The sequence below is a fragment of the Vigna unguiculata genome, chromosome 10 (assembly GCF_004118075.2).
Source record: "Vigna unguiculata cultivar IT97K-499-35 chromosome 10, ASM411807v1, whole genome shotgun sequence".
Lineage (NCBI taxonomy): Eukaryota > Viridiplantae > Streptophyta > Magnoliopsida > Fabales > Fabaceae > Vigna > Vigna unguiculata.
In genome coordinates, this window is record NC_040288.1 from 26176299 (window position 1) to 26248387 (window position 72089).

Below are 72089 nucleotides of genomic sequence, written 5' to 3' on the forward strand. Positions count from 1 at the left end.
CATTCTTCTTTGACTTCTCTCTAAGCTTTCTTAGCCATCCTTGGTCTATTCTATGATTAAATGAGTGATCATTTATAAACACTTATTTGTAGAGTGAAACACTAATTTTTGTGAGCTTTTTGATTCAAGAGTCTAGTTATTATCTCTTATACTATTTTTAAGATTGAAGTGATTAAACAGAATCATGTCATTTTATCTTAAGTTTTAAAACCACAAGTGAAATTCTCTTTTGTTGAATGATTATGATTGATTTGAGATGTCATTTGCTCTTGCGTTAGTATGATGGTTGACCTAAGTTTTTCTTGCTTTATAGTTTTAAGCTTTCATAAGGACATGAAAAAGTTTAAAGTTTAGGTATTTTGATAATTGGCATCATCATGGTTTTCTTTTTGTTATCTTTTACTATTATTTTATTATTATAGTTTCAAATATTTCAAGTTTTACTTAATAAATTTAGAAAAGATAAATATTTGGTTTATATTTTTGTAGATAAGTGGAAATCTCAGATATTTAAGAAGATTATCAACAAAATTAGTGAAGATTAATGAATATTAAAAGAATATATCAACAAAATCAATTATCCATCGGGATGGTTACTTCAATTACAAATCAGAATATTTGAAGAATATATCAAAGATATGAAATCTCCAATGATTAAAAGATATATAGGATATTCAATTACAAAATCAAGTACAAAGTTGCAAGCCTAGTCCAATTCGAAAAATTTATAAATAAGGGACTTGACAAAGGTCAAAAGCAACAACCCTTCAAACATAAAAGAAACCCCTTTTGGGAGAAAGACCCCCATTTGGGGGAGTGATGGGAAATAGGTAGAGACATACTCTGTAGGTTGGAGACATTCATCTTCATCATTATTCTAGTATTCAAAATGTTAAGGAGTAACTAACTCTCTAATTCAAGGGGTTGGATGTAATGTATTCTTCACTCTTTATGAATTTCACTATTCAATATAATTCTTTTCCATCCCTTTTGTGTTTTATTCTTGTTTTAACTGGATGATATTTATTGATTGCATATTTGCGAGTCTCTAATTATTGGACACAATATTATAACCAAGACTAGAGTATACAACTAATTGATTGTGCATCTAGACATAAAGTACATCATTGGTAATTCATAACATCAGAAATTTGATCATTAATGTGAAATTAAAATAAAAATTGCTAAGACATTAGGGCTTTTATTCAAGTTTAGACTTGTCGCTAAGACATTAGGACTTGTGGTATGTGAAAAACGGCAAGGGCACCAATTGCACGTCGCAAGTAATAAATATATCGTTCTCTCCATAGGGACTTGTGCAACACATGACAAATCTCACAATTCACAACTCAAATAGACAACAAAGCTCACAAAAACACAAAGAAACTCTTTTTGATATTTTATCAAACAATTGGTGTGTAGCAGAAATTTAAAATAGATTAAATACAATTGTCAAGACTAGATTTCATTCACTTTATTCTCATGCATTCACAAATATCTCAATTCTATATTCAAGTCAAAATCAACTCACAATATTACTCAAATCCTATTCTTAGTGACTTTGAGCTTATGATAACTCATCAAGTTCCAATTCCTTGAATCCTCAACAAGTGAATTCATGCATTAAGTTCAAGAGTCTTAAGATTACTAATGAATCATGTTCTATCTCTAGATACAAGCTCCATTAGGTATTCAATTTTAGTTCTAAGTTCAAAAGGCATTTTTCAACACCTCAAGAACCACAAATCATGCATGGGTGGCCAAACCAAAGCAAGCATTAAGTATGGAAATCAAATACTAACATAGAAATGGAAAAACATATGGATTAACATCACAAAATACACAAGAATTCAGTTCCTTACATCTAATCTCAATAAATAGGTTTAGCTCTCTATGGTGGAGAACCTAGGTTTAACAAATTAGAGAGATAGGGAAGAAATGGAAACCAAAGAGAAGATGCAAGCCCTCTCCCAAGGTTCTTGGCAGCTACTCCATGCTCTAATTACGCCTCCCCTTCGCATCAACACCTCCAATTCGTAGATCCTCTCTCTCATCAACCCCAAAAAGGGAAAACACCATGGATGAAGATTAAAGACCCAAGGAGGAGTGAGAGAGCTTCCCAACACCTTAATCAACCTCCAAGGGCCTCTCTCAGTCGCTTTAGGTGAATAGAAGTCGTGGGAGGAAGAAAAGATATTGAACCCTCACGAGAAAACATGTTTAAATACCTATTTTCGACCTATTAACGTCGTCACCACCTGGCACCATCTCAGCACCGTCGGACGTTGTCAGGAAAATCGCAAAACTGGCAATTTTTGAGAGTCACCGCCTGGTGACACATCTCCACTACTCGGCGGCAAGTTTTACGAATTGAATGGCGCTCAACCCCACTTTTTCAATGTTCAGCCTTGATGACGCTCAACCTCACTTGCGTTGTCAGGAAAATCGCAAAACTGGCAATTTTTTAGAGTCACCGCCTGGTGACACATCTCCACTGCTCGGCGGCAAGTTTTACGAATTGAATGGCGCTCAACCCCACTTTTTCAATGTTCAGCCTTGATGACGCTCAACCTCACTTTTCACCGCTTAGCCTTGTGGCGCTTAGCCTCACTTTCCACCACTCAGCCTTTTGCAGTTTGACAACATTTTGTATTTGAAGCATTAGGCATGATTCCTTGGTTCCCAGCGTAGGTATTTGGCTCAAAATCAAACTTTTATTTTCCAAAACATGCTCTCTTGGGTTCTTGCTTGTTTTCATCCACTAGAATTACTCCCTATTCATTTATTTACACACTTAAAAGAGAGATTAGAAGTAAAACAAGCATAAAATAGCTAAAACACAAAATAATATAAAACACATTAAACTTGAGAATATAACAAGATAAAAGATAGGAAGGATTTGATTTATTCATGACAATAAACACACAAAAAGAGGTAAAAATGGATGTTATGAACTTGTTACATAAGGTGTGAATGCTATAGTAGGAATCAGAAGAATAGTTTTTGGTGTTTTTGCTTTGAATTGGATCATGAAACTCAATCCCAATGAAGCCTTTATCATATGTTGTTGCACACCATATGTTTGATAAAAATACAAAAAGAGTTTTATTTTTGTTTTTTGTGAAATTTGTGGTTTACTTAAGTTATAAATTGCAAGAGTTGCCAAGTGCTTCACAAGCCTTTGGGAAACGATACTTGGACTTTCCACTTTATTACTTGTACGATTTGATACACTTGCCAATCCCATAACAATAGGTAAACCTTTTGAGGTTTACTGTATCGTTTGTCATCAGAGATTAGGTTGTGTGCTATGTTAGCATTGTTGCACAACGAAATATTTATGTTGGACAAAACCAATAAGGGGTGAATTGTTTCTTAATAAAAGTTTATACTTTAAAATTTTCCCTTTCAAAATCAAAGTTACAATAAAAAAAACTTTTGTTTATAATAACAACAGTTAAATAAAGAGAGTAGGAAAAAAATTACACAAGTTATTTTATATTGGTTCAGATCAAAAGATTGTACGTCCAATTGTTAATCACTCTTAAAGAGAGATTAACTAATCACTAAAAAACAAACTAAGATTACAAATATGTGTAAGAACAATTCCATTGAAATCCACAAGGGATGAACACCTCCTTTGAGTCTTACAAAGGATGAAGATACATCTCTTGAGTCACACAAGAGACAAAGAAACACTTTCCTTGAAGCTACAAAGAATTAAAACCTCATTTGAATCACACAAATGATGACCAACTTTACCTAGCAACAACAATACCTTATCACCTAAGATCACACTTAGTGAAATGATATGCTCTACCCACACTTAGTTTTCTAAAGCTTGTGACAAAGCTAATTTTCGCAATCTAGATTTTGTTTCTTGAAAATATAGAGCTTTGCTTAATTTATAAAAGAAAAAACTTGCTTTGGAAAAATCATATTTCATTATTATAAGCAACAATCGATTATTCCCACAACATTTCTCAAAAATTATTTTTCTCTGTAATAATCGATTGTTATAACTTGCTTTGAAAAGATTATTTTTTCTCAAGTGATCCAATGTTGCTGCTTGGGTCTGTCTTAGGACTTTTGACTTACTAATTTAACTATCTTAAATAATATACACAAATTACATGGCTTCAAAAACTAAATTTGTAAGTCTTTAATGAAACTCTTGAATTTAAGCATTCTTTAACTCCTCAACAGTTTCCATAAAGCATAATCATTAATAAGACAAACTAAATAAGAGTACACATTTCCTACCTATTAATCTTAAGATGTCTGTGTTTAAGTTGACACAATTGTATATTAAGGTGATAGCGAGGTTACATGGAGTACCATCAAGTGTTATGTTTGATAGAGACCCTAGGTTCACATATAAGTTTTGGAAGACAATACAAGATGCTATGGGGAGTAAGTTAAGAATGAACTCTACTTATCATCCTCATACAGATGGATAGTCAAAGAGTTCAATCACTAAAAGAGTTGTTGAGAACTTGTGTGTTGGATCATCTTTGTGCTTGGGATGAGGTGTTACCTTTAGTAGAATTTTTTTACAACAACAATTATCATACAAGTATCGATATGGCTCCATATGAGGTTTTGTATGGTAGAAGGTGTAAAACGCCTTTGTGTTGGTACTAAGAAAGAGAGTTTATGTTGGAGTCAAGCAGATACAAGAAAAGATGAAAGCTTTTGAAAGAAAATAGAAATCGTATGCTAGTCAGAGGAGGAAACCTTTGGAGTTTGCAACTAGAGTTCATGTTTTCGTGCAAGTAACTCCAACTACCAGGGTGGGAAGAGCTATACGATCTAAAAAAGTTATCTCCTAAACCTTATCAGATTTTTAGAAGGATTCATCCAATAGATTATGAAATTTATTTACCTCCTCAATTGGCAAATCTTCATTCACGTTTCTTAACTAAGGAAGTATGTGGCAGATCTTTCTCATGTATTGCAAGTTTGTGTGGTTTAAGTAGGAGAAGATGTATTAATCGATGTTGAACCAATAAGAATAGAAGATCATTAGACCAAATAGCTAAGAGGAAAGACTATCATTATAGTGAGGGTTTTGTGGGATGCTAAGATCAATGATTTTACGTAGGAGTTAGAAGAGGACTTGAACAAGTCTTATCCTCACATTTTTTTTTGGTAAGTGAATTTTCGAGGCCGAAATTTTCTTCTTGAGGAGAATGTAAGGACCTAGAAAATAGTCTAGGAGTAATGGTGATTTTTAAATATGACGCTCAATTATTTTTTTTAATAAAAGGTTAAGACCATAAATAGAATTTCTATTAATCAACTTTCATTTTATAAAAAACACCATTTCTCTAGAATTTCTATCTAAAGCTTTCCACTACATTCTCTCTAGAATTATGACATTATTCTTTATCCTTTTGAAGATCAAAGACCACAAATCCTAGCAGAGAGTTCTACAAATACAAATCCATATGATCATAGTTAATAATACAATAAGTTAACTTTTTTGTTGGGTTTTAAGGTCAAAGAGTGTTTTGAGTTGCATGTGGCCTATAGTTCAATGTGTGTAACTCAAAATAGTTCAAAATGAATCTCTATTTGTCTATGATAATAAGGAAATGTTTAGATTTCTGATTGGAGTTTTAATTGCATAGTTAATCATCTTGTGAGAAATATAGCGGTAAGGAACAACTTTGAGTTATAGGGTTTTCTACTTCAAGCAAGGGAACCTATTAACATTTTTTACAATTTGATTTATCTTATTGACCTGTGTGTCTGTTTTCTTTGATGGAATTGTTGGATTGTAAATTGCTTGATTTAGTTATCGTGTGTAAAACATTGTGTAAAACATGGTTGTGTTAAATTTGGTATTTGATTGGTGAAAATATAGGATAGATATAGGAGTTTGTATCCTTAATTTTTAAAGGCTCACGTGAGTTTGTATTGATTTTGATTAGGATAAGGGATAAAAACAATGTTAGATCAAATGGTATAATATGATATGCATATTTTGGTTTTGATTTTTGTGTAAATTCATTTGATGAACAAAATTGAACGACCATTAAATATTGGACTACATAAAACTCTAAGACATGATTAATTTAATTTTTATGAAAAGGTAAAACTTTTGCTAATATTTGTAAGAATAAAAATATTAGTTACATAACAAAATTTAAACATAAAAAATTATATATATATATATAGTTGTAAAATCAAAATAAAAGATAATTAAGTGACCCTTTGTATATCTTTTCTAAAGGGAAAGGGAGGGAAAGGTGGTCCCTTCCCACTTCACTCTTCTCCTCACCTCTCCTACATTTTCCGTACATACTTCCTTACATTGTTCACATCACTTTCAAGACAAATTTGCTTACAAAATATGAAAAATATTTAGGTTAAATTTGTTGTTTTAGTTTTTATTTGAAAACTAGTTTTATGATATATGTGGAAACTATAAGGATTAACATAACAACAAAATATATGCTTAAAAATATTTTTATTTGACTTTTAACACTTAAAAGGTATAGTTAGATCAAAACGCGATTAGAAAATTATCATTAAATTTATGAGAAATGTATATTCCAGAACAACTTATTAAATGGTAAATCTACTTTTATAAGACTTGATTTTATTGCAAATTCTTTAACAGACTGGAATAGTGGTTTTTATGGACATTCTTAATTATCTCATTTATTTAAGGCCTGTCTATTCTATACTAAAAACAAATTGATTCCTTCCTCGAAATTCTTTTGAATTGTTGTTGGACATATAATAGTTCTTTATTTTAGACCGCGTGTATTTTTCTTAATTTTTTAATCTAATCGAGTCTCTTTTTCAAATTAACAACTTTTAATTTATTTGTTCATATTTTTTATTTCAAACCCCTGAATTTCCTTTTCTATTAGCATAATTACCGATGGAATCAATTATATTACCCGGTCCTCAAAATATCAATCTCCACTCTAACCAAATTTAAATTATTAAAATCTGTTATATAATCTCCTGGAAGAAAAAAAATTGATCTATCGTCTTGTAAAATCTTTCAAATTTATCGAGTTTTACTCAATTTCTTATTTCTAAATTTTTGAAATTGAAAAAAAAATATTAAAAATGAATACATAGAGTCTTTATATTCACATTAAAATTTTAAAATCCATATCATTAAAAAATAATTTATACACCTTCTGACATAATAATGTAAAAGTTTACATAAAATAAAATAAGATTCATAATATACCAATGGAGATCCCATAGGTACCTCAAAAGTGATCTAATTACCTTACTAAATTAAAGATGAAAAAAAGATGAAAACAATTAAAGCAAGATAACCCAAGATTATAAACTCCCAGATTTCTTCTTTGAACTCTGAACTGTTCCGCAACACAACTCAAAACTCCCCCACTCGCCAAAGAACAGCGCGTGCCTTCACTCTCTGCCACGATCCCTGTCTCCATTTACTCCCTCATCACCACATTCAAATTCGTTTCTTCCTCAAACCACACTTATCTCCCTCACCTCACCTCACTCATTCAAACACAACACAACACAAAGTCACAAACACACTCAACACCCCACACTCAAATCTCGCCTCAAAACTCTCTTGTTCTGTTCTCCTTCTCGCTCATTTCCTTGTCATTTTCCTCCCTCTTAACCCTTTTTCTCCGATCATCATCCACATACTTCACTCAAGCACACACAGAGAGAAAGTTCAGTGCTTTTGCGTAGAATCACCATCCCATTATCCTGCATTTCCCATTTCATGCATTGATTCCATCTGGGTCTCTCTCAAAATCCCTTTTTGATGATGGACACCGCTTCATCTCCTTTGTCCCTCCAAAACCAGAAGACAAGCTTCCAGGACCTTCCAGAAGCTTCCCCCAAGCCTTACAAGAAGGGCTTTGTGGCCACCCTAATGGGAGGAGCTTCCACTAATCCTTCCTTCAAAGAAGACAATTACTTTGTCTCCCTCCTCAGGTCCTCGGAGAAGAAAGCCCTTCAGGAGCTGAAGGAGAAGCTCAAAGCTTCCTTTGACGACTCTCCCTCTGATGCCTCCATGTGGGGCATTCCCCTCTTAGGAGGTGATGACAAAGCTGATGTGATTCTCCTGAAGTTTCTTAGAGCAAGGGACTTCAGGGTTGGTGATGCCCTACATATGCTTGTAAAGTGTCTTGCTTGGAGGAAGGAGTTTGGTGCTGACACCATTTTGGAAGAGGATTTGGGGTTCAAGGAGCTTGAAGGAGTGATAGCATATATGCAAGGGTATGACAAAGAGGGTCACCCTGTGTGCTACAATGCTTATGGAATGTTTAAGGACAAGGAAATGTATGAGAGGGTCTTTGGTGATGAGGAGAAGCTGAAAAAGTTCCTCAGGTGGAGGGTTCAAGTCCTCGAGAGAGGCATCAAGGTTCTTCATTTCAAGCCTGGTGGAGTCAATTCTCTCATTCAGGTCACAGACCTCAAGGACATGCCGAAGAGAGAGCTGAGGGTGGCTTCCAACCAGATCCTCTCCTTGTTTCAAGACAACTACCCGGAAATGGTGGCTCGCAAGGTTTATGTGGTTTTGTTGTTTTCTTCCAATTTGGAACATGTTGAAGTTTGTCGTTTTGGTTTCTCTCAATTAATGGCATGACATTTATGTAACTGTGACACACATTTTCACCTTTTTCTGATAAACATATTTTTTTCTTATTTCCTTGGTTTGGCTTTTGGGGATTCAGATTTTCATCAACGTGCCATGGTACTTCAGCATGCTGTATTCAATGTTCAGTCCGTTTCTGACTCAGAGAACCAAGAGCAAGTTTGTGATCTCTAAGGAAGGAAATGCTGCAGAGACACTGTACAAGTGAGTTTATCCGTTTTCTGTCTTTTTTCCCCTGTTTAAATCTTCTGCAATTCAAAACCCTACTAATTTAAAGCATTTTGGCTCCACTCATATTTTAAATCTATATTAAGATTTAAAAATGCTTCTGAGATCTTGTCTACTTTCTAATTTCTACTATTCTTAGATTTTGTTCATAAACATTATCATTACCTAAGTTGTCTTTCTTCGCTTTCATTCTGTGGTAACGAATATAATTCCAACTTTCCTTCTATTTCCATTTTGGGTTTGCTTTCTGAAGGGAGTTGTTTCCTTGTGTTCAGATTTATTAGGCCTGAGGATATTCCTGTTCAGTATGGAGGACTGAAACGGCCCAGTGATTTGCCGAATGGTCCCCCAAAACCTGCATCTGAGTTCACAATCAAAGGAGGGGAGAAAGTGAACATACAGATTGAAGGAATTGAGGTGATGATTCACCCACTGCTTTTGGTGCATGTTTCCATCAACTTTTTTTAAAGAAACAATAACCTGTTTTTCCTTCTTTGAACAATTATTTATTTATTTCTAAACAAGGTCACATTTTACACCCACTCAAAACTCACTATCTAAATGTGAAATTTATTGACTTGTATAATAGCTATCTTTCATTTTACTTCATTTCTGATTGCTTGAAAAGGGCATACAAATTAAACTCAATAATGTGCCTAACTTGTTCCTTTTAAGATTATGATTAGTCTTACACGCATGCAAATAAACTGGTTCCTTTTGAGATATAATAATCTTTGTTTTTTCATTTTCTATGTATTAAATTTTGCCTTGATGGTTTTATTGCCAATGGAAGAGTAGTTGGTAATTTAGTTCTTGTTGGGTGAATTAGGCTGGTGCAACAATCACATGGGACATTGTAGTGGGAGGGTGGGACTTGGAATACAGTGCTGAATTTGTGCCTAATGCTGAAGGAAGCTACACCATAGCAGTTGAAAAGCCAAGGAAGATGGGAGCCTCAGATGAAGCAATTCACAATTCATTCACATCAAAAGAATCTGGGAAGATGGTACTCTCAGTTGATAACACTGCCTCAAGGAGGAAAAAGGTTGCTGCTTATCGCTATGTTGTTCGCAAAAGCAGCACCATTTAAGACGGCCATTAAATAGTTTTTAGGACCTTTAATTAATATTCTGCATGTGATGTTACTTTTTCTACCTCTTTTTGGTTAATCTTTAGAGGGTCTCATTTATGTTTCTGAACTCTTTAAAGCCTGTTCCACAGGTATTAACTAGTAGTGGTACTAATGTGATGTAAAAAGGAGAAAAAAACTGGTGGTGTTAGTATATCATATATGGCTTGGTATAGAAGGAAAGCAGATTAAGTTTGCTTATATAGCATACGTTGCCCCTCTAGATCGTGTGTGAGACCATTGATTGTATTGTCCTCTGAGACACGTGGTTGTTGTTGTTGTTGTTGTGTATGTTTCAATCTAGAGACATCATCACATTGTGAAGGAGCAATCTATGGTTTATGATTTGAGGTTTCTGTTTCTGTGAGGGGTTTGATTGGTTGAAGTAAAGTACTTGAGACATGTGCACGCAAATGGAAGGAAAATTCTGTGGGTGGTGGATATTGACAGGACCATGTATTGTAAAAGGGTGTTTGGTTTGGTTACTTTGTATAGTTTCTATTATAATCAACGTATGGACCAAGAGGGTGACCAGAGTTCCAAAGCAAGAAGCTGGAAGAGGTCACAGGCAGTCTCTGATAACGTGTTCAGAGGGTTAGTATTAGGTAGTGAAGCCTCTTTCATTGCTTTATAATGTTCCAAGAGTGATGTCAATTCTGCTTTCTCTGGTTTTTAAATTGCTTCTCTTTCTACTCTCTTTTACCTTTTATGCATGGATATGGATCTTCTGTCCTGAGACTAAGGTTTTACTATTTACTAACAAAGTGTATTTTAGTGTCTGGTAATTTGTCTTTTATGGTGGTGGCTTTGCTTGGGTGGGAGATAAAGCAGTTTACTTATTATGGGTTGTGTAAACTTTAAGGTTTTTAACACAGGAGTTGAGATGTGTTAAAAATAGAGGTTAGAACTGGCTTCATAAATTTTGGACATGGCCTTGGAATTGAAAAGACAACTCATTTGTAACATTGTAATTTGTCCATTTCTATAATTATTTAAAAGTTTATCCAAAATTAAGCAACTTGTGTAATTCTACGATTTTTACCAAAATTCTTTAAATGGGTAGAGTGATTTGATTTTTTTTTTCTTTTGAAGAATGTAATTTCAAAACTGAATAGAGAAGGTTCAGAAACAGGAGAGTAAAGACCAAAATAAATGATGTCTCCAAATTTGAGTTGTGTATGTAGAGGAATGAACTATTTTTACTCTACTAATTGGATTAGTAGACAGTGTCCTTTCATCATAGGCTGCATTGAATGCATTTTACTGTGACAATTGTACAGCATCTTTAATTCAATTCAAACCAGTATTGAACATTAACAATTGGGAAAAGGAACTTGTCATATGAAAAATTGTCATTCAATGCATCTGCTAACAAGTACTGCAGAATTCCTCAGTAGCAATTGAAGAATGGTAGACTAATACTGCATTGTCCTGAACATTTTGAGCAGAATGAACACAATTCTCAGACTTTTTTACTTATATTTTATTTTGGTTGAATTTTTTGCCAAAGACTGAGAAAATTTTACTAGCTGCCAGCCCTTTAGAATGGACTAGGTGCTCTCTAGATTGACTTGAATACTTGATTGGGATATTAAGAAAAACGTAGATGCAAGATTGATTCTCTAATTTTCTGAACTAAAAGTTTATTCTAAATTTTTTATTTTTTAACTGATATTAAAGTTTTATCCCTTATAAAAATAAAAATTAGAAAAAAAAATTATCAAATATTTAATATAATTTTTTATTAAATATTAAAAAAATGTAATTATATTCGTCAAAATTGAAATTAGTTGAAACAATATCTATATCTATTATAACCAGTTCATATGTCATTTCTATATTTAATTAATTAAATATGACAGAAATTATCAGTTTCTTGGATACTACCTTACTCATATTTTTTATTTTCAAGATTAAATTATTTATTTTTTAATTAAACTTCCATTTAATAACTATTATAGTTTAATTTTAGTCATTCCAAAATGTCTCTTTTCTTTTAAAACGCACCACTTGGTCTTTTAAGCTTTTTTTACCTTTAGTCTATCCATAAAGTAAGTCACCTACACAAGCAAAAATTTTTCTTTTAAAAATTAAAAAGACAAACACATTTCCATATTTATATTTAGAGAAAACGAACTAAATTTTGAAATATTCGGAGAGAGTACAAACAGATTATATAGTTACTAGTAATTTTTCTGGTTTATTTACTTTTTTTTAATTAAAGAACATTAATATTAAATTAATATTAAATACAGAGATAACGCTAAACAATTTTTGTGTCTTTTTCTTGTAAGGCCCAGTTTTATTTCTGCCTTAATGTTTAAGGGTTGGCCTTAATCTGTTGGGCCTAAGGGCTGGCCCATAGGGTGCTAAGGCCCTAAAGCTGCTAGGGTTTCCAATTCTGATTCATTCTTGTAAAATAGAACCCTAAGCGCTGCGCCCCCTTACTTTCAGGACGCTCTGCTAGGGCTTGACTCCGATCTTGGCCAAATATTTCTCGAGCTCAGCTTTGTTTTCGCTCCATGTAAGTGTTTCTCAAGCTCGTACTTGTACTCCCTAAAGCTTATTTTCGTGTTCTTCCTTCTAGGGTTCCATAATAACTTTGTTCTTCCTTTGCCTCGTTGTTCTTCCATTTTCTGAGACCACTTCTCGAATTGTTGCACTCCGCAGTTGGTGTCGAGGTCCCGTATAAGCCCTCTCTAGGTAAGGGAAGCTAGACTTTGTGTTTTGATTCACTTTTGTATGTGTTGGTTCTGTTTCGAGTTCTGGTGCTAGTATGTTGCTTATGATGATGTAAAAATGCTTTGGGTACTGTCATGAGTGAGTCTGTGTTTGAGCATGCGTGGAACAGTGGTGGAAACTGATATACTCGCCCAGGCGAGCTCATCTCGCCCAGACGAGAATAGCGGGAACTCGCTCAGGTTTCTGCTCGAGCGCTCGCCTAGGCGAGCTGCTGTATTTTTGAGCGACGAACAATCTCGCCCAGGCAAGACCATCTCGCCTAAGCGAGAGCTCGCGACATTTTCCAGGAGCCACTGTTGCAGTCTCGCCTAAGCGAGAGTCTGCTGTTTGAGCGAGAGCACTCTTCTCGCCTGAGCGAGGACTCTAGCTTGAGCGAGACCTCTTTTGGGTTTTTGCTATGCTTTGTTTCTTGAATGTTGATGGTTTTTTGATTGGCTGGTTCATTGACTTATTAAGTAGAAAGGGGGTGGATATGCATGTGCTATGTATGTTATGGATGAGAACAAATGAATTGAAAATGAGCTTGGCATGAGATATATTTGATGGTTGATCACTCATACTAAATGACATGTTAAGGGTATGCATAGGAATTTCATGATTGATTGATAATGTATGAGTAAGGGTGGTTTAGGACATAATTCCATGACCCTTGTAGCGGGGCTCGTGGTGGTGCCTCATCTTACGGACGTAATTCCGTGGGCCCTTCTCGGAGGAGTCCCCGATGGTGCCTCAACAATAGGACCTAATTCCATGGACCCTCTTAGGGGGAGTCAATGGTGGTGCCTCAACGTATGGGCGTAATTCCATGGACCCTCTTAGGGGGGAGTCAATGGTGGTGCCTCATCTATTGGACTTAATTCCATGGACCTCGGGGTGATAGCTCATGGTGGTGCCTCAACATAAGGACGTAATTCCACGGGGGTATCATGGTGGTGCCTCAAGGCCAGGACGTAATTCCACGGAGGTCTCGTGGTGGTGCCTCATGTAAGGATGTAATTTCGCGAAGGCCTCGTGGTGATGCCTCACTGTTAGGACGTAATTCCATAGTTTGGTGGTGGTGTCTCATCGTATGTATCCGGATAGTCAAGTTTAAAAGCCCTAAGTGGTTTGGGTATATCATGTGTGGATGTCAGTTAATTATGATTGGTTTTGAATTTACCTGCTGAGTGTTATAATATAAGGATCTGTTACACTAGCTTACCCTTTTGCTTGTTTGTATGATTGTGTGTGGTTTCTTCCTTTGCGATGATCATCAACCTTGTTGATGTGAGCAGATGTGAGAACCTCTGGCAGTGGTGATAATAGAGATGCTGCGATTTGATGATATCTTGGACGACTATCAGGCTCACTATGGGAGCCTCAGTGTTTGGAGTTTAGTAGTAGTAGTAGTTTCTCTCGCTCTTGGCGGGTTTTTGTACCTCGTTTAGGCCTGTGGAGCCTCTTCCTTTTATTATGGATATGTTGCAGTACTGTGTACGTCATATTCCGTCTTTCCGCACTCTCTAAATATTTAATATATGTGGCGTTTATTTAAATTGGAATTATCTATTTAAAATGAGATGTTACATTAATGGTATCAGAGCAGTTCGTTCTTAGGATGACCTGAGGTTGTGGGTTTGTCATGCCTCGTAGGTGTAAGTAGTCATGTCTAGTCGAGTTTGTTAGTGAAACCAAAAGTTTTAAGAACATAAAACGCCTTGATGGAGTAATGAGGGTGCACACTCATGACTAGATTAAAGGTTGTTTTCCTTTCTTAACTCTAATGGTTTGGGGAAAGAAGGGTGACCGACAAAAGGGTTGGTTGTCTGTAAGTGATAGAGTGTTGCTTTGTATGAAGTAGTTTGGCTTGTTGCGCCTTTGTGCTTTGTGGCTAGTGTCTACGGAGATAAGGGAAAGCAAATTGAATGTCATCTTGGTCTGCTCACCTTTACAAGTGTTGGATGGGGTCGTTGAGACAACGTCTTGCCTCAGAGATAAGAAGTTGATGTATGGTGTATATAACTGAGCAAGGAAAGCTAAGATTTTGGTTAATAAATTGGAGAAGATGCTAGAGTTCACAAAATAACGTTTGGTCAAGAGGGAACTTTAAGGATAGACTCTCAGAAACAAATACTACAAGTTTTCTAAAAGAAGTTGAATTCAAAGATTTAGAACACTGAAAGGTAGCAGTGCATGCGAGTGTCACATCGTTTTGGGAAAGTTAACTTGATTCTACATTCCGACAATGTTGAAGTTCAGAGTCATGGAAAATGCATACAGTGTTAGGAGAAGTGTCATTGAATATAGTCATATGGTTACACCTAATGCTTCTTGGAGTAGTGGAAGAAGAACAGTTGGAAAATTTTAGATCACAAAAAGTGGAAAGGTTGCTTGGCGACCAGAAAGCTAAGAAAGGAGGAGACCGTGAAGTGCAAAAAGATGGCAAACCTCTAGTGAGAGGCTGAGATGGAGAAAGGTCCACTGATCAGTTGGGAAAGATGATGTTCCTAAGTAGGGGAAAGAACAATTTATGGTTAGGGAAGAAGTGGCATAAGGAATTCATACTAGTGTAAATAGTCAGTAGGTGAGGATGGGTCTTTTCAAACCAATAGTGGGATGTTTCAAGGAAAAGTAGTTCACATGAGTAGGACATCTGACCTTGGGTATAAGTGGAAGATTTCACGTACCAGAGGGAGGGACACACCTTTAAAGGTTATTCTCGTATGAAAGGACAACCCAACTGATGTCGGGGCACAATGATGGAGGGAGCGAGAAGAAATGTTTTGAGTGGTTGACATGGTGTCTACGATGGTTGATGCTAAAGTGGTTAGCACGAATAATCTCCTCCAGAGATACACCTTACAAAGTGATGCTTGGACTAAGAGCCGAATTTCTTGGGATCGTCTACTCCTTGGTGTCGCCAGTATGGTAAAGGAGTCATGGTTGTCTTTAAGAAGGGGTTGCGATCGAGATGATGGTTTTTGCTACAATTGCGACCAAATGGGGACTCGCTTGGGTGTGTGGTGCCTTCGTGGTGATCAAAGTATTTAAATTCAAACCCAATTCGAATTTATCCCTTTATAAGGTTGGAACATAGTCTCAAGAGTGAATTAGTTGTTTTCTCAATCTCGCTTCGATGAGCTGGTACAACCAACGAGGTGGTGTTCCTAGATTAAAAAGAGATGAGCCAGTGGTTACGTATGAAGTATGGATCAAGTTAAATAGTGGGGGCAGAGCTTCATGTGAATCAAAAACATCTAACGAAGGAAAAGGAATAATAGACGAAAGGGATCTAAATGGTGAAAGGATTATAGACGTGTTCTGAAACAAGTACTAGAGTTTTGACCTTGGTGTGGTGGAGTTCACTTCTGCGTTGGTGTCTGAGGAAGAACCTGTGACAATAGTTCCTAATTGAATGGTTACTACTATGAATTTGGAGTAAATACGGAAATGGAGGAGATATTGGAGAAGTAGTGGCTTATACTAATTATAATCACAAGGATGACTGCAAGGTTGGTGAACATTAGAGGAGAGGTAGTGGTTGAATAAATTGTTCAAGGGAAAGCGTTGGATAAGAGAGGATTGGCCTTTCGGGCCTATGGTTGTAAAGAGTAGGAATGTGGTGAAGGTAAGGCAATTTCAAACATGTTAGCTATACCGTTAAGGTTTAGCGGCAAGTTTCCAAGTGTGAACAAAGTCTTTGGAATGGGCAAGAAAGGGGATTGACAAAGGTTGTAGTGTCTAGTAGGACATATGGTTTATAAAGGGGTGGATACGATGTTGAGAAAATGGGACGTCAAGACTATAAAAAGGTGAGTCCAAAGAGTTTTGTAGGTTCTGTAGAGGTTTTGGAGGAAGATTTCTCAGCGATGATTATTTCCTTGTCATGACATACGTGGGAGGAACATCGTTTTGAGTGAACGAATGAGTGACTTGTGTGTGTAATCAGAGTAGCGCAATGGGGTGGTGGGAAGTGATACCTATGAAGGGTAAGAGGTGCGTGGAAAGAACTATCTTACTCATGACTTAATGATTACTATGACACCCAGTTCTTCATAAACAACAAAAGTGTCGTTCTTATGAGTATCAAGTGAGGATGTTCACTGATCATTTAGAGTTGGAATTATGGGGTTACTCAGAGAAAGTTATACTAGAGAAGTAGGAGATGGTTTGAGTTATAATTTTAAGTTAGGGTGCCAACTTGGAAGTGAGAAAGCAAGAGTAGATGTTCAGTCGAAGAAGGGAATTCAAGATCCTTGATTTGACGAGGTAAGAGTGAGGGTTTGTTGAGAAACATAAGTGTTTGGGTTGGAAAGAAAATGTGTGGGGGAGATTTCATTAGTCTAGTCATTTGACTAGAACTAGTGAGTTTTTCAACAAGGTTGGAGAAAAAGCAATTCAGAAAAATCTTAGTTTGAGAAGTATCTTAGAGTTGATAGGTATATATCACACTAGAAATTTCAAGTCAAGGAAGACATGGTTCTAAGACTTTTAGAGAATGATGGTTACAAGTTACTAAATCAGAAATGAAGGTGAGATGCCAAGATGAATTTGGTGGTTGTAACAGAGGAAAGCTTAATTTGGAAATGGAACGACTTGGTTGTGGACCTTGCTACCATTGGTGGAAGTCAGTAAAGGAGGCAAGATGTTATGAGTGTCGTTATGCATAAAAGTGGTCAAAAGTGTTGATGGTGAGGCAGTAGGCTAGAACTCAATCCTGATCAAGCCAATGGAGTGATGCATAAAGGAGTGAATAAGGTGACGGGAACTGATAACGAACATGCTTTAGTTTGAGACTAAAAGTGACCTGAGACTTTGATAAAAACCTACAAGAGGTAAGGAAGTGCATATGGTGGGTGAGTCATTATATCAAGTACAAGTTAGTTGGGAAAGTACGAGGGGGCAATTCCAATGTTAAAGATGCAAGTTGGAAGTTAGTTCAAGTGTAGTGACTAAACCAATTTACATTATTGGACACATATTGCATAACACCAAGGTAAAGTTTTCAGTGACTATAGGTATTGGAGTCATCATATCTGTCATGTCTGGATGGTGGTTGTCGGAGGGTGTGAGGAAAACGTGGTTTTCTTTCTATCATATCGATGAATTTTCGAGGACGAAAAATTTTGTTGTTGGGGAGAATGTAAGGCTCAGTTTTATTTCTGCCCTAATGTTTAAGGGTTGGCCTTAATCTGTTGGGCCTAAGGGCTGGCCCATAGGGTGCTAAGGTCCTAAAGCTGCTAGGATTTCCAATTCTGATTCATTTTTGCAAAACAGAACCCCAAGCGCTGCCCCCTTACTTTCAGGACGCTCTGCTAGGCCTTGACTCCAATCTTGGCCAAATATTTCTCGAGATCAACTTTGTTTTCGCTCCATGTAAGTGTACATTTAAAAAAAATAAAAAAAAATTCAAAAAAACCACGAAGTGACACATGGCAGTCACTGTTCATGACCGTTAATGATTTAAAAGGTGTTAGCAAAAAAGGACCCAATTGAACAAAATTGACGAAAATTAGGACCAAAAAGGTATTTTAACCTTCTTTGAAATATCATATATACCCTTGTGAAACAAAAATAAAATTGGAGTGTTTTAGTTTGTTGGATTATTTTTCGTGTGTTATGAAGGCTATAGTGTGTGTTTTGGTGGTGTTCAATGGTACTCACCGGTTCTTGGTGGTGGTTCATAAGTGATGATATTTCATAGTGGTTGTTTCTTTTTTATTTTTTTACTTTAAGTTTCGGATCTTGCCATCTAGAAAAGTCTTAAATTATATAATGTGAACATAAAAAAAAAATTACATTTATGCATTTGGACTATATAATCCAAAAATGTAATATATTCTAAAAAACAAATTTTATTTAGAATTATACAATTTAGAATGTAAAATTTACATTCCATGTCGGACATGGAAAAGTCTAATATAATGAAGTTTGTGAAAATTGAAGATGAATTGGTTCAAGGAGACTACCTTAAACCTTTTACAACGAATGAGGTAAGTAGAATTTGATTCATTTGTATAAATGAGTCGAGACAAAACATATGTTTAATTACGTTATATGTAGGTATTTGATACGGGAGATGAGTTACTTTAATGGATGTGTAAGGTGGCCTTTGGACTTGATATTGTAATAATATTGTTGAGCTTTAACAAAGTATATGGACAATAGGGAAAGAAGACATATGATTTCTTAGATTGTGAAAGGAGTGATAAATATAGGAAATACAAACACAATTTGGATGTTGGTGTTATTGGTACAAAAAAAAAGTGATTGTTCTTTTAAATTGTGGGGTAAACCTGTTTGTAATGGAGAATGTTGGATTTTGAAGGCAATATATGGTCTTCATTATGAAATGAGCATTCAATGCTTATTGACATGACTAAAAGTGTAGTGAAACCGACAAACATATTACTTACTTTAAAAGAGAACAATAAGGACAAGGATATAACAATAAAGAAGTCTACAATGTCAGATATGCATACAAAAGATGATAGACAAGATATAAAACTAAAATGCAAGAATTAATGATCCTAATGGGATGTGATATTTATATTCATTAGAGTAGGTGTAATGAATCTTCTCATGTTGTCATAGATCTGTTTGGGACACACCTTGGTTAAGTTAAATTGCCAAATGCATTTAACATTGTATTGCTGAAATTGCCAAACTAACTTCAACTTAATGAAATTAAGACATTTTTGGAGCAAAGTTTACATGTTGTGGTACACTCTTTTAATGTCAGTTTGTATAAAAGATTGGTGGGCTTTATATATAAATATTCTTTGATGCACATTGATGAAGAGTTTCATTAAGTTAGGTATGTGGGTTTTGATAATGAACGTTGTGGTTGTATTTTGAGCAATGCTCACAATTTACCATGTGCTTGTGGATTAGATATATATGACTCAAGTATCATACTAGTAAACGAGGTTCGTATTATGTGAACCAAATTGAGTTTTTCTTTATTTTTTTATGTGTTATCATGTGATTCATTTTTTGAGTTATCTATTCAGCAAGAATTTGATGCAATCTTAAATCATTTCAAAGAATGTACCACACCTAGATGCAAGTTACGTGAAATTGCATACTTAGATGTACCACACCTAGCTGGCTTAGCCTGATTATAGCCGTAAAACCCATCTATATAGCCCCCAAAGACGCAAATAATCACCATGTACGAACGAGTAACAGTACCCGGCCTAAGCCACTAAAGGGGAACCGACCTAAGCCGCTAACTTAGGATAACAGGGGCCCAACCCATGACGTGGCCAGACATAATTAATAATCTATAAATATGTATAGACCCCAGCAATTAAAGGTATGCATTCATTACTCCCTTAATTACGAGATTTGACTTTCTGAGAGTTCTTGGCTGACTTGAGCGTCGGAGTCTCTTCCACAGGTAACCCCTCTCGGGTCCAAACCGGTCCACACCGAGATATCCACAGATGACATATAGCAGCTGGGAGGAAGCCTACTGAGGAAATCGCGGATTGGGGTAAGGTAACGCTAGTGTCTGACATATCTTATTTGTTCTCCGCAGGAACAATACTTAGATATGATGTCAATATAAACACTAGTCAATAAAGTTAAAATAAGGGATCCTAAAAAAAGTCAATCAATTAAATTTTCCGGGTCCACAAAGCATGACCTATCATATTTTGATCATGTTGATGACATTCATTCTACGCATAATAGTTTATCTACATGGAAGTCCACCAAGGAGAGGGGAAAAATGTAGGTCCCCATGAACAATAAAGTAGTTTCCAAGTTGGATCAATTTCATCACATGTCACCTTTAAGAAGTTAATGTCATTGATGTCAAAGTTGATGGTCATTTTGGTTAATGATGTATTGTGCATTGTTGGAAAATGGATAAAGACCTGAACCTTTGACAGAATGGATTTATTTAAAGAAATTGGCCAATAACTCGAATATCATGCAATTTTTAGTGGTTATGAACAAATAGACAAACTACAATCATGACTTATGGAGGAGATGTTAGTGGTAAATTATTTAACCATAATCTTTTTACTTCTTTATACTTACTATTTATTCATAGAAAAGTGTAAACAAGTGGATGATTATACTCGACATGGGATACATCATTGTTAGTAGTAGGGATGGCAATGGGTCAGGTCGGACACGGATAGTGCCTACCCGCAACCCGACCCGCTAAAAAAAAATCCGCTCGTTACCCGTCTGTTTACTCGTCGGATATCTGTTTAAAAAATATCCGCGGATATTTTTAAAATCCGTGGGTACTCGGGTACCGGTGGATACCCGATACCCACAAATATTTTAAAAAATATATATTTTATAAATTTTTTAATATAAAATTATAAATATAAAATATAAATTAAATTAAATTTTAAATATAATTATAAATTAAATTTGACATAATAAAATATACTGTTAATTTTATTTTTAATTAAATTTAACTTAATAAAATATAAATTAAATTTTAATTTTAATTTTTTGTGGGTAACGAGTACCCACGGGTACGAATAGTATGATATCCGTACCCGACCCATTTATAAACGGATATTAAAATACCCGCTATCCGCTACCCGCGGATAATAAATACCTGCGGGTAGTAACTATCCGTCACGGATTTTATCCACAGATATCCGCAGACGCGGATATTTTTGCCATCCCTAATTAGTAGATACAATGTTGTATTTGTGTGTTTATTATGCAAAAAAGGAAAAATATGACAATATTCCCCTTACGAAGTAAACCTCCCACGTATGCCCGTCTTCATTGAATTGAATCATATGTATTGGACATGTTTATGGTTCATATTTTGTTTAGGTTGTTGTAGTTTTTTATATCTGTAGTTGCATTATATATTAATTACCATGTGCATTGTATACTTGTTTTAGATAAAGTTGGAGGATGGTTGGTCTCATGGACATTTTATGGTTTAATTTCTAATATCTGGCGGTTAAGAATTTTATGTTCGTTAATTTAACATGATCATAAAATAATTTAATATTAAAATGTAATAATTATTTTAATTTATTTAATTAAAAAAATTAATTAATTAATTAAAGTTTAGAAAATATTTATATTATTAATATATATATATATATATATATATTTATATATTTATGATTCATAATTTTTTTTCAATTTTACCTAAACCTTATTTTAAACTAAAATAATTATATTTCTATTTTTACTCTTTAAATTACCGTTAATATAAATTTAATTATTTTATAATTTAAAATAGTTATTTTGTCATTTTATGTTTTTAATAATTATTTTTTTAAATTTAAATAATTATTTATAATAAAAAATTATATAAATTATTTATTTTCATAAATATTTTTAGTAACAATTATTTTATAGTCTAATAAAGTTTTGTTAGAGCAAAAGAAATTGATATATATATATATATATATATATATATATATATATATATATATATGTTAATAAATTAAATAAAAAATAAATGTTTACGGGTCAAACTGTCAATCGTCTTTTGGTGGGACAAATTAGAAATTCTGATTTGTTTTATTGTAATGGTTATGAAGACTATTTTTGGTGAGTTTGATTAAAGAAGGTTGAATTGATCCTTTTGTCATCTTAATTTTTTATTAAAACATTTAAAGAATCATAGTGAGAATCATGTATTTTCCAATGATTTTCTTACACAAGCATATGCATAGATTACGAAGATATAACATTTCAGAATCATTGTGCAATAATGACTTTTGTGTTTAACCTTGTACTGGGTGTTTAGCCTTGTACTGGCTGTTTAACCTTAACCTTTGATTCTGCTCAATAACTATATAACCCCGCTGAATCATTAGAAAATTATTATCACTATAATTTAGTTGGTATGTGTAGAATCCCAAAATCCTTTTATTCTACTGTCAGATATGGGGAAGAGTTAACACATCACACTGAGAAAGAAATGAACATAAATAGAAAAGTAGGTACGCATAGTTCTTCACTGAACTTTGTAGTATTCAAGCCAGAAAAAAGTGTTACAATTTGTTAAAAGTTCATCGTACTAGGCTGATAAAAGAAAAGTCTTGTATTACATGAAATCAAACCAGAATAGAAGGCTGAAACAATTGCTTTCTTCTGGTTCTATGTCCAAACAAAACCTTCTGGCTATCCTATTGGTACCTTGTAAGTGCTCTGGTCCCTCCCACAACTTCAACCCCGTAGTGCATGTTTGCTTTCGTGTCAGAGTTGCATATAATTGATTTTCCAATAAAGAATAAGTGTATGTTTGGTTTCCAAAATCAATTTAAAAATAAAAAATTTACAGAGAAACAACTGATTGTAACTTATCTGTCAACGAATTGATTCAACTAAAATCAATTTTGTAACGCATATCATGATTCAAAATTGAATCTAGATAACCCTACAAGAGCTTCAAAACCTCCCTTTTGATTCTAAAACTACTCTTGCGACTTACACTTCGTTACATTCAGTATTCACATCTCTAGATCATGGCCATTGCAGGTGCTTCAAAGGGATGTTGTTGTTCCCACTCACATTGTGTCAGGGTTGGGTTAGAACAGTTTGATCCTTCAGGAACAAGCATATAGCAGTACAATCATCAACCATGGATTTATACTTACGTCTCCAAACTTTAACTGCATGGTCCACTAACAATTTAGCCGCCATGGACCTTTTTGGTGCTGAAGCAACTATGTCTATTACTTCACTGTTTGTTAGCACATCCCATACCTGTAAAAGAAAGAAAATTTAGACCCTTTTGATTGAGATAAATATGGGGAATAATAATTGGTTGTTGCTTATTGTTTGAAAGCCCTATTTGATCAAATGTTTTGTTGGAAGTTCACGTTTGCCATAAATAAGGTTATTTCAAGGTATATATAAGTGGGTACAAACTTTATAAGTCAGTTTTGTAAGATAGAGATTTTAATATGAAATTGCTTACCCCATCAGAAGCCAAAACCACAAACTCATCCTGCTCTGTAAGTTTTCTGTATGACACATCAGGAACTGAGATGAGACCATATTCTTTTAGGCAAAAATCTCCGAAGGCTCTTGCCATAGCCAGTCCAGGGCGATCCCCATTTGGCCTCCATAGTCTATTTACTCTTGGTTCTTCTTTTATAGAAAATATTTTACCTCCGCAGTTAATGATTCTTAAAGCTTCACCTGAGTGACATTGAAGAAGAAAAGTAAGTTAGACAATGGGAAATTAGGAAGAATGTCTTGTAAAAATAAGTTGTTTTATCTTATTTCACTAAGTTTTACAATCAAGTTATGAATAAACTCTCATTTGATTTGATAAGTTTTCAATGAATATGCGTTTAACTAAACCGTTTAACCAAATTTTAAGATCAGAAAACTTAGACTAACAGTTAATACAAACAAAGACAAACTTGGAATATCTGGGGTCAAGTCAACAGTAAGTTGAACAGGAACAAGATTGTTGTCATCTGCTCTTCTGCAAAGAACTGCACGTGAATCCCCCAAATTGCCAATAATTAATTGGTCACCCTGAATTTAAAGGGGTGAAAGAATGTGGTTAATTATAACATTCTTGCAAAAAGGCCACATTGAAAACAAGGAGATAATGAAATTCAGAAGGTTTAATTGTACCTGTTTGATAACAGTTACAGCAGTGCTACCTCCAGCTAACCCTGTAGGGTCTATGTTCGTAGCAAGGTCTTCATCCATTTCAGTGAAGCACGTCTTAAAACTTCCCTCCCATGAAGCAAAGGACATGTTTTGGTTATCCTCAACATGGACATTACTATCACTACTTCCATCTGTAGCATTAGTATCATTGTGTTTGATCACCTTTTGTTGTGACTGTTTGATTGATTCTGAGAGTTTTGAGGGTAGTTTGTCACGTATAGACTGTGAAAACCTGTGCCCCAGAGGGCCATGACCATCAAACACCCCACAAAAGATCATGTCCTTCGTTTTAGTGAAGTCCTGATAACGTATCATAGTAAACATTAATCTAAGACATGAATTCATTCGCTAAGAACCATTATGTTTTAATGATTTAAAACCATGATAAGTTAATTTTTGGGTTAAATATGTTTTTAATGCCTTAACTTTCGGTGAAAATTGAATTAGTCCCTTTTGAAACTTCGGTCTAATTTAGTTTCTAAACTTAAAAAATGTGTAGATTTAACCATTTTAATCAAATTTTGTTAAGATTATTTGACGATTCAATCTTATTTCATGATAGCTCACAATATATGAGTTGTTTACACTATTTGACACATTTCCATTTCAATATTAACTGAAAAACACATTTGAAAAGTAAGATAAACTTACCAAAATTTAGTTCAAATGACTAAATCTACACGATTATAAAAATAGGAGACTAAATTGATCCAAAGTTTCAAAAAATTACTAATTTAAATTTTCAGTAGAAGTTAAGAGACAAAATATATTTAACTCTTAATTTTATATCTGCAATTTCACCTTCTAAAACGTAATTTCAAACCTTGAAGACTTTAAGGAAAGCAATTCCAGGAAGATTGATTGAAAGGGAAATAGAAAATGAAGCCAAATTGCGAACATATACATCAAGAATCTTACCTTCCACACAGTGAATGCATCTTGATTAACTCCTTTTGAACCCTTTTTGCTGTACATTGATACAAACTCAGAGGACCCTCTTGACATGATACGGTCCCCATCATGTTCACATGCACCATCATTATGGTTAGGCTTGCATGAAGATTCCATATCATGTACTGAAACATGGCTGCAACAAGTTCCCATGATGACATCTCAAATGCAGAAGAACAATTGCCACAGATTTTCAGAGAAAACAAGTGAAGGAAAATTGCATTCAAGGAAGGTTGTTTTTGTTTTCATTAGAACAAAGGATGATTGGACCTTGAATTCGAATGAGGAAAAATATTGGTGTTTTTTGCCTTTTATCCGTAGTGGTTTAGTCTGTTAATTTTTGTATTAAGTTGTCGCAACGAACTTAATTAGGATTATGAGTTGAGTACTTGAACTGGCTCAATTCTAATTTAGATCAATATCATCCTAATCTATCCACTGTATTGTCTTTATTTGTGGATAATATGGAATTGAAAGCTAATTTGACAACTATATTAGTTGTTTTGTGAGTAAGGGTACAAAATAATCCGTATTGACAAGTAACCAAAAAGAAAATGTTTTCTTTGTTTTACAAGTTACAAGTAGTAAGTTAACCCCTGTGATGCATATTTTATTTTATTTTTTATAACGGAGAAAATAGTTTTTTAATTTTTGTGCTATGTGAAATAACTTTTCTGCCCAGTTTAATAATATTTACTATAGGAATCATGCTTCTTTTTTTTTTTTATAAAAAATATTATAATTCAACTCAAACTGTTCTCAAAAGTTAAAAAAATTATGATATTTTTAAAAATTAATTATTTATAGAAGTTATTTATAATAATTTTTAATTAATTAAAATTAGTATAAATGAACTATTTACGAAGAGTTGACTAAAGTGTTTATTCTTTTCTGCCAGAAACAGAGTATACATATATTGTGCTGAACTGAAAAGCATATATTGTATTTTCATTAATAATTAATATTATTTTAATATAGAAGCCAATTTGTTGTTCAAATAAATATTAATAGCATAATAAATTAAAAATATTAACTTTAAAGTTTTGATTGACAATTTTAATTACAAATATTTTAATCTAATGCACATATTAATAACAATAATAAATATAACTTTAATTTAAATATTTAAAATTTGAAATACATTATTTATCAAAATTATATTAATTATAAACGTTTAAAAAATATAAACTTATGAGATATGTCATATTATTTTATAAAGTTAACAAGCAAGTATAAACTAGTATTTTAAAATAATAAATTATTAAATATTATAAAATAAAGTTAATAAAAGATAATAATAAATAAAAAGGTTTCCTTCATAGGTTTTAATTCTCTCTAAAAATAAAAGATAATAATAAATAAAAAATAAAAAAATAATATCTTTCTTTTATATAAGTATCGAATGTCATATTTAAGTCTCGGACTTGTTTGATAATCAAAACACTCTTTCATAGACCTTTAATTCTTTTTTAAAAAAATTAATAATAATAAAATTTAAAAATTATAAAATCATCTTAAATATCATGTCAAATCTCGGATTTGTTTGATAACTAAATCTTTATCATGTAGAATCTCGGGTTCTCTTGATATTAATAAAATATACATATACATAAAAATCTAGAAAATTAAAAAAAACAAAATAGTAATATCAAACAACACATTTTTTACAAAGAACTACATTATCCCTGATTTTCCAAATGGAAATACGTAGGAGCGAAGTACAATCCTCGTCGGGCCAAAAATATAAAAAAATAATTTTGTTTTAATCTTTAATATTTTTGTAGGTATTTTTATTTTGTTTGATTTTTTGGGGAATAACAAATATTTTAAACATCAAATTCAATCTTGCACACTTAATTAAAGAAGGAACCGTCTTAAGACGGACGTTGTGGGGTGCTAATACCTTCCCCACACGTAACCGACTCCCGAATCCAAATTTGGTTTCAAAGACCATTCTTTTTTAAGGTTTTTCTATAGTTTTCCATAATAAACTATGGTAGCGACTCCTCTGTACCTTTTTTAAATCATTTTTGTCGTCCCGCCGCGATCTAGGTTGCGACAAATGACGACTACACTGGGGACATTTTTGAGAGTCGATCATATTAGTTGAATGTGCAAAATATATGTTTTTTATATATTTGTTTTCCCCTTGTCTTTTGTTTTATTTCATGTATATTTATCTATCTTTATCGGTCTTGATGCCATGTTTACTCTTTAATGTCCTCATATGATTATATTGTTAAAATTATTGAACCCTAGGGTAGAAGACAATTGTTATATCTCTCTGGGAATTTTCTGGTTATTTTGTATGTGTGGGTTTGGGTAGTCTTAGGTTACTCCCTTCACACACTACACATGCTAGGCTAGTGCATTCATTTTAATATTGGGGTCCTATACCCGGACCTGAGTTAGCCGTAAGGAGTGGAGGTCCAACGATTGTTATGCTAGATCTCGAATCTACTTGACTATTGAGAAGACTTCATCAAGAGTTTGCTTCCTCTTGACATGCCACATCTGTTAGGTCGCCTATCATTGTGGATTATGTCTTGAGGTTGACTTCAACTCTAGAGACCTGTGAGATAATTTAGAGCTATCCTTGGAAGAATCATATAAAAGCCCATAGACCAGAAAATAGATTTTTTATACACCTTCTAGGACACAAAGGGAGTGTGCATTTTTTTTAATATTCTCTTTTTTATATATAAAATTAAGTAGTTAATTTTTAATTGTGTCATATTTGCATCAACGTATAAATAAGGGCCTCTCGAGGCGCATACATGCATTACATCCACATTTTGTTTTCATTCATGCATGATTCCATGCACATAGTTTTAAGGTAAATAACATTTTTACATTCACTTGACACGTAGCATGGATTCACTTTGTATTCATGTCACAATGTATAATGCATAATATTCATCTCATTGATTTTTCATGCCACCTTGCATAGTACATACCATACATACACTCACATGCATGTGTATAGGTAGTTTCCAAATTTGTAGCATCTTGCATTTTCATGTCACTTTGCATAACACATAACATGCATCAACATATCTTGAAAAACGTTGCACTACAATAATTTTAAATTTTAATTGTTTCCTAATTTTTTTAAATTCATGAAATCCTGCGAAAAGTGAAAAAAATAAAAGAAAATAAATTGTTCTTTTGTCAAATCAGTTTGTTGAATAAATGGATAATTTTTATGAAAAATGGCATGCTTTTGAAACTTTGTTCTAATTTGTGTACATGGAATTGCTAAAATTCACTTCCTTTCCCATCCCATTTCCCATCACCTTTCTCCAATAAACTTTTTCTTTATATTCCATGGAGGATCATCATAAAGGGGCATGTGCCTTAAAATGAATTAAAATTGAAGTAAGTCTTTGAACAAAAAAAAAAGGAAAAATGAAGAAAAGTCTGTTAGACTGAAAAGCCAAAAGAGCGGTCTAGGCAAAAAGTAAGACAAAAAAAAAAAAAGAAAATAATACAAAAAAAGTAAGGGCAACCTCTAATGTGATTGATTTTTGTTTTCCTTTTGAAATTAAAGCTTTTGAAATTAAAAAAATCATGAGTTGAAATGATGTGTGGCCATATTTCTTTATCAAGAAAAAAATGATCTTCCTTTGTTACCTATTTTGAGCCTATAAAAAAATCAAAATTCTTTCTAATTACCCTGAACAAGGGTCACCTTCCCATTGAAGTTAACATAATATTTGCATCTATTTCATTTGACTTGTAATTCACCAATAAAAAATAAAAAAATTTGGAAAGACAAAAAAAAATTGTTTATGCAAAAAAAGAAGAAAAAGAAACAAGAGTTGGAAAAAGTGAAAAAAGTGATGAACAAAGGTAGTCAAATGAATTTTAGGTGCAACATTAGATAAAGACCCTTGTTTTAAATAAGCTTTATACCATTTATTTTGAGCCTTCACTATCCATTTTTTTTATATCCCTTAACCTTGGCCACAATACAAGCCTAATAAAGTCCACACAAATCAATGATTGGTTGTTGTTTTTCGAAAGCTTTAATTTAGAGAAAAATATTTTGTCATGTTAAGAGGATTGTAAAAAAAAAAAAGATTGAAAAAGTGTTCAAAGATTTGCTTTCAAGCACTTGGGCAATTTATTTTTGTTTAACATGTTTCCAAAGAGATCAAAATCAACACGAGTAGTCAAATTAAATCAAGGTCATGCCTTCTCATTCTTTCATGCTTTGTGCATTTCCTATCATATTTTCTACTTTGAGCCTAAACTTTGATCTATCTTTCTCCTACCATTACTCATTATTCTCACATTGAAATAAATTGGGGAGACGTTTCACTTGTTGTTCATACATTATAGTCGATATCTTGAATTTGGGCAATTATTGACTTTGATTGTCAGGTTTACATTGGGACAACTAGTATGAAGTCTCCCATTATTTTCAATTTTCTCATGCTATCAACAATTGGGGCAAGTTCAAACACATTTTATACCCTGAGACCAATCTATACCCTCAAATTGGGGTAAATTTTGAAGTCACCATCTTTTTTCATCAATAACTGGGACAAGCCCAAACACACCTCATGTCTTGAAGTTAACTCTTAACTATCAAATTGGGACAACTCCTTAGTCAATTACCTCATCTAATCCCTTCCAAGACCTTTGGCAATTTCATTTATGTCAGTTAAATAGTGTTCAAAAAGCAATGATACAAAAAAAAAGAGTTTCTCAATAAACTGATTAGACCAAAGAATATTTTTCAAAGAAAAAATCAAAACAAAAGGATTCCATAAATCTAAAAGTAACAAGTTGGGGATCAATTGAAATACGTTTCACAAAATGTAAAAGGTGAAAAAATACACGAAGGCATGTTCCACGGATAGATTCATCATACATACATCATTCATTTTTGTGAAAACAAAAAATTAACAAACAAAGGAACTTTCATCATGCATTCATACATTAATCATCAAAGTTTCAACTTTGTTCATGTAAAAAAAATCATAACATGTGCATCATACACTAACATTGTTAGTGTTCAAAAAGAAAATTCATAGGTCATGCCAACGTTATCATGCTCAAAATAAACATAACAACATTGTCGCACATCATAATCAATGTTAAAAAAAATACATAGTATGCATCAACATTTTTATGCATATATCATGTAAATGTTAGAAAAAGAAAGTCATAATAAGCATCAACATATTCATGCACTCATAAAAAGAAAATTCATAACATATGTTAGCATCTGCATGCATTCACACACATGACATCAGTTATCAAACAAAAAAATATCCAAACATGTGTTAGCAAAATTAGGTTCTATGTAGTATTTGGTTCAAAAAAAAAAGTCACAAACATGCCAACATATTCATGCATATATAATATTAGCATATTCATGCACGTATCATATTATGTTAGCATATATTCATGCACATATCATACTATGTTAGCATATTCATGCATGCATAAATCATCTAAATGCTCGAAAAGAAAAATTCATAACATGTCTTAATCATCATGCATCATGTACATACATCATAGTTCTTTTTCATGAAATGAAAAATTCTTGTCACTTTTGGGACCGAAACCCTCTTCATTCACATGAATGGTTGTCGAATCCTTTTGTTTCAAAACGAAGAAAATGAAAAAGATACAAAATTTGGTTCTTTGATGTTTCTCGAATTGATGGTCCTCTTCATTCATATATCCTCAAGCCCAAATTAGTCTGGCCAAGGCCTAGTTTCGCACTGGCCCCTCAAGCCCAATTTTATCTAGCCACCTCAAGCCCAGCTTTGTCTGGCCCCAAGCCCAGTTTCGCACTGGCCCCTAAGCCTAACATTGTCTAGCCTCCAAGCCCTGTTTATCTGGCCCAAGTCCAGTTTCGCACTGGCCCCTAAGCCTAAATTTGTCTAGCCCCTAAGCCCAGTTTATCTGGCCTAAGCCTAATTTCGCACTAGCCCTAAGCTTAGCTTTGTCTAGCCCCCAAGCCTAGTTTATCTGGCCTAAGCCCAATTTCGCACTAGCACCTAAGCCTAGCTTTGTCTAGCCCCTAAGCCCAATTTATCTGGCCCAAGCCCAATTTCGCACTGGCCCCTAAGCTTAACTTTCTCTAGCCCCTAAGCGCAATTTATCTGGCCCAAGCCCAGTTTTGCACTGGCTCCTAAGCCTAGCTTTGTCTAGCCCCTAAGCGTAGTTTATCTAGCCCAAGCTCATTTTCACATTGGCCCCTAAGCCTAGCTTTGTCTAGCCCTAAAGCCCAATTTATCTAGCCTAAGCCTAGCTTTGTCTAGCCCCCAAGCCCAGTTTTGCACTGGCCCCTAAACCTAGCTATATCTAGCACGCAAGCCTAGTTTATCTAGCCCAAGCCCAGTTTCACATTGGCCCTAAGCCTAGCTTTGTCTAGCCCTCAAGCCTAGTTTCGCACCAGCCCCTTAAGCCTAGTTTATCTGACCTCCAAGTTCAGTTTTGCATATCTCTCAAGCCGGGCTTTGTCTAGCCCTTAAACCTAGTCTTACCTTGTTTTTGTGCTAGTCAAAGTATTCACATTGCCATCAATTTTTATACACGTTTTTTTTACGTTAAACAAGATTCCCAAACCAATCCATCTGAGTCATATCTTGTTCTTCATGTTTCTAACCTGGGGCAACTTTGTGGGTTTCATTTTTTTTCCCATTTAGAGTTCTAGCATACAGTGTTCATATAATCTATCAAGAACAAAAATGAGTCTTTTTCATTCATGAGTTTTGTTTATCAGAAAATTCATTTCGAATTTCACACGTTGATTTCATATTAGAACCCTTCACAAAATGGTTACAAACTTTCATTTCAATATCGGCCCTCTACGAGGTAATGGTCGAGTTTAGGTTTCTTTTGGTATCTCGACCCTCTGCGAGGCAATGGTCGAGCCTAGGTTTTCTTTGGTATCTCGGCTCTCTGCGAGGCAATGGTCGAGCCCAGATTTTCTTTTGGTATCTCAGCCCTCTACGAGGCAATGATCGAGCCCAGGTTTTCTTTTGGTATCTCGGCCCTCTACGAGGCAATGAGAGAGCCTAAGTTTTCTTTTGGTATCTCGACCCTCTGCGAGGCAATGGTCGAGCCCAGATTTTCTTTTGGTATCTCGGCCCTCTACGAGGCAATGGTCGAGCCCAAATTTTCTTTTGGTATCTCGGCCCTCTACGAGGCAATGGTCGAGCCCAGGTTTTCTTTTGGTATCTCGGCCCTCTGCGAGGCAATGGTCGAGCCTAGGTTTTCTTTTGGTATCCCGGCCCTCTGCGAGGCAATGGTCGAGCTAAGGTTTTCTTTTGATATCTCAGCCTTCTGCGAGGCAATGGTCGAGCCCATGTTTTCTTTTGGTATCTCGGGCCTCTACGAGGCAATGGTCGAGCCCAGGTTTTCTTTTGGTATCTCGGCCCTCTACGATGCAATGGTCGAGCCTAGGTTTTCTTTTGGTATCTCGGCCCTCTGCGAGGCAATGGTCGAGCCCAAATTTTTTTTTGGTGTCTCGGCCCTCTGCGAGGCAATGGTCGAGCCTAGGTTTTCTTTTGGTATCTCGACCCTCTGTGAGGCAATGGTCGAGCCCAAGTTTTCTTTTGGTATCTCGACCCTCTGTGAGGCAATGGTCGAGCCCAGGTTTCTTTTGGTATTTCGACCCTCTACGAGGCAATGGTCGAGCCCAAGTTTTCTTTTGGTATATCGTCCCTCAGCGAGGCAATGGTCGAGCCCAGGTTTTCTTTTGGTATCTCGGCCCTCTAAGAGGCAATGGTCGAGTCCATGTTTTCCTTTGGTTATATCGGCCCTCTGCGAGGCAATGGTCGAGTTCTCTTTTTTTCATTTTTGAAACCCGAACAAAATGAGTGTTTTTATCTTTACTTATCTTTTACTATGATAATATGAAAATTTCACTTTCACATTATCTAGTCAAATCTAAGTAAAGAGGGGCTGTTGTCAACACCCAATTTCGTCCGGGTAAATGTTTTTGTTTGGTTAAAATAATAATAATAATAATAATAATATAGAATATAATAATAATAATAATAATAATAAAATAATAAAATAAAATAAAAAAATGTTTTGATTGATGGTAAGTTTTTAAACTTTAATTCTACCATGGGGAAAAAAGAAGAAGAAAAAAAGAGAAGGAGAATCTAATTTATTTTTAATTATCACACTCTTTTCATGAGCCCAAATGTTTTAGATATTTTTACCCCCACGGTTTGTTATTGACACTCTTTACATGACATGTCAGAAAATGACGTTTCATAATTTTTGTTTTTAGAGAAGTGTATAATATTAGGAGCAATATTTTTTTATAATAATTTGAATAAATATCTTGCATTTACACCGGAAAGGTATTGTTGTAATTAGAAGCAAATATTCCCGATAATAATGCTTTTAGAGAATGGTAAGATTTTAATATTTAGAAGAAAATATTCCTGGTAATAATTAGAATCAATTATATGAATTATATGTTAGGATTTGACCATAATCTTTATGTGACAGAAAATGTGATTCTTGTCATTACAGGCAATATTTCGTTAATAATTACCGTGGATATTATGCAACGATTTAATAAGATTAATTCCTTCCCCATATATTTTATTATAATTAAATACTAGGATCTCAATGGTACCCCAATGGGCCTATATAAGCACAAATTTTCTCTAATGCAACAGAAAGAACAAATTCGAAAAACCCCTATCCTTTTATTAGTAGAGCACACGCAAAAGGTGGTCACATTAAGGTAAATTCCATTTGCTCCTAATGCTTTTCATGATTCTCTTATAATATCAAATATATGATCGTTTGAACTGTTGTATGATTAAATGTGTTTCGGGTTCTCAGGTTAGATGATTTTTGATTTGTCATTGAAGTGTTCAACTTCTTTCCCTTTATTTTTATCTTGATAAATAAAAAGGTTTCCTTCATAGGTTTTAATTCTTTCTAAAAATAAAAGATAATAAAAAAAAACTATATCTTTCTTTTATATAAGTATTGAATGTCATGTCAAGTCTCGGACTTGCTTGATAATCAAAACACTCTTTCATAGGCCTTTAATTCTTTTTTAAAAAAAAATTAATAATAATAAAAAATAAAAATGATAAAATCATCTTAAATATCATGTCAAATCTCGGATTTGCTGAGATTCAATCATTTTAATGTTAAAAAATTTTAGTGTAAATAATTTAATTTTGTTATAAAAAAGTTTCATTATTTTAAAACACACAATCTCTCTATAAATCACTTTTCTAGAGTTTTCTGACTTCTCTCTCAGAGTTCTCAATCATTATTGTTCGCTTGATTCAAGATTTGAGACCGTAGGAGTTTCTCCAATTTGGATTGATCAGTTTCTCCATCCACGTAAGTTAAGTTTCAGTCATTTTTTCTTGGTCTTCTTTTGTTTATGTTGCATGTGAGATTTTCATCTTTTATTCGAGTCTTTGCTGATTAGTAACGGTATGTCTTTATGGTTCTTGTGATGTTTGTATGTGTCGATAGAACATCTTGTGGAGTTGAAGCATTTTGGCGTTCTTAGAGTTGTTAGGGCTTGTGGAGCCACTTTGTCAAGTAAGAGAAGCTAGGTTTATATTGAATTTTGATTTTGGTGTGAATTAATCATCTTGGTAGTTAATTGTGATATGGTGTGTTGAATTGATGAGTTATATATTGAACTGTTTGATATTCGATTTGTGTTTATTCTAGATTTAAGGAAAATTTTGAATATGTGCTTTGAGTGATTGGGTATCAGTTTTGAACTCTCTAAAACCATTTGGAATCAACAACACTAAAGGAAAGGTCCCAATTAGTCACTTGCACATGATCAATTTTTCCCCAAATTGCTGTTTCTAATATACTACCGAGTGCCATTATAGTATTGCCAAACGCTAGGCCAGTGACTTGGTGACATCGAGTGTCCATTTCGTACTGCTAGACACTAGAAATCTGTGGGTTCCCAAGGCTGGGAACCAATGCCACTTTTCCTACTTTTCCAACTAGAGCCTTTGTTGAAGGTTGAAATGGGTTTGTCCGAACTAAAGGTCAAGACAAGTTGACTTAAGGTGAAAATTGAGATGAATTCATTAGATCAAAGGTCGAGCGATTTAGCTCAGACTGAAAGTGGAAATGAGTTGTCCTATGTTGAAGGTAGAATGCATTCCATGGTCTAATACTACATATCTATGCACAGTACCAATCAATTTCAACATGTGACACGTAATTGAATTTTTAAAACTTCTCTAAATGCCAAGTGAAATCTGAAAAAGATTATAATAGGGTTAGACTATACAATAATTACTAGATTAGATTAAGATAAATACCTCAAGAGACAATCAAATTAGATACAAATGGATATTTAAAATTTCTTATAAAATCAAAGTTAGAAGTCTTATGTATGGCAGAAACATACATAAAGTGACACACATGATGAGAACAAAAAATTGGAAAAACCAGGATTGTCATCACTCTTGAATGGCAGAGAGATTAATACAAAATCAACAATTAGCTAACTGACCCTGAACATGCAAACAGACGATGCTTGTATACCATAAATAAACAGTGTGAGAATTTTGTAATAGTCATTAGAAAACGTTCTATAACAAATTTATCCTTTAAACGTAAAACCTAGAACTTGTGTCTGTTGTTGTCAAAGAAAAAAATAATGTTAAATTATGAAAATTGAATTATCTTATCTATCTTCCAATATGAAAAATTTATAAAAATATTTTCATAGCCAATTGGAAGTTTGATATTTGCTTTTTCCTACTTGAAAGTTGAAACCTCTAGTATTATCAAGCAGATGTTAAAAAATGTGCACGAGCTGTGAACAATAATCAAAACAAAAAAAGTAAGGAAGCAAAGAAATTATGAGTGTAGTAGCACACAAACACAATGGGAAGAGTAAAGGGCTTAAATAAAACTCTTAAAGGGTCTGATTTGAGTACAACAAATTGAGTATGCATCCAAGAGATTCCTTCATGCATGAATGAAAGAAAAAATGTGCTTCGAGGGACATTGAGAGATTTGGGAGATATGAGTGATGAAAAAAATTAATTAAGAAATTTTGACACCTTTTTCGATTCAAAATCTTAAAAAACATACGGAGATTTGAAACAAATGAATGATGAAGAAATCTTGTTATTTTTTCTTATTTCTACTGAATCTAAAACTTGAAATATAACATGATTCCAACCCTTAATAAGATGCCAAATTTTGATGTAGTGAAATTCCATAAGGAATTGGCCAACCTAATCTAATTCCTTGAATCACTCTCACAACAAAAGAAAAAATCTAAAGAGAGTTTTTTTATGTGATCACAATGTCGAGACAATAAATCATCAACATCTTTATCCTTCTTAGAATTGAAAAACAAAATTCAAACATGAAGTCAAATACAACTTTGCATTTTCAAATACAACATCGAATTCAGTTGCAATAAGAAAACATAAAATTTGCATATAATTCTTCGGGGCAGGAAATGAGTTGAGGGAGGATAAAAGAATGTGAGAAATTTTAGTCTATTTTTGTACCAAGTTTTTCAAATTACAATGACTTCCTTTAATACAATCCTTATGATATATACGTATGGATTCACAGTGAAGTTTAATGTTTGTTCTTCGATGAACTTCATGATGAGCTCTGATGAAACCACCCCTCCACTTCGATATTAAGCATCAAAAAGCTGAGTCTAATGTAAAGGATCAATCTTATTCTACTGAGTTATTTCCTTTTTCCCCTTTTCCCATATAAGATATTTGACGCACTCTTCCATTTCAGACCTTGCCCTCAGTTCCTCCACCACTTGGCCATGAACCTCAACTTTGCGCACATGAAAATATGAGCTTTTACTTCAAGTTTTCCTGAAAGTAATATTTTTTGTAATATATTATTTGCATGACAATGCATCTACTGATACAATTTTCCGCAAAGCTTATGCTGTGTGTGCAGCATCTCTACCATGTGATTGTAACGCAAATGAAGTAAATTTTAGAGATGACAAGAGAAGCTCGTAACAATAAATTGTGATGACAGAATATACAGGTTTGACCTGTTTTATTGCAGTAGCTAGATTGAATTCAACTATGAAAAAAATGGGTTAAACCAGCAGAGCAGTTCACGTATGTCTCAATTGAAGTAGGATGAACACATTCCATATATATGAGAATATTATGAATTTATGACGTTTCAAAAGTATGAAAAGAAAAGAAATTCATGGCCATGATTAAACTGAGCTTGAACTATTGTAGTGCAGTTTCATTTCAAAATTTATTTGACTTCCATAAATATGTCTCATTTGAATTGGCACTAAAGATAGAATTTACTTTCAAGAACTCAATCCAAAGGTGCTGACCTGCTAGAGGGCAGTATATTACAATTTCCTACAAACGAACTTCAGATGTGTCTAGCAGGGCATTTGACATGGCTGACTGCAAAATCAATAATAAGAGGTAAACCTTTTGGTTTGTATAGCTTTCATCCGCAACCTTGTACACCATGAAAAACCTTCCAACTAAAATTCAAGCTGTTGGGATCTTATTCAAAGTTGAATTTAAACCCATGGACCGGTGCAGTTTCTCCAAGCCAATCCAGCATGTCTGAAAAACAAATACCACCTTTCTAGTCATGAATTTAATTTTGACCTCAATCAGCTGTTTGATTTATTTTATATAAAACAATTATAAACTTGTGTTTAGAAAACATGAATGGATAACATTACTTCAATTTACCCTTCTAAATGAAATTTCAGTGGAATCATCATCTGTCTTCCAAATTCACCACAATACTTAGCAGAATCTTGGCACTGACCACACATAAAAACTGTTCAGTGACTACGTTTAATCGAAAATGACATGAATGCTCACTGTAAATAACATAAATACAAAATGTTAGGTTTCCATTACACTTGCAATTCCAGTCAAGTATGAAACTGAACAATTAACTAATTTAAGGCTAGTTGAATGAATGCAATATTAATTAAGTTAAATTTGAAAGGAGAAAGACAAGAAAGATAACACAGACAGAAGAAGTTTTTGATGGTTAGAGGTTGATGAAGTAAGTGAAAGAAGGAGAATTACCAGCTCATCATCCTTGCTCGTTATATCCATCTACCGTCAATCTTTATCCCACGGACATGGCAGATTTTAGGCCAAATGTGGCGGTCCTTTTTGTGGCATCGTTTTTGCAGCAAGGGACACCCCATAATAATTAATTTTGTTAGAGAGACAGGCAGCCTTTCTCCCGCGACATTCTCCAGCGTTTTGCAATTTTCAATGTACAATTCGCGTAGGGATGTGAGATGGAGAAAGCCCATGCAGTCCAGAGTCTCCAGACTTGAGAGGTTACAGAGACGTAGAGACTTAAGGGAGGGAGGCAGCAAACCCTCCTCTGGGAAGGAGTTGATGCCATCACATGGTCCCCACACATCGAGAGAGGTAACCATGTCCATGCATACCCATGCTTTACCGCTTAGTAGTTTCTCACAATTGCTGATCGAAACTTTTATCAAGTTTGGTGGCATACCTCCTACAGGGAATGACTCAATTTGTTGGCAGTTGGATATGATAAGATATTCCATCTTTGGGAAAAGAGTTCCCATCTGATCGGGCAACGACTTCAACTTATCACAATCATAAAAACTAAAACAAGTCAAATTGGGCGCAGACAATCCTTCTCCCAAGAATGATACAAAGTTGGGACAGTGGCCAATCTCAACACAGTTCAAACTCTTCAACGAATCTGATCCAGAGACCAAAAGTGATTCCATATTTTCACAGTTTGTGATTCTAAGAGAAGTGAGATTTGGGAAGATAGCCAATTGAAGAGATGTTAGCGATTCACAACTATTATTTATTGACAGTGATTCCAGTAATTCGTGTTTGTGTTGCATCGGGAATTTCATTTTTGTTAAACCACTGATACGAAGAGTTTTCAGCGATGCAGGAAGACGATCACCTGGAAACAATAAGGCTGACGAATAGTTCTGTAATGTTAAATATTTGAGGCAAGTAGGTTGGATGTTAGTGATGGCCTCCATCATGGACTCTACCATTGGGCCTCCTTCTACGTCTATACTTTCAACCAAAAGAGGAAACTCATGAAACATTACTTTGTCGCTTTTGCGTATCTCTAATGATCGAAGGGTGGGAGCCCTTGGGACAGAGGAGACAAGAAGCTCGCAGTTTACAATGCTGAGATTTTGAAGAGCAGGAAGGTGATTTGGCAAAGCTCCCTTTAGTTTGGGGCAATCAGTTATATAAAAGCACTTAAGCACAGGAAAAGCTTTTGAATCAAAGGAATTCCACACCTCCCAACAAGGCATATCAGAAATTTCTAGACGCTCAAGGGAGGGAAAGGGTATCACAGACGAACAATTTTCCATCTTAAAAAATTCTGCATCAATAGTCTTCACCGAATTCATGTCTGAAATATTGAGGAACTTGAGAGATGGTAGTTGTCCCATTGAAGGAAGCATGCAACAGTTATTACAATTATATAAACTTAGACGTGTCATGTGGCAGTAGCAAAAGTTCCCCATCCATTTCGGAAATCTGGTTCCTTTATAACCATCTATTGACAGCGATTTCAGGTCTTGGTGGGGTTGTAACTTGCTGAGTACATCTAGTTCAATTTGGAAGTCGATGATATTGTCATTGACTATAGACCATTCCAAGGATAGATGGGTAATATGTTTCTTATCCCTTATCCTGGCCTCCAATGCTTCTTCACCTTTGGTAACATTCTCCAATCCCTTAATAGAAAACGCACCACGGAGGTTTGGAAGTCCTCCCAGTTCTTTGATGCTATTCTCTGCACGCTTGCCTGCAATATAGAAGTCCAACTTCTGTAACTGATTTAGTTTCCCCATCCTTTTAGGCATCTCTTTTATGGGAATATCAAGAATTTCAAGATAACGCAAGTTTACAAGATTTTGCATGGCACTAGGCAACTTAGTCAGCTTATAGCAAAAAGACAACTTCAAGGTTTGTAGATTGTACAAATTACACACTGACTCCGGCAAAGATTTTATACTTGTACCAGTGAGATTTACATAACGCAAATGGATCAATTGACCAATTGAATCAGGCAGAGCAAACGGACTTTGGAAGTGACAAAACGATAAAACTCTCAAGTACTTAAGCATGGACACTATAATATGTGGTGCCATTTCGTTGTTGAATGGAGAAAAGACATAATTGGTCAGCAAGAATGTTCTTGGAGATTTAACTGTGTCAAAAACTTCAATATCGGAGACTGGATCACTGAACCTTGTAAAAGACAAATGACGAGTCTTTTTACTAATTTTGGTTTCTTTTCCAAATTCATCTGTCCTGAAATAAAATTCCCCACCAATGGATGTCGCTAGGTCATGCATGAGGTCATGCATTACGAAACAATTACCCCAAATCCGACTACTTGAACATTGGAAAAAGGATCTCGAAAGCAAATCATCAAAATACTCGTGACAAACTTCTTCTAAAGTCTTTCCTTTTTGGGGTGCTTTTACTATATCTTCAGCCATCCACAGCTGGATCAGTTCATCTTTTATAAATTCATAATCTTTGGGGTACAGTGAGCAATAAACAAAACACCGCTTTAAATGTGGAGGGAGATGATGATAACTAATTCTGAGTGCTGGAATAATTTTACACTGACCTTCAGGAAGTTCCCAGATCTCACTTTCAAGTACATTAATCCAATCCCTAATAGCCTGCTTTCTTCTCAACATCCCTCCAAGCGATTGTGCTGCTAAAGGCAACCCATTACACTTTTTAACAATCTCTTTCCCAATCTTTTCTAGGGTTCCTCTTTTCTCATTGGCTTCTGAGAGAGGAAATGCATGGTTTGCAAATACCAACCAACAATCTTCATTTGACAATTGGTTTAGATGATGTACGTTAACAGTTTGAAAAGGGACTCTAACAACCACACTTTCATTGCGGGTTGTGACAAGAATTTTACTGCCTCTAATCCCGCTTAGAAATGGTTTTGTAAGACTACTCCAGTTATCAAAATCCTCAATCCAAACATCATCCAAGACAATCAAGAATCTTTTACCTTTCAGTTTGTCCATCAGGTCAAGTTGAAGGGCATTTAGATCACTCAATTTACAAGGCTTTTTGGTAATTTCTTCTATCATAGTTTTTGTGACCTTCACCATATCAAATATATCAGAAACACAAACCCATGCCTTTAAATCAAATATCTGTTCCTTCAATTTGCCATCGTTGAACACAGATCTGGCCAAAGTGGTTTTCCCAACCCCACCCATGCCTACAATAGGGATCACAGACACCTGTTCACCATCAGTGCGATCCTCTAACACCAATTGCATTATGGCCTCCTTATCTTTGTCTCTACCGTACATACCATACCCATCTTCCAGAGATGTTGGTTGAGCTTTCCATTGCTGGTAGCTCTCCACAGGAATATCTTTCAAATCAAGACTCTCCTTTTGTTTTAGAATATCATCTAACCTTTCAACCATCTCTTCCAACTTACTAATACTAACAATCTTTTTCCTGTTGAAAATGCGAGAAAAGGAATTGCTTAACTCCTTTTGGGTAGCAGCTTTAGTAGAAACTTCATCAAGTAAGTCATCAACCTCATAGATAACATCTTTGAGAAGATCGAGCCACTCTTTGACAGTGGAGTCAGTGATTTGTCTCTTCTCAGCATCAGCAAGCACAACTCTAACAACTATCAATTGGTTCTTCACCTTTTGGAGCAACTTATCAGGCTTCTTTCCCCGGATCAAGTTAACAACCTCAGGAGAGGCAAGCTTTTCGAAAAGAACGTCAACGAAAGCAGAAAGTAGCGCACCACCGACTACGGCTAATGCCATTATCTCAACAGCAAAAAACTGGGCTGGTTCTTGATGAGGGAGATTTGGCCTGGTTTAATTAACTCTCTTCAATTTACCTTTTTATGCTCCGAGAGTACCTGCTATCAAAATAAACCTTGGGATATGTATTAAAAATTTTGATCGTTGAGATTGAAGATGCTTAGTTGGAAATCTACCGCTTTCTCCTTTTCAAAAGGCAAAGTTCATGGTCGGATGCCTTTTGCAAATTCAGCATAGGTATATTAATTAAAAATTCAATTGTTGAGAATCAAGACTTGTTAAATGAAACACTAGGGTCAGGAATATAAATTTATTTCACCTAGCGTTTTTCTTATTTACTTTCCTGTAAGTATATAGGAAAAATAATTATAGAAACACAGCCATATTTAATTGAGCCTGTTGCAAGTATGCTTAATGATGTAATAAATGTGGTCATAGTTTACGATGTGAAAGGCAGCAATTAAATCTCATGTATGGGCAAACCATATTCAATAGTGTGCCCATTTGCTTTTTGATATCACCTTGGCTCAGCACGGTCCTTGTAGACATAATCAATCAAAAGGTCAATTCTAATGAATAAAAATTTATTTGATGATATTCTTGAGTGATTTGGTTCACTTTCTTATGATACTCTTTAACTGGTTCTTTTTATTCTTCATTTTGTTATTTATTGTGGCTGCTAAAGATCTTTTAGATGAAATGAAAGAGCAGGAAGTTATTACTCGTTCTTTTCTAAAATATAACATTTTTAAGTAGAGATAACTTAACTTTCATAATAGGATTTTTTCTTCATCCTACAAGGAATCTTGTAAATATTTCTTTAGTTGAGTAATACTTGGCATGAACATGTAACATTTTTAGAATTCCACCTATCACTAACAAATATTGAACCTTCATTAGTCTGAAAAGACATCATAGATCTTAAAACATTACACCAAAAGTGTAATGTAATTCACATGCCATACACATTAGGGATGATCACCATAGTCACTACATAGGAGTGTCAAACCGAGTCAACCCACTAACCCGATATAAAAAAGGTATATCGAGTCATATGTGTTTCTGCTCGTCAACCCGGAAGAATCCGACCAGTCTGATCCGCCAATCTGTCGGGTTACATCACAGACCAACCCACTCCAACTCGTGGCCCATCTTCATTCATCCATCTTCATTCACCCACCCACAACAACACATTGGCGGAAAGAGAGAATCTTGCCTTCCTCATATTTTCATTACCTCTATTTTGTAATTGCATTGAATCATTTATTAATTTACAACATCAAATCCTTGAACATAGTCCAACATAATCAGAAATCAAAATTCAAAATAAAATCGAAAGAACGAAAAAGAGAAAAAGAGAAGTCGCATGGCAGAAGGGGAGCAACCCTAACGTAGACTTCGATTTAACGACAATGTTATTGAGCGGAAGAAGGGGAGGAGCGACGATTCTAGCAACGACTGAAGAACGGAAAAGAAAAGTCATGATGAAAGAGAACCCTAACGACAACTTCGACTAGAAATCCTAACTACGACGACGGTATCACCGGTGATAACCTTAATAAGTTGAACAATAGCGTGAGTAGAGATGGCAAATAAATCCGCCCCCGTGTGTATTACCCAATGTAAGACCCGGGAAAAATTAGAGTAACGGAGGACACATGAGAAAAATTAATGGCTTGATTAATATTGTTGATTTATTTAATTTAATTAGGTTATTAAATTATGAAATATGAAATAATTATTATTTGAGTGATTTATGTTATTTTTGTATTTATAATAATTATTTAAGTGATGTAAGTTATTGTTCTTTTATTTTAAATTTTAATCTAATTATGATTTGTTGAAAACGAGGTTTTATAAAATAATAAGCGCGCACAAAATCGTGAATATGCATGTAGCTTAATGGTTGTGGTATGTGGTGTGTGTGCGAGGATTGTGGTTCGAACCTTGTAGGCTGAATTTTGGAGGTGTTGGTTTAAAATCATTTTTTTCTCTTTTAAAGTGTGGGGCCCACAAAACTTTGCAATCAATTTTCTCTCTCCTCAATTTCGTTGCAGATACGTGATTTGTATGCTGTTTTTTCTTTTTGTTTTTTTTTCTCTCCATTGTTGCCACGAATTACAAAGAAATAAAAATGGCCACCTAGATATTGTTTTATTTCAAATCTACAAAATCTTAACCGAAGGTGAGGGTTTCGGGTTGATGATAGAGTGATGCTGTTAGGATATATTAGATGAGTTAAATTAGAGTTTCAAGAAAATGTGAGAAAAAGAGGAGCGGAGTAGATGAGAGAGGAGCCGTGAAGATGGAAGTTGGGAGGAAAATGTTTGTTGAATGTTGCAGAACCAGGTAGGGGAAGCCAACCTTTTTTATGTTATTCTTTAGCTTGTTTTTCTATTTTTGCTTCTTCTTTTGGGTTATTTGCACCGCCATTACTGTCATGGGTGCTGGGTGTTGTTATCATCCAAATATTACATGAAGCTTTGTGCGTTGGGTGATTTTTATGTGTACATGGTGCCACTCTTTTTGTTTGCATTTATCTTCTCTTCTTTCATGTATGCGGTGCAGCCATGCATGATGGCTTGGTCAAGGGTATTAGGACTTGAATAATACGGGTTGTTCAAGGTTTGAATGCATAGGGTGAAAGCTCAGTGGAAGTGTGGGAGCAGTGGTTTCTTTCTTTTGTCTTTGTGTTCAAAACAGGATTTATAGACCTTATTTGCTATCATGTGCATGGTATTTGGATTCCAGGTTTTTTGAGTTAACCTTAGTGGGTTCTATCAAGTGCCTTGTAGAAACCTTAATGTGCATGGGGTTGTTTACCATGAATGAATGAATTACGCGTTAGAGGGCTTTGCTTTGCTATGCATGGGTTGCTTGGAGTTAACATGAAGGAAAAATAGGGGTGCTTAAATGAGGTGGGACATCAAAGGGAGTATGGCCGTGGGTTTTTCTTCTTTTGTCAAGTCTAGGTTGTTTTTTTTTTAAGTCTTAGGGTTGGTGGTATAATTAAAGGGGTTGCATGTTATATTGCATGGATAGAAGAAAAACGAAGCAAACATGGTTGGAGATGTTTTAACGTGTTACAGCTTTAGGGGCAGTGCATGGTTGTATTTCAGATGGGTGCAACTTTAGTTTCATTCACACTTCATACCACATGTTTAATTCTCTCTCATCACATGTTTACTTTGATTGGTTGAGGGTCCACATGCATTTTCTCTCACCTTGGTTTCTTTCTTTTCATTCACAATGCAGTAGTTTTGTGCATGGATTGACTTTTCTCTTTCTTCATCTTTCAATTCTCTTTCACGTAAATACATGGGCACATATAAATTACATTCACTTTGTTTTTAGTTCACTTATTTCATGTCATGAATTTTAGTGCAGCTACGTTATTTTTAGTCCTTTCTTCTTTTTGCAAATTTCATGTTGATTGGTTGGTAGAATACCATGGGGTCCACATGCTTTTCATGCATAGAGTTGTTTCCTTATTCTTTTTGGTATTTTTGGAAAGTTATTGTTTGGCATGATAATATTAAATAATACTATGATATTATCTGGTTATCTATACTTATTAGTGTGACCTTGCTTGATTTGAATTACGTATGTTTTCATGGGTTGCATGGTTATGGAGTTAAAGTGATCGTTTGAGGATAGTTACTTGTGTGCAACGTTATGCCTGTGTTAGAATGATTGTCATTTGTTGGGTTCGTTGTATAAATGTATTATTTGATAAGTTGATGGGTTTATGTTATGGAACTTTATTTCCCATACATGATGCGGTGGTGAGTATTTCGTTGGCAATATGTAATTCTCATGTATTTGATGTTGAGAGTATTTTGCCTTGTTGAGAATGCTTGATGAAATGAAATGTGGTGTGAGGTTTTCCATACCTAGGAATCCAGTGGAGACTCTTTCGCTTGTGTGAAGCAGTGGAAAGAGGTCATCTTCGCCTGTGTGAAGTAGTGGTAGAGGATTGGTTCGAGTGTTGTACCCTCTCGTCTGTGTGAAGTAGTGGGGAGGGGAAAGATGTTTCTCCTTATTTCGTCTCGTTGCGAGTATAGTGCTCGATGTGCGATGCATCGACGTTTTTACTCATAATTCCTTGAGGGATAAGGGAGACAGTCTGACTGCATTAAGCAGGACACATTAAACCGTATGTTCTAGGAAACTAGATGTTGTTGTGGGGTGAGAGGCCACGGAAAACCAAAGCTTGATTATGATCATTATGTTTGAAGATATGTTGATGAATGTGATGCTATGTTTGGTTTAATATGTTTGGATTTGGGGTTTGTGTGTTCAAACCAAGGATGGATTGTGATCATAATGCTTCCGTGTTACTTGAGTGCGACATTGAGTATTATTGGACATGTTTTATTTATGAACTGCTTTTATGAGTATCATTATTTATGGTTAGCTTACCCCTATTTGTTTGTTGTGTGTTTGTTGTATGTGCGATGATCGTATAACGTGTGTGTTATACGAGAGCAGATGATATTGCAGATAATCTTGACATGGAGTAGATTGACGAAAGGCTAGGGTGGACTCGAGAGTTTTTATAATATATTTAGTTGTGTTTTAAATCAGATACTAGAAATTATGTAATTTTCTTTTGGTCGCAAATGTTATTGGAAGTTTTTGAAAAAGTGACGGTGTGAACTATGTAATTTAAATTAAATTAAAAGTTTTTATTAGTACATTTTCAATGTTAATTCTTTTGTCGCTAAACGCAAAAATTTTCTAACATTCCGTGACATTCCAAAAATTGGGGTGTTACACCCGAACCCGTCCCCGTTTTGACGGGGAATCCCCGTATTAATTGGGTATGGGTATAGGTATGGGAAATCCCCAACTTTTTCAATTGGGTATGGGGATGGTTATGAGGATGTACATATCCCGTCATAATACCCGTCCCCGCCATATCTCCATCATCATTTAAATTATTAAAATATTCACAATTAGTTAAGTAACCCTATATATATATATATATATATTTTGTTTTTTCAATTTTTATTTCTTCTAGTTATTTGGTTTGTCATGAAACTCATTCACATTTCCAATATATTTTTCATCTTATCATAACATTTATGTAATTATATTAAAATGATGTATGTCAATTAAAATTTTTTATGTCTTGTATTTGAATATTTCTATTATTTTTTAATATTTTTATTTATTGTATATTTTCTTTTCACATGAGTATGTTTTAGTACTCTCATTAAGTGTTTAATAACATAAACCTTTCATTTACTAGGTAATATAAAAAAATTCTTTACTTATTTTTATTAATTTTTGTTTCGTTCGAAGAACTTTTTTGTTTCGCTAAAACAATTATTTCTCAACCATTGAGTATATATGTTGATGTTTGGAAAGTGTTCTTAGATGTCTAAGCTATTTTTCATCTTATCATACCCTTAATTATATATTCGTTTTCTTTTGTGCGATTTCTTTCAATAGTTTATCAAATTGTTTCTAAGGCATACATTTGTTAATTTTTTAATATTTTTATTTGTTGTTTATTTTCATCATATAGAATACTATTTGAGTATATTTTATCCAATTATTTTTTATTTTCTAACTCTTGATATCAATTACACTGTAATTTTTCATTATAATTGTATAAATAATTTTTATTTACTACAATATCAAAATTTAATGTAATTACCATGAATATTTTTTTATCACCACCCAACATATATTAGAGTTCAAAAGATACAATATCCATGTTAAAATTTTATTATTATGTTTATTATTTATTTTTTGCGTCATTTTGATTATGTGATGTATTATCATTTTTATACAAGCACTAGCGAGAGGCATGGGAACATTTTTGAACTATGTGTCACTCAACCTGGGAGATGTAAATTAAGGTTGTTTGGGATCATCCCTACCAATTTGAACTAAGCCCTTGATAAAAAACAAATTTGCATGTTTTGACACGCATGCACAACTTGTTAAGAAATGATAAAAGGGAAATCAAAAGGAATATAAGAAATAAATTAGTAACATTTTATTAGTTAACATTTTTCACTATTACATTTTAGAAACAAATCAAAAGGGAAAAGAAGAACAAATACTATTACATTTTTCACTTTTAGTAACATTTTATTAGTTACAATTATTAAAAATGTTACTCTAGATTATATTTATAAGTATATTCTAACATTTTTGAAATAAATGTTACTATAGATTATATTAATAGTTGTAATTAATATAACTTACACGCTCCTAATTCACAATCTTCTTCTTAGGTTGGACATGTTTCCCCTTCTTCCTCTCCACCATTGGGCTTCCATCTTTAGTGAAGTCTGCACATTGTTAGTCGTCGCAGCCGCGACACATCAACAACTGTTGCCACGACTGACGTCGACGTAGGCAATCGCTAGCACCTCCAATATCATGTGGATGCTAGATGAGGACCATCCTCCCCATCTTTGCTCAGGGTTTCTATACACTAATTGCATATAAAAACAAAATATGGTTATGAGAAAATATAAAAAGTGTAATTTGATATATTTTGTGTTGCTTTTGCTTGTACAATGAAGGAAATTATGAAGTTGGTGCTAAGCCCCAAAAGTTGCAACTCAAGCTAGAAAGATGAATTGAGAAAAGTAAAATTTAAGCATGCGACTGAGCAACAAAATTTGGCGCTAAGCCACATTTTAAGAAACCTTCATTGCAAGGAAACATCAAGTATACTTGTTAGAAAAGTCAGACCCTCATCTAGGTGCAAACAAGTCTTTGGCGCCGTTGTCGGGAATTTTGTTAAATTAGATTAGTGTTTAGTGCAGTTCAAACGAACCTTTTTTGAGTTCAGTGCAAGTTTTAATGGTTCAGTACAGTTCAGTATATTTTGCCCAACCCCACTGTCAAGTATTGTACGATCAATGTATATATATGAGCAAACCACAAAATTCATGTTCAATTTCAATAGTGTGCCCATTTGCTTTTTGATATCACCTTGGCTAAGAACGGTCCTTGTTGACATAATCAATCAAAAGGTCAATTCTAATGAATAAAAAATTATTTGATGATATTCTTGAGTGATTTGGTTCACTTTCTTATGATACTCTTTAACTAGTTCTCTTTATTCTTCATTTTGTTATTTATTGTGGCTGCTAAATATCTTTTAGATGAAATGAAAGAGTAGGAAGTTATTTACTCATTGAGAGAGATTGTATATCATAAGTTTCTTTTCAAACTTGGATTTGTTGACCTCTCTCAATGGTATTTGACCAAATTGTCTTTGGTACTTCTAATAGTTGTGAGGTGCAATGTACCTACTGTTGGGATTTTTAGGGCTTTTAAAAATATGAGAGATATGAAATATATGAGAGATATATGTGATATGTTATATGGAGGAACATCTTTTTTGTATTTTATTGATATACCCTATATATAGAGCAAAATATAACAAAATATCAAGTATAAAATATTTAGAATATCTCACTCCTAATTTAAAATAATAACTAATTTCCGAAAACTGAAACATATATTTAAAACTGAATTATTTCCTAAAAACTAATTTAAATAAAACAAGATATTAAGTAATATTCTCAACATTCCTCCTTGCTTAATATCTGCTTATTTAAATTTTATATCTTCATATTTGATTCTCTATCTTTTAATGCTTGACTTTCTCCTCTTTTTGTGCTTGCAATATTTGTTTTTCTCCTTATTCCATGGCATCACATCTTTCTTCAATTTGGCATCATCCTTCATATTATTTCTTATATCAGCATCATCTTCTTTTTCTTTGTCCGGTGTGGATTTCATTGGAGTGGCATTGGACCTTTTGTGAATATTAGAATGTGAAACTCCATCTACTTTCTTCACTTGGACATCTACTTTCTTCCAGAGATATTTATCTTCTAATTTTGATCCTTCTTTCATGCTCACTTTCTTTGTAGCAAATTCCTCCTTCATAAAATCCAACGCAAATCTTTTGTCTTTCATGTGGACTTTGAATACCTCTATGTTGTTAGCATTTTTTTTATCACGCATACTTTATTTTCAAAGGAGACCTTATAACCTTTCTCTAACAATTGAGCAACACTTAACAAATTCTGGGTAATCTCAGGAACATATAAGACATCAAAAATTAATTTGATACCTGAATGAGTTTTAATTGAAACTGTTCCTGTACCTTTCACAGCAAGTTGTTCTCCATTCCCGATTCTTACCTTGGAAATATTTGACTTATTGAGCTTCTTGAAAATTTCTCTATCATGACTCATGTGGTTTGTGCAACCACTATCTATAATCCAATCTTTTGAAGATTCGTTGGTTGTGACACATGATGTTGTAAAAAGTATATCGTCCTCTGATTTATCCTCATCTGATTTATTCTCCACAATCTGATTATCTTCTTGAGAATCTTTAGATTTGCATACCTTTTCCACATGTCCCAATTGACCACATTTGTGACATTTGACATCTGGCCTCCACTGACACCAATTGAGTTGATGAGCTTTTCTCTTGCAATGGAGACAAGATGGAAAAACCTGTGTGTTGTTGTATTTGCTCCTTCTATTTTTCTTGACTATGAGAGCATTCTCTTCAGTATAATTTAAATTACCTTTAACTGCCTCATGATCTTCTCTCATCAATCTTCGTTGTTCTTGTGCTTGCAAGGCATGTATCACCTCTGTAAAGGTGATTGTAGACAAATCTTTTGTGTTTTCTAAGGAAGCAATAGATGCCTCATATCTTTTCGGCACCATCACCAGAATTTTCTCAACGAGTCTGGAATCTGAAAACTCTTTTCCCAAAAATTTTATCTTGTTGACAATACCCAACAATTTGTTTTAGTATTCTTTAATCGTCTCTAACTCTTTCATTCTTTGTATCTCGAATTCCCTTATCTAATTCAAAACTTTCACGCCTCGAATCTTCTCGTTCCCTTCATATTCTGCTTTCAAATATTCCTATATTTCTTTGGGAGACTTTAGTGTCATGATCCTGGTCATAATCATTTGTGAAACACCTGCAAACAAGCATGATTTCGCCTTTGTCTTTCTTGTTTTCTTTTCTTTATGCGCTTTCATTTGAGCCGCGGTGGGATTTTCACACAAGGGAACATCATCTTCCTCCACAACTTCCCATAGATCTAGCCCCTCTAGATATGTTTGCATCCTTACCGCCCATAGATCATAGTTTTCACCATCAAAGAGTGGAATAGCGACGTGTGACATATTTCCTTCCATTCTATCGGCAGTAAGAACAATGGCTCTTGATACCACTGTTGGGATTTTTAGGGCTTTTGAAAATATGAGATATGAAATATATGAGAGATATATGTGATATGTTATACGGAGGAACATCTTTTTGTATTTTATTGATATACCCTATATATAGAGCAAAATGTAACAAAATATCAAGTATAAAATATTTATAATATCTCACTCCTAATCTAAAATAATAACTAATTTCCTAAAAGTGAAACATATATTTAAAATTGAAATATTTCCTAAAAACTAATTTAAATAAAAAAAGATATTAAGTAATATTCTCAACACCTGCATAAATTAAAAATATTTTCTATGGAAGAGCAAATCGAGTGAGTGGAACGTGGTTGCTAACAACGGGACAAGAGAAGAAAAGGTGGCTAGTAGTTTCAAGAGAAACTTTGTAAAGATCGCATCTAGAGCAAAGATTGATCCTGCATTGTTGCAACTTTGAATCTAAGGGCAATCTATTTTGAAAAAATTTCCAAGTGACTAAGTTCCTTGCAGGAGGAATGTAACTAGCCTAAATGAGACTGGACCAAGGTTATGTTTGTGATTGTTATGAAATGAACTTTTTAGCAGGTTTAATAAAAAGACAACCATCCTCTTCCGCAACCTAAAAGGGAGCATCTTCATCATTCACAACCTTAAGGTTTTGAAGGCATTCTTATAATCAGGAAGGTATTGAAAAATTTGATTAGGTAGCATCCAACATTCTAACCAAGCATCACAAACTCTAGCCTTTAAACCCAACAAAGGTGGAACTTGAAGATACTCCATTAAAGGAGCATGAGTACACCATTTATCCTTCCAAAATCTAATAGTTCTACCTTTTCCCAAAACCCATCTAGTGTTGTCATGAATGCAATTCAAGTTAGCTATAATGCCAGGCTAGACAACAGAAGCACTGTATCTTGCAAGGATAAATTCATTACATTTTAGAAATCTCTTATATTGAAATTCCCGAGTGAGTTTCAATTTTTAGATTTATGGCTCCAAGACCTCCTATGGCTTTAGATTTACAAATTGTGCTCCACTTAGATCTAACAAGAGCTCTAGTATCCATGCAACCAACCCATATAAAATTTCTGATCCCTCTTAGAAGGGAAAGGCCAAGGAGGCATCTGAAGCTGCAAGGTCCTCGGCCTTCCAGCCCACAAAAGAAGAAAGCAAATACAACCCCACCCCTCACACCTTCACCACCACCCAACAAAAACCCATTCCCTCAACCCATCCCATTCACTTCCCCTCCACCCTACCAGGGCACACCGCAGCCCCTACCCCTGCTACTACCCTCCCCACCACCCAGGTCCCCTACAATATACCCACCACCCTACACACTACCCATGCCCTACCTTACAACCCACACTACCTCCCTGCGACCCACACCTCCCCTCACAACTTCACCTCCACCTTTCCCACTCTTGTCCACCATCCCATCCCCCCATCCACTACCACCATACCAACCCAAACGTCGCCACCCCTTCACCGACTTCATCGCCGTCACCCCCCTTCCCGCCCAGTGGGAACCCTTCACACTAGACCGCTACACTGGTAAAACCGACCCCAACGAACATCTTAAAGTCTACATCACCCATGTTTCCCTGTACACCTCTCAAGACGCAGTCTTCTACAAAGCCTTTCCCATTACCCTCAAAGGCCCTGCTCTAGAATGGCTTACAACCCTCCCACCTTACTCAATCGAAAGCTTCGACGCCCTCTCACACATGTTCTCAACCCATTTAGCTGGCAGCCGCCAACATCAAACTACTACAATCTCCCTCCTAGGCATCAGGCAAGAACAAGGTGAGCCGCTCAGGGCATTTATCAATCGTTTCAGTAAGGTAGCCCTTCGTACCCCACACCTCAACCAGGAAATGATCCTCCAATGTATGGCCCTTACCCTCCAACCCGCCCCTTCGCCAACAATGTCTACCTCCACCCACCTGCCTCTATGCACGAGCTCAAGTTGCATGCTGCCGACTATGTTCGCATGGAGGAAATGCAGACCCTCCACACCAAATTCTGTAATGACTATGCAGCCACAACCGCCAACCCCACCCTACCACCCCTCCACCCTGATACCCGACCACGAGAGCCCCGCCAACCTTGCTTTACTAGATATGCTCCGCTTAATGTCCCTAGATCTCGCCTCCTTGATGAGGCCTTACAAGCTGACCTCATCCCGCCACCACGCAAGACGACCACTCCCCCCAATGCCGATATGACCAAATATTGCCACTACCACCGCAACCATCACTTTCACGGACGACGACTTTCACGGCCTCGACCACCAACAAGACGACCCCATATTCATCACCGTTGAAATCGAAAACTATGCAGTCAAGAAAGTCCTTGTTAACTAGGGCAGCCCTGTTGACATCCTCTACTGGGCAACATATCAAAAACTCCAACTCCCAAACACTATCATGGTCCTGTATGATGAACCAATCTATAGCTTTTCTGGAGAACAAGTTTCCACCCGCGACTACATTGACCTTCACACCGTATTTCATGATGGAGCCCAAACTAAAACCATTCCCATCCGCTTCCTTATCGTTGACGCGCCTACATCCTATAATGTCCTCCTTGGCCGTCCCTCGCTCAACACCCTCGACGTCGTCGTTGTAAGAACCGTAGAATTTAATTAATTAAATAAATAATTCATTAATAAATACGGGAGGGGTAATAATTATGACATTAAATTATGGTTGGTATGATGTGGAAAAGTGCTAGCTCATGTGGTTGAGAGCACTTTGATTGTGCGAGAGGACTTGGGTTCGAGTCTTATGTATGCTAACTTTTGATGTTATGGTTTTGTTATTTAAATTTATGAAAACATGTTCTTGTATATTATGATAATTGAATTGTGATTCCTAGCAAGAAATATGAATTGGTTAAATGGTTTGATATAGACTTGGTGATTACATGGTTGTGGGTTCGAGCCTTGGAGAACTTATATTAAACTTTATATTTTTGGCATTTTTGGTTTTGACGTGAATCTGGAAAGGTGGGAAGGAAACCTAAGTGAGTGGGCAGCCAAAGGAGGCTGGAAGGGCAGCCATAGGGAGGGATTGAATGGCACATTATGTCTTATTCAATGCCATTTTCTGGTAATTAATCACTTAGTTTAGGCACACTTTAAAAAGGAAAATTAGGTTAAGGGTTAAGGTTTGACAAGCTGGGAAACTATACCTAAAGAGAGAGCGAAAATTTGAGAGAGTGTGACTTTGAGTTGCTGAGTAGTGAGGAAGCAAGGAAGGTGGATGATCAAGGGGGAATCTTACAAATTGTCAAGCTTAAGCGAAGGAGAACCAAGTTAGAGGAGCTGGACTCTGCTGTTTTATTTTAAATAATGATAATATGTGATGTATGATAAATTGAATGTCTATCTACTGTTGTATTCATGAATTTCTGTGTTTCTGGAAAATTTCCAGAAACCGCCTGGCGGGCGATGAACCACCGCCAGGCGACTCATCTGTTTTAAGCTGGTTTTGGGGTTCTGGAAGGGAAACCGCCTGGCGGCACACTCCCAGCCACCAGGTGACGCATGGGGTTCTTATCGTTTTCTGGGTTTTGGGATGAAGGGCCTGGCAGTGTTGATCCATCCGCCAGGCGACGCAAGCGTTAGGTCTCGAATTTGATAATTTTGGGGTTCTAGGTGATTTCCAAACGGGGAAAACTCTAGGATAAGTCATAGAGAATAATTGGATGTCGAAATTCTTGTTGAATGTTGTGATATAAAAGTTTAATCGAATAGAACAGTACAACTAGGTATTAAGGTTGGAAGATTGGGAAAGTTTGGTGTTGTAAAGTGCAGGTGAGTGGAAGTTCTAAAAGGAAAATTTATGGAGAAGGTACAGTTGGATAAGGGGCTTTATATACGTGAAATTGTGAGGTCTGGGTGGAGTCTGGAGTCTGGATGGTGTATTGCAGAAATCTGGAAATTTCCAGAACTGATGCACCGCCTGGCGGGACGGAGCTTGCCGCCAGGCGACGACGATGGTAGTGCAGGAGTGGCGTTTTTCTTGGTTGAGGGGAAAAGCTGAAGGTTAAAGGAAGTTTTGTATGATAATGAGTTCAGTTAGAAGACAATTGGGGTCATTGGAGATGGAGAGTTTTATGAAATGAAATTTACCTAGATGGTGGGTAGGTTATGTGAAAAGGAGTACGTGAGAATAACAGAGAACCAAAGTAGATTAGATCCTGATATGAGTTAAAATTGGTGTGATGGTAATATGTGATTTTGAGTTAAATAAGTTAGAATTCTGTTTTATGTGCGACAGGTTGAATTGTGAAAACGTAAGGGTAATTGGTACTCTCAAGTTAGAGATTTAGGACAAGGATGGTGAGTTGTAATGGTGAATTATATTAACCTTGGTGACATTTTAGTTTGTTTTGGGGATATGTAGAAAAGCATTGGAGAGGAATTATAGGGTGAGGTTTGGGGAAATTGAGTCATATAGTCTGGCTGGACTGTCTGGAACTCGTTCTGTGCAGCTACTGGTATGGCGCCTGGCGGCAGGGTGAATGACCCGCCAGGCGGTCGCGACTGAGGTTACGTGCTTTGACGCACTTGGCGCCTGGCGGTACGCGACACCCGTCAGGCGATCTGGGAGCTGGCAGTGCTTGGCGACACGTGTCCCCCGCCAGGCGATCTATACTGCTGCAGCTTTGAGTTTTCATTGTGAATTTGTGATCTACAGTGTGTCTAGTGATGCTTTAAGGGTGAGATTGCTGGTGTTCCTTGAGTTGTGGCTCGGAACGTATTCCTTGAGTTGTGGCTCGGGATAGGGGTTAAGAACGTGGTATTCCTTGAGTTGTGGCTCGGAATAACATCTCTTGAGTTGTGGCTCGGGATGGCGAATGGACACGAGGAACCCTTGAGTTGTGGCTCGGGTTGGCGAGTGTTGCCGGTGCGAGTGTGCTGGTTGTGGCCAGTACGGATGGGTCCAGATAGATTGCCCTCCTCAGTTGTTGGTTGACGATTTTGGTAGTCTTGGGACGAATACGGACTATGTTCGTATATGGGAACTCTACCTGGCGTTGCGGTGTATGATCCGTAGCATGTTTTCCCGCACGTGCTCTATCAGTTGTGGCCGATAGGTATGGCAGCAAGTCACCTTGAAGAAATCCTTAGACATTGTAGAACACGAATAATCTGATTGGGGGTCAGATGGTAGAAATTTAAGGACTGGGCAATGTGATATGTTGATGTTATGTATGATATCTTGTGTTTATATGCTTATGTTTCTGCAACTTTATACATGTGAATTAATTGTTAAGCTCACCCTATCTGCGTGTGTTTGGCGATGATCGTGTACGCGGTACACGGGAGCAGATGTTTGTGATGCAGGTGGCTCTGGTGCAGCCTAGTCGCGGAGAGGGGATTGACTTGGGGAAACTATTGCGTTTATTTACTTGATTTTGAAAACATATGTAAACCCTGACGGGTGACTTGATAATATTGTGGATTTTGGTTTTGTAAGGAACGTTGTACATTTTATTCGCCCATTTAATAAAGTTTTAAATTTTCCCGCGTCTTGGGAAAATGAGGTACTATTAAATGCAAGATTTTATTTATTTCATTTATTTAATTATATATCAGTAATATCCTAGCGGAATGTTACAGTCGTCTCCACCCCTCACCTGGCCATGAAATTCCCTTTCCCTTCTAGCGACATCCTCATCGTTCATTGCGACCAACGCCTGGCACGCGAATGCTACATGGCCAGCCTACGCCCACAACTCCCAATCCAGCAAACCAACCACATCAAGCGACAACCTGGCTCCGGGATCGCTCTATCGGGAGAAGATCTAAACCCTAGAGTGGGACGAGATGTTCGTCTTGAACTCGTCGAAGAAACCTCCCCCCTGGAACTTCCGAATGGCCACTCCATCATCCTAGGCACCGGATTAAACTCTGATGAGCGTGCCATCATCACACCTGTTCTAGTCAGCAACACGGACCTTTTCGCTTGGTCAGCTGCTGACTTACCTGGAGTAGACCCTCTAATAGCATCCCACAAGTTATTCATCTACAAAGAAGCCCGCTATATCTCTCAGAACAAATGCAAACTCGGCGAAGAATGACGCCTAGCGGCTAAGGCCGAGGCCGATAAGTTACTGAGCGTAGGATTTATTGAAGAAGCTCAATACACCACTTGGCTTTCTAACGTAGTCTTGGTGAAGAAAGCCAACGGCAAGTGGCGGATGTGTGTAGATTACACAGATCTAAACAAAGCCTGTCCTCGAGATGCCTACCCTTTACCTAACATTGACCGACTTATTGACAGCGCAACAAGAAATAAAGTACTCAGTTTCTTGGATGAATATTCTGGTTACAATCAAATCCTCATGGTCGCATCCGACATGAACAAAACCGCCTTCATCACAGACGACGCCAATTATTTTTACAGAGTTATGCCTTTTGGTCTCAAAAACGCCGGAGCAACCTACCAACGATTGATGGACAAAGTTTTCAGCCATCTGATGGGACAATGTGTCGAAGTATACGTCGATGACATGGTTGTCAAATCTCCAAGCCATCACGAACACACACAGGACCTCTCAGCAGTCTTCTCCGCATTACGCCAATACAACCTTCGCCTCAACCCCGACAAGTGTGTATTCGACGTCGACCGCGGTAAGTTCCTCGGCTTCATGCTAACCCAGCACGGCATAGAGGCCAATCCTGGAAAGTGCAAATCGATTATCGAAATGCGTAGTCCCACCAACATCAAAGAAGTCCAACGCCTCATAGGCCGCCTTACACCATTTCCCGCTTCCTGCCCAAACTAGCTGAACAAACCTAACCCATAATACAACTCCTCAAAAAATCCGCCAGGTTCACACATGAATAATAATAAACGATCACCATACCTACACGCAAAATCATTCAAGTAAGCGGTATGGGCTGACCTAAGCCTAACCGGCCTGAACCGGTAACATAAGACACTAAGAGGAATAACCTGCCTAAGACAGCATATGAGCAACACAAACCGCCAAAAGGGAGTAGTCAGTTTATGCCGACAACCTGAAGACACTCAATGAAACCAAAGCCCCCTGATATCCAGTGAGCCCCCAATAGTTGAGACTAAGGGCCTAGGCCTATGGCCCAAACAAGGCCCAACCCACGCAATGGGCAAACATAATTAATACTCTATAAATACACATGGACCCCACAAATTAAAGGTACGCATTCATTACTCCATTAATCACCTGATTTGACTTTGAGAGCTTTGGCGGACTTAAGCTTCAGAGTCCCTTCTGCAGGTAACCCCTCCGGGGTCCAAGCCGATATATGCAAGGAGGGGAGAAGCCAACCGAGGAGATAGCGGATATGGATAAGGTGATACTTGTGCCTAACTGATCTTATTTGTTCTCTGCAGGAACAGTGCTCCACTTAGATCTAACAAGAGCTCTAGTATCCATGCAACCAATTCAAATAAAATTTCTGATCTTTTTCTCCATATCCTTGATGAGCATGACAAGCCATTTATAAACTGTAAAAGAGTATTGCATTAGGCCTCCAACAACATAATTAACAAGTTGTATTCTACACATCATACTAAGCATCCTTCCTTTCCAGTTTTGCAGCTGAGCTTTGACCTTATTGGAAATGGCATTGAAATGTCTGAGCTTTGGTGCACCCTTCAAAATGGGAAGGCCGTAAAAGGGAGTGAACCTTTCGCAAACCCAGTTATGTGTTATAGAGTTGCAGAGTTGCCTAGGGGCATTGTCAGCCACATAGAAGCTACTTTTTTCTAAATTGACCCACTAACTAGAAGCAAGACCATAATCTTTCAAAATTTTCATCAAAGCCTTCAAAGATTTTTTATCCCCCTACAAAAAAGGAATACGTCGTTTGCATAAAGCATATAAGATGCAACATTACTAGCAATAGAATTTAGCATAAATTTTATGTTTCCAACTTGAAACGCTTGATGTAGAGCCCTGCTAAAACCTTCCTTAACAATGCCAAAAAGTAGGGGGAATAAAGGGTCACCCTGCCTTACCCCTCTAGAGCATCCAAAGTAACCAGCTGCATTACCATTAACTTTGATAGACATCTTAGCAGATTGTAAGATAGTTCTTATCCAACAACAAAATCGAACATTGAAACCCAATCTTTGAAAACATCAATAAGATAGTTCCAATCTAAAGTGTCAAACGCTTTTCTAATGTCTACTTTAAGAGCTACGTTTCCACCATACGACTTTTTATTAAGAAGATTAATAGCTTCAGATGTGGTAATGATGCAGTCTCTTATGTCTCTACCTTGCACAAACCCATTTTGATAATGTGTAATAAATTTATTAGCAATAGGAGCAAGTCTAGCTTCAATGATTTTAGTAATAATTTTGAATCTGAAATTAGCAAGAGCTATGGGTCTATAATCAGAAATAGAAGAAGCATTCGATAGTTTAGGAATGAGCACCAAGAGATTAGAGTTCATTCCCGGAAGCTCCAATTTTGAAGAAAGAATTGAGAGACATCCCGGATAACAATACTCCAAAAGTTTTGGAAGAAAATAGCTCCAAAGCCATCCAGACACGATGCGGTGTATTTGTTCATATCAAACACTGCCATTTTGACTTCCTCTATAGAAGGGAGAGTTGTAAGCAAATAATTGTCATCATCAGTAATTTGATTGTCAATGTTTCTCATGACAAACTCTTGAGTCGTGTTGTGTCTAATTTGGGAATCTTCCTTGTATAACTTCTCATAATACTGCTCTAGGTGGTATTGAATATCCTGTTGTGTTTCAATCCAAGTACCATTATCCAAGAATTTTGTTATGGAGGCAAAGGTAGCTTTGGATTTGGCAACTGTTTGGAAGAATTTAGTATTGCGATCACCTTGCACATACCAATTAAGATTAGCCTTCTCTTTCCAAAAAAGCTCTTCCATATGTTAGATGTGGTTAAGTTTCCCTTGTATACGTTTCTCTTGTTGTAATCTTTCTTCATTATAACCTTGTGTCTGAATCTTTGAATCTCATTAAGAGCCTCCCAAAACGGCCCAAGGACCTTGAGTTCTATTGTGTAAGTCAAGGAGGAAAGACCAGAGTTCTCTTCTCTTAACATAGTTAGTAGTTGCATAAACAGCCACCAACATGAAGGATTTTCCCTGATGATTAACATTTAGAACAATTGCCTGGTCACTGCAGCTAATAAGATCACAAAAGATAGAAGTTTTAGAGAAGCACCAAATATTGGGTGCTTTTATACCTCTAATATTATCATATTGAAGCTTTAGATTCATTCCCTGCCCAAAAGAGTTATGATTTCTTTTCTATTCTAACCATAGGTCAGCGATAATAAGAAAATCCACATAAGCATCGTTACAAATTCTTTTTAGGTGATTCTTAGTTTCAGCATTTTCCATGCCTCTTGCATTCCAAAACATAATTTTAAATAACATAAAAAATATTATGTTTTTTGCCCTTTGACGGGCTTTTTATTTCTAATGGGTCTACCTTTCTTCTTTGTTACCTGTTGGAAGGTGGCCTCCTCTTCACTATCCGATTGTAGGTCTAGCTCTACTTTCCACTCTGTCCCCCCAAAATATCGAAACTAGGGCTACATCTTTCTCCAACACTATCGAGGAAAGAGGTTGTTCATGTTGCAATTGAGTCAACCTTTGAGTTTCTGGTACCATCCCTTATTGTCCCTGTTCATCCACATTAGCATGATTGTGTTGTATATGCGCTTCTTATTATGATTGTACTAATTGCTGCATAAGAGAATTTTGTTGTTGTTCCTCTGAAGAATCTGATTCCACCCTACAGTGCTCAATGGGATCCTTCTCTAGATGACTTACAATGTGTTCCGCAGTGCCCAAGTACAACCCTTCATTTGCCTCATCATGAATTGGAATTGGTATGTGAATTGTGCCCCCTTTATTACAATTTGAACTTTCTGTTTCATCCACCCTTGGCTGATTGTTGTTGTGTTTGTTGTCTGTGTTCACTTTACCTTGATGAGTGCAAAGTGTTTCCTCCTTTTCCTTTGTGGCTTTGACATTACTCTTCTTTTTTATATTTTTTCCAAAACTTGTGTTCTGTGTCTTGCCTCCAAGGCCATTATGCTTACACGAGGCTAACGAATGACCAATAACATGACATAACGAGCATATGTCAAGTAGCTTTTCATATTCCAATTCAACTACTAAGGCAAAACCAGTTCTCTCCACATAACGAGCATATCTCAAATTCCATATCAATATCAACCAAAACTTTAGCAAAGAATCCACGAGACCTCGCTAGAGTGCATTCATCTAACTATAGATAGGTGTCAATGCCTCTGGCAATAGAGAACAAAGTCGTCGGTTTCCAGTATTCTAGGGCTAAACCTTTGAGCTTGTCACAACATTGCGTTTTTTTGAATTTTACCATGGGGGGATGAAGTCTTTGGTCCAAGCGAATACCCTTAGTGCTCCTGGATTGAGATGCCAAGAGCCCATGGCCAATGCTCTGCGCATATCTTCTAGTGAATGAAACTTGAACTCATAAAAGCCTTTCCCTAAGGGTATAACTTTCCAATCACATAAATCTTTACAAAGAAGTCTCAACTTGTGACACAACTCCTGATGCGTTAAAGCCCTATCTCCCTTAGTTAAAATAACTCTTCCATGAAGATAGTTTCTGCAGTCTTTGAGTTCATCTAGATAATCTTCTTCATTAATCTTTACCGTGACAATGTCCCCTTTAACTCAAGGTGTGGGAAATTGGCTGAGTGGCACACTGCAAGTTACATTTAACGCTTGAGCAAACGATTTCTTAAGCTTTGGTACCTCTTTCTTTGTAGATTTTTCCTTCACTACAAAAAAAAATTGCATTAACGGGATTTATTTAGCGGAGGTTAATATAACTTAACAAATGGATTAACTTAGGTTTTAAAACCTCCATTAAATTCCAAAGGTTAGTGTTAAATCTTTGTAAAATAGTGTAAGTTTTCAAAACCTTTGTTAAATTACAAATGTTTAACTTTAGACCTCCAAAAAATAGTGTAGGTTTTTAAAATCACCATTAGATTTTAGTGTTAAACCTCTAAAAAGTAGTGTAGGTTTTTAAAACCTTTGTTAAATTACAAAGATTTAGTTTTAAACCTCCAAAAATAGTCTATGTTTCTTTAAAACTCAAGTTCAAACTCTATGTTTCTTTAAAACTCAAGTTCAAACTCCAAAAAATATGTATGTAATGTTCCTTAAAAATTATTTATTAAAAAAATACATATATATATATATATATATATATATATATTATTTTTTAAACAAAAAAAGTCTTCCACAATTAATTCACGTGGATTTTGTTATATAAAATTATCCTAAAATAATTATCTTTATTATGATTTATTTTTTAATAATTAAATTAAGTATTGTTTTCATATTACAGAAAAGGTGTTTTATTTTTAGCATAATTATTATTTTAAAAAATATGAAAGTAATTTTATAATAAATAAAAATAATTTGCAACAAACTAAAAATCCTTTTTTTCTAATTAGAAGACATTATTCCTCTCACATTTGTCAAACATTGTCCTTTCTTCTTTTTCAACTACTTCACATGACCACAACACAATATTTTTTGCACCTCCTAGCAACGAACTTCAGTCTTCATACGCATTTTTGCTTTCTCTTTTTCTCCTGGCAACATCATTCTTCTTGGTCTTTCGCTCCTAGCATATAGGTTTGAATTTTAATCTCGGTGGTTAACTCTCTTTTAGTTTGTTTTTTTTGCATTTTCATTTTCTCTTCTTGCTCTCTCTCCCCTCTCATATACTCTCTCAGTGATTCACATTATTATTGTGATTTTCACATGTTATCGAAATGGTTAGTTATAGCATTTTATTATTAGTTGTTATTTTATTTTTTATAGGTACTAGTGTTCTCCCATTTCAGAGGTTCTAAAATTGTTATAGGTAGGTTTTCTAACTTTTTCTTTGATTTTCATTTCCAATTGTGGTTTAATTGTATTTCTTTTTTGTATAACTCTCTCATAGACATATTCTAATCATTTCCACAACAATCCTTATGTTAATCTTATAGGTTAACTTTTTTGGTATCTTCTAACAATGTAAAAGTTAGTGGGAGGGGGAAGTAACGTTGTAATCTGTAGAAAGAATTGTCGTCTTGTGGTGGTGAGAGTTGGAAGAGAATGTGATATTATATACTTTTGTGCTATAACTAGAGGTGGCTAAGTGGATAGTAGGAACCTTTTGCAAATTAAAAGTTCAATACAAAATTTCTTAAATATTGAAAAAGCACTATGTGTTGAGAATCATCACAAGATTTTGGAAAGGATAATGGTTGATCTTGCCTTGATGAATAACTTTGAAAGTGGATAATTTTTCTAACCTTATGTATTGAGCTAGATAAAATTATGAAAGTGGATAATTTTACTAACTTGATGCACTTTGCTTTCTTTGGATTCTACATTCCGTGGAAGTGCATCCAAAGCTCTTAAAAATCAGGTTAACAAAGTGTAAAGATTGAATCTTAAAAGTCATATAGCTAAGTTATTCTGGCTCCAAGCCATTAAACTATGCAGTGCACAATACATTTCTTTGAAGATTGAATCATTTTTCCAGTAACAATATGTTAGCTATGACTTTATACGCACAATACCATTTTGCAATTCAAGTCTCCAATGAAAAGAATATATAATTTATACGCACATTTATGAGTGTGAATGGTTTAGTGACTATGTGCATTTTTTATTTGATTGATCGTCTTTAATTAAAAATACATTATATAGATTCAATAGTTCATGTAGAAAAACACTAAAAAATGTGCAATAATATTAAATTCAGTATGCAATTCCCAAAGAATAGGTAGGAAATAATTAAATACCTAAGTTACTCCACCTTTCCAACATACGAGTGTCTTTTGTGTGCATTTTTTCTTTACAAACCCATTGGCGTGTGACCTCTCTAGTTTTCCTGTATTCTTAAAAGAGGATGGTGAGCATGTTCAAGCCAACGAACAGATCAAGTAAGTCTTTTTTAGCTATTAAGGTTTCAACAATGGCTTTAGTCATTTTATTACGCATACAAATATCCTTCTTCTATTACATAAGTCTACATGTTATTGTGAAAGTGAAGAATTGTGTATCTAGTATTTTCATAGTGATAGTGAGCTATATGGGTAAATTCTATTTTATAGGTACATGAACTCTAAAATCAGACGTTCTCGTACATATTTGGAGTGTCGTAAGAGTTCAACATCTAAATGGCCATAGAGCATATTGTATTCTAAAGAGGTATTAAAACCTAGTGCTTTAAGTCTTCCTACTAGTGAATAATGAAATTTGAGATTTCCCACTCTCATGCTTGATGGAGTTAGATTCAAATTATTGGTTACTCTTAGAAGATGAAATGTGATTGGGAAAAACATTGCAAGTAATTCACTGTCTAAAATTAAATTATTTCTCCTCTGAAAGAATTAAACATGGATTGTCGTACTATAGTAGTCACGAGACGACATCATGTTTTCTTGTCGTAATGCAAGTAGTTTCTTCTAACTTTCTATTCCAATAAACCAACATAAGTAATCAAATACACCCCTATTAGCCTACCCTTATTAGACAAAGCAAAATTTCCTATTAATTATAATTTACAGAGACGTAACTCTCACTCTAAAAACAAATTAATTAAGTCAATTATAAAGAGACTAATTAATTTTACAAAATTGTTTGCACTTGGAATTCTACGACCATCTACAAAAGAAAAAAAATAGTATCAATGCTATTTATTAGTAATACTTGACAGATAGACTAAGAGCAAATTAATAACAAGTGCATTGATGACCATTACAAATCAACCACCCATATCTCTGAAAAGGAAGAGAAAAAGAAAAACAATAGGAGCTTCAAGTGAACACCATACCCTTTGCAATAGATCTTGCAACTCATCCTTCTTTTTCCTCCTTTCAATCTCACGCTGGTGAGATACAAACTTTGCCACATGTATCACCTGCGGGATTCGAGCTTGCGCCCTCTTTTTCTCGGCTTCTAGCAATCCAAGTCATTTCATTTAACCAACAACTCATTTTTGGTGAATTGCAGCACGTACACACTCTTTATATTTGCTTTCTCGAGCCATCCTTCTCATCAATGTTTTAGATGACCTTTCTCTAAGAGAAGCCTTCTTTGCCTAAGAGCCTTAAGGATAAGCATCTGTTTAGCCTCTACCTGCTGAACATGTGACTCAACTTTTGTTCCAAGCTTCACACATTCATTCTCGTAGTGCATTTCAACTCCATTTCAACTCACTTGCCGAAATATTAAAATAGAGTTTTGTATTTTGCCTTCCCTCAAATATTCATATTTGATTTCCAATCATATTCTGTATTGTGCTGAATAGATTCATATTATGTACAACTCTGTTCTTGAAACTTTGATTTCCAACCAAACAACAAAATGCTTAGAATGCTTACCTTTGCTCGAGGAATCCCTAGTTTATGTAAATATCAATTTGATTTGCTTCTTTGATTCAGCATGGATTTCGGCAATGGTTCAAACTAGGGATAACGACGACAATCAACAATGAACATGGCCAACATCATGTATAATGATTCAAGTGGGGCAGCGAACACGTAGGGTCGTTAGTTTTGGTGGAGCACAACGAAGATTGTGCCAAGAAGGAACGACGCTAACGGTGACTTGGGAGGAACCATGGGTAAGCTAGGGTTGGTAGAAAAGATAAATTTCTAGTTTGGAGTTTTCACCAAGTGCCCAATGAAATGGAACGAACAAAATAGAGAAGAAGATAGAAAACTTTGTGATGGTTAATAAAAATTAACAGAAAATGAAAATATTTTTAACAGGTTTTTTAACCGCTATAAAATAATCGCCGATAAAAATGGTTTTTTGGTACTGCTAGCTAGTGTCATGAGTTTCTTACAAGATACCTATTGGTTCATTATGCCTATTTTGTCTTGAATTGGTAATAATAGTATGCTATATAAGACAAATAAAAAATTTATCGCTTTAAAGGTGATACTGAGAAGTGCCATCTGTAAAATTAATAATAAGTGCAAAAACAAATTATTTTCACGAGTAAATATGTAAGGGATTGTGGTGCAAAAAAATGACTATATCTATGCAGCAAAAGTATTGATTCTAGTTCCTTTATATTCACAATGTTTCCTAAATTTTTGTAAGAGCACCACATATGTTAAATGATAGAACCCATTTATATGTCAAGTGCTTTAAAAGTGTGTCCAAGTACACCACAATCAGCATATTAGTTTCCACTACTTCATCCAATGAATTGATATCTTCTTTTTTCACTTTATTTTCCATCCACATCCACCTTGAAGGAACAACAGAATATCCATAACAGATATGATTTTGTTTAATTTTAAAAAATGTATGAATTAGGATAAAACTCCAAGTTAGTGCCTCTTATGCATAATCATCCAACAGTTAACTTTCATCATAGGTGTTAGTTTTGAAATGGTTGAAAAACCAAGAAGGGGGGATTGAATTGGCTAGTTAAAACTTTAGGCTATTTTTGCAAGCTAAAAACCTCCTTTAATTGAATCAAATAGATCACCAAGTTAGGATGCAAACAGTATTGGACTATACACTTTCAGTTGATCAAAAACAGAGTTAACAGATTGATTTTACTGAACAGATTCTGTTCTGGTATAATCAATCGATTGAAACTGAAAAACAATCGACTGAAATACTGGGAAAAATGCAGAAATGTGAATTTGAATTTTAAATCAGAAACAATGCTCAAGAATGATCAAGATCAGTTCAAAATGATTATACAAACATGCTCAATGCTTCAGATGCTATAAAAACATGCAAGAACATGAAAAAGATGATTAAAGCACAAGTTCTTGAAACTTTAAAATGAAAAATGTAAGAGAGAAAGGTTAGAGAAGAGAGCACACCACGAATTTTTATACTGGTTCACTCAAACCTGAGCTACATCCAGTTTGTCAAGGCAACCTGAGCTTGACTTTGCACTATTTCAAAAGTTTTACAAAGAATCCACCCTTACACTTCCAAAATAGCAAAAACACCACAAAAGACTCTTGAATCACACAAGAATCACATCAGCACAGCAAGAACCCTCTTGTAGACTTGGAAAACCACCAGGCACACACACAAAGCTTGAGAAAGATCAAACCTCAGTGGTAGCAGAGCCTTGCCTACCACAAACCACTTTCTCCAAGCTTCAAACCAAGCCAAAAGCTTCAAGAATTGATCCAAGATCAATCTTCAACAGCTGCAACACCTATGATCATGAAGGAGAGAATTTCCACAAGTTTCCAGAACCAATTCGTGCTCTAAAATGATCAACAGACCTCTCTTTCGAAAATCACAACTTTTATAGTCAAACTGTTACGAAATTCAACAGGTTGATTTTCAAATCAATCGGTTGATTTCACTTAACTTAAGTGAAATCAGTCGATTAAAAACTAAATCAACTGATTGAATTTGTTGCAGTTTAAGACTATTGCAGCCAACCTTTTAACCTATTAAAAAATATTCAACAGATTAAAAGAGACATTTTAACCTGTTGAAAAACCATTCAACAGATTAAAAACACACCAAAGACCAAACAACATCTAATTAATGCTTTAAGATCTACAACATGAATTATAAACTACAAGAACACTTTCTTAATGATGTAACTACATGGAGAACACATGTTTCAGCCTTGATCACCATGAATATCATCAAATTTCCTTTCCTTCATCAATGTAGGCTTCATTCCAATGTTTATGACTTCAAGATAGTTCAAAAGAGCTTCATTCAATCTTCATCAAATCTTCAAGAAGCAAACCACCTTGGCTTCTCATGTAAACAATAGGTTCTTTTCTTCATCCCACAGAAACCTAAGAGGACAACATATTTCCTCATTTTAATAATACTTCCCATCAACGTATGGGAGTTTTAGAAAACAGATGATGGAATCATACCCAGGATCTTCAAAGAGATTTCAAACTAGCTTCGGATAGAGGAATAATAACTTTTATGTAATTTTTGTAATGTTTTTGGTTGGACTTTATCAGACCTTTAGTTGTGTTGGTCTTTTTAGTGTTTTGGCCTTAGTATATAAGCCCTTGTGAGACACATTTGTATTCAAATTTGAGTATTATGAAATAATGAGTTTTTCTCTCAAGTCTTAAGGTTCTCTTTCGAACCACTGATCTTTATCTTTGAATCCCTGATTCAAAGTGGCGAATCTTCCTCACTTATCTTGGAATCTCCTCCATGTGGTGTGATTTCCTCTCGTTCCGTAAAACCCCAAATCAACGTTCTCCACTTTTCCCTTTTCATTCTAAGATTCATACCCAAATTCGTTTGAGACCCAATTTTTACCCAAATTCGTTTGAAACCCAATTTTTACCCAAATCCGAGACGATCCTTCATCACATCACGAAGAAATAAAGAACCTTGAATAGTTTGAATAGATATATATGGCAGAACATTACACTTATTTTTTATAACCCACAAATAACACTTTTGATAATTATAAAATTTAGGAAATTGTTTGCAGTAGATGTGCGTCCTTCATCTTCAACTTTATCCACTACAAAAAAAAGTTTTGGTTTTAGAAACTAAATTTCAGGTTTCTAAAATGATAATATTAGTCACTAATTCAATTAGAGCCAATTTAGAGTCTAATAATATTAAGTAACTAAAACATTGGTAGCTAATGTTAGATATCAATTTAGTTTCTAACTTAGAAACCAATTTAGTGACCAAACTATAGAAATTAATTTAGCATCCAATAACAGAAATTATGTTGAAAGCAATTTCGCAAGCAATTATGTTGAAACCAATTTTGCAACCAAATGTGTAGAAATGAATTTGGTAACCATCTTATTTAGAAATCAATTTAGTGATCATATTATATGGAAACCATTTATGTTGTGATCGATAGATTGTCTAAGGTAGCTCCTTTCATGCCCTTGAAGACGGATTATACTAGTAAAGGGTAGTTGATTGTTCCACTGACTACAGTGTAGACTGCTTTATCCTAGAAAGTGTTAGGCATATTTTTCTTTTTTAGCATTGATCTTGCCATCTCCATGATAGTGTGATTCTTTCTCTCCGAGACACCATTTTGTTGGGGAGAATATTCTACTGTAAGTTGTTGCTCTATGCCTTCATCTTTGTAAAATTTTCAAATTCACGAGATGTGTATTCCTTTCCACGACCACTTCTAATTACTTTCATCCGTTTTCCACTTTGTTTCTCGACTATTAGTCCTTGAATTTCTAGAATACTCGAAAGAATTTTGACTTTGCCTTTAAGAAAGAGACCCACGTCATGCTAAAGAATTCGCCAATGAAGACAATGATATACATGTTCTTGTGATGTGAAACACTACCAGAAAAATGCTAATTGTTGACGTACTCATTCGGACGGATTACGATCTGTCGATAATTGATCATTACCGATAGAATTACCAACAAATGCATATGTTGAATTTATCGACGGACTACATTTGTTGGTAATGTATAGGATAAAAGTGTTGGATGTCTTTATCGACAGATTTATCAATGGATGGATGTTCACATATGCATTTACCGACGAATGCCATTCGTCGGTAATGTCGTCGATGAAATCACAATTTAGAATTGGGATTCCCTCTTTCCACTTTCATTTTCTCCCAACCTATATCTCGCTCTCATCTTTGTTTCACAGTGCCCACAACGCATTCCACTCCACCAACCCACTGCCACGGCTGCCTTCCATTGTCATCTACCGTGAAGTTAGTCGCTTGAGTCTCGTTGCAGAAGCTCGCTGTCGTGGGTAGCAGAAGCTCGCTGTCGTGGGTAACAGAAGATCGCTGTCCTGGAGGGACGTTGTCGTGCGTAGTAGAAGCTCCGACTGTCGAGGAGGAAGGGCCATTCTGCTTTCACTGCCACACCGTCGAAGAGGAGAGGTACGAATCTTTGCTTTGAACAAACAATAAAATTGCTTCAATTTCTCTCTACACTTCTATCTTGGTGTGAAATAATTGTTGTGTTGGTATGAATTGGTATGAATTGATTGTTGTGTTGGTATGAATTGGTATGAAATTGTTGTATAAAGAAATTATGTTGTAAATTAGTTGTAAATAAAATTATCCAAATGGGACCGAAGTGCTAAATGCCATGAAAAGAGACACATAAGCAAACTTATCAAGATGTGGATCAGGTTTAAAAGTGATTATAAAATTTGAACCAAGAGTGTCACGATCAACAATTGGCATGGAAAGAAGGCATGCAACATCGTGTTTTACCATAGGTGATTCATCTAAAACATCACAAGTACAATATGTTCAAACCACATCAACTTAGATGCATAAACATGGCAGTTCCAAATTCATGTTGTAGATTATGAAAGCTATAGACCACAACTTAGCATTCTCACCTGGGAACTTGGAACCATAGATGTTTTCTCCACTTGTCCCTGCAAAGCACACACGACAATGTGATGTGGAAGTGTAGAATGATGTAGTGTACAATGTGTGCGACATTTGTAATGCTATAAAAAGAATAATAGATGACTACCAATGAGGTTTAATAGATTTAAAAACAAGCCTACTTTTCTTCCACATAACTACAAAGTAGAAGAGAAGGCTGAATGTGATTATTAAAGACCCATTTTTGCTTTACAGTGGATCAAGATCAATTTGGTTAACAGAAAAAAATAGCAACCCCAGCATAGCATGATTTTAACAAATACACACTAAGAGATGGAAGAGAACAATTGAAGAAATTACATGACAGATAAAAAACACATGATGGCATGGCTATAGTTTTAAATTTACAACAAGACACATCATGGTAATATAAAAAAAACTAACCAAAAATGGAAAGTAAAATTCCTTTGATATTCCCCACCCCATTACAAGCCAATATATACTTGCAAAGGTGAAATAAAATTTTCTTCAAAGATTTTCGAACCTTAATTTTAGAAAAAGAGAAAAAAAATGAAAAAAAGAAAAAAAAAAGGAAAAAAAGAGGAAAAACCCAATATTACTGATGATGATTGATATTGTGCTCTGATCTGATGTGATATTATTCTCGTAATGTACTACTATTATGACCAATTTCTTCCTTATATTGTTCATTACAATTAAGGCTAGGATCACATTAGTATTGCATTGTGTGGACATAAATACACGGTCTGTTATATGAAAAGGGATCAGAAAAAAAAAAATATTCTTTACACTTCTACCTTTCTTATTACCACTCACATAAGAGGAGGTAGGAAAAAGAAGAAGAAGAAGAATAAAGAGAATGTAGTTATAATGAAGGGAACAAATGAATGAAATTGATAAAGAAGAAGAGAAACTGAAAAGTTTAAAAGGTTTGTCAGTGTCAATATTTTTATTTATGCATTCCCAAATTTTCACTATATTATGTTTTAATATTGTACGTTTCTTTTTTCTACACCTAATTTTGGCTTTCTTTTTTATCTTATTCTAAAATCATAACAAAAAATAGTTTTCCTCATTTTTTTTAGTGTTTGTCCAACACCAATTTCAAAATTCTTTTTTTCTTCATAAAATATAAAAAATATAAATATAAATATAAATGTTATAAATGTTATAATGAATTTCAATTTATAAATATAGGTCGAAACCAAAAAATGAATCGTGTTCTGCTCACTCAATTTTAGTTATACCTACCAAGCTAATTCTAAAACACTAAAACAAAATTCATATTGGACAAAAATAGAATTAAAATTAACTAGTGTTGGCCATGGTTTTCTAAATCGGCATTTTCGTTGCTGATG

The 72089-nt window shown here is 35.2% G+C and overlaps 3 protein-coding genes across 7 annotated transcripts; 1 reads left to right on the plus strand and 2 right to left on the minus strand.

Moving 5' to 3' along the window:
- The first annotated feature begins 7408 nt into the window (after positions 1–7408).
- On the plus strand, positions 7409–10710 carry LOC114167072 (patellin-6-like). Its single transcript, XM_028052001.1, has 4 exons — positions 7409–8527; positions 8697–8821; positions 9121–9262; positions 9675–10710. The coding sequence occupies exons 1-4, from the start codon at positions 7781–7783 to the stop codon at positions 9933–9935; spliced, it is 1275 nt and encodes a 424-aa protein (XP_027907802.1). The 5' UTR covers positions 7409–7780; the 3' UTR covers positions 9936–10710.
- A 12506-nt stretch (positions 10711–23216) lies between these two features.
- LOC114165460 (probable protein phosphatase 2C 74) lies at positions 23217–25433 on the minus strand. Its single transcript, XM_028050079.1, has 5 exons — positions 25248–25433; positions 24291–24629; positions 24071–24188; positions 23620–23843; positions 23217–23405 (listed from the first exon to the last, which is right to left on the minus strand). The coding sequence occupies exons 1-5, from the start codon at positions 25431–25433 to the stop codon at positions 23217–23219; spliced, it is 1056 nt and encodes a 351-aa protein (XP_027905880.1).
- An 11301-nt stretch (positions 25434–36734) lies between these two features.
- LOC114165938 (putative disease resistance protein At3g14460) lies at positions 36735–42318 on the minus strand. 5 transcript variants are annotated; one of them, XM_028050575.1, is made up of 4 exons: positions 38339–42318; positions 37991–38064; positions 37615–37858; positions 36735–37123 (listed from the first exon to the last, which is right to left on the minus strand). In XM_028050575.1, exon 1 carries the CDS (start codon positions 42103–42105, stop codon positions 38359–38361), a length of 3747 nt encoding a protein of 1248 aa, XP_027906376.1. In that variant the 5' UTR covers positions 42106–42318; the 3' UTR covers positions 36735–37123; positions 37615–37858; positions 37991–38064; positions 38339–38358. The 5 variants fall into 5 exon arrangements, with proteins under 5 accessions (XP_027906376.1, XP_027906378.1, XP_027906377.1 ...); XM_028050577.1 differs by having other exon boundaries at positions 37981–38064; XM_028050576.1 differs by having other exon boundaries at positions 37981–38124.
- Positions 42319–72089: the final 29771 nt, after the last annotated feature.

Bases quoted from the DNA above. Each gene is read 5' to 3' on its own strand.
- LOC114165460 (XM_028050079.1), bottom strand. From the start codon at position 25,433: ATGGGAACTTGTTGCAGCCATGTTTCAGTACATGATATGGAATCTTCA. The intron at 23,844-24,070 runs GTTTGTCTTTGT...AATGTCACTCAG, and splicing joins CTTGACCCCAGATATTCCAA to GTGAAGCTTTAAGAATCATT. The intron at 23,406-23,619 runs GTAAGCAATTTC...TTTCTTTTACAG, and splicing joins TGGTTTTGGCTTCTGATGGG to GTATGGGATGTGCTAACAAA.
- LOC114167072 (XM_028052001.1), top strand. From the start codon at position 7,781: ATGATGGACACCGCTTCATCTCCTTTGTCCCTCCAAAACCAGAAGACA. The intron at 8,822-9,120 runs GTGAGTTTATCC...CCTTGTGTTCAG, and splicing joins GCTGCAGAGACACTGTACAA to ATTTATTAGGCCTGAGGATA. The intron at 9,263-9,674 runs GTGATGATTCAC...TGGGTGAATTAG, and splicing joins TACAGATTGAAGGAATTGAG to GCTGGTGCAACAATCACATG.
- LOC114165938 (XM_028050578.1), bottom strand. From the start codon at position 42,105: ATGGCATTAGCCGTAGTCGGTGGTGCGCTACTTTCTGCTTTCGTTGAC.